The sequence below is a fragment of the Amblyomma maculatum genome, unplaced genomic scaffold (genome assembly GCF_055883805.1).
Source record: "Amblyomma maculatum isolate TAMU_Amacu unplaced genomic scaffold, ASM5588380v1 scaffold_13, whole genome shotgun sequence".
Lineage (NCBI taxonomy): Eukaryota > Metazoa > Arthropoda > Arachnida > Ixodida > Ixodidae > Amblyomma > Amblyomma maculatum.
This window is the reverse complement of record NW_028146738.1, coordinates 36682289-36754377: the sequence shown is the minus strand read 5'-3', so window position 1 is coordinate 36754377 and position 72089 is coordinate 36682289. Positions and strand designations below refer to the sequence as shown.

Genomic DNA, 72089 nt, shown 5'->3' with positions numbered 1-72089 from the left:
GTTCATGTCTTTTAGCATTTCTGCAATATATCTATTCATTTTCTGCATCCGCTTTTGGAGGCAGCTCATCACTTGTATTTCTGCTAATGTATGCAGCAAGTCCATCTGCAAAGCAAACAAATGAGTTGTTGAAATCAGTCAAGAAACACCAAAACAATATGAAGGGATTCATATTCTCTACAAATGTGAAAGATGTTGTGCTGCTTAAAACAACATGAAAATAACTGAAAAAAAGATAATTAGGTCAAGGTTCAGACACTTACTTGTTACAGCTGCCAACTTGTGAGGGGTTAGGGCTTTTTTCGGAGGCTGAATGAAGTCCGCGTTCAGAAAGCGGCGACATGGGGCCCCTGTCACACTACTGTTTTTGAGGTCTGACACAGGCCAAAGCGCCTTCATTGTTTCAGGAGCCACTGCCATCTCTCTACTGGGATGTATACTCCCTTGCCGAGGTGAACCTGCATGGAACAGAAAAAAGCATTACCCTCTGCATTCATGCAAAGATAAATATGCACATTAAAGAATAAAATCTACACTTTACAGTACTCTTAAGAAAAAGACGATTTCCCTAATATTTCTTGGGAGGATATTTGCCAGTCATGAGGCAGTTGAGCTCAAAATTATTATAAATATTTTTCCAAGGTATACATGTAATGACAAACTGATTAGGCCTCTTATTGCTCACCAATTTACCATGTTTTGAAAAACAATGAAAAACAGATGCATCTTCAGTTACAAAAATCACTCCACTCGCACTTTTTGGGGCCTAATAATAACCTTTGTTCACAGATTGCCTACAAAAAAATTTGGAGTGCAAAAATACAATTTTGCTTTTCACTAGACTAAAAAATTCAAAAGGATGTTAATGTAGCACCTTTAAAGAAAATCGGCTTTGAACAGTTCAGTAAAGATTCTAGGAGAATTTGCAGATCGTAGAAGACACAAACTGGTGCATTTGGAGTATCAAACGACTCATTATTTTTGATATTGATAAACAAAATAAATAATCCTCTATGCTTTCCCTGGTAGGAGCGACTGTAGGATGATGTTGTATGTGCCATAAAATGAGCCGCTTATGTCCCTACAGTTTGATCACTAGCCAAGTAGTGTTTTAATATATGTTGTATGGTAAATGTTGTGAAATAAGTGGTTATTTCCATGCGTACCCAAGCAGTAGGTAATAAGCAACAGTAAAAACATGAATGAATAATAGACTTCTTGACCAGTCTTTCCCAGTTTTTAAGTGAGATGGCATAGCAAGAAACACAAAACAAAATGTTAAAAAGAGTTAATCTGGGCATTATAGCCTCTTCCCAGCTACAAGTATAGGAGTGGTAATCCTCTTTAATTCCCCTGCCTGGTGGTTTATTGTTGCCAGTACAGGTACCTCGTCCCCAGGCACGTTCGACACCTGAAAGGAAAAGCAGTGAAACATGTACTAAACTGAAATCTGAAGTCACACATGTTTACAGACGGGCCACAGTAGACATGAAAAATGAAAAATATATATATATATATATCGCTCTTGGTAAGGACGTTAGCTATGTGTTGTCTACAGCCATGAATAAAAGCCGCCCTTACAACTCTGATGTGTAAGCAATAGTAGATAGATAGAGTACATAGATTTCTTGACCAGTCTTTTCGTTTTTAAGTGGGATAGCATAACAAGAAACAAAAACAATAGTAAAGCAGTGCACATAGAGTTACATATTAATATGGGTGTTATGACTCCTTCCCTACGTATTTCTGTCTAGACAGTTGTGCAAGCATACGTGTGGTAAACATCTGTAAATCCCCTACCTGGCAGTTTGCTGTTGCCAGTGCAGGTACCTCGTCCCCAGGTACATTTGACACCTACAGGAAAGGAAAAGCAGTGAAACACGTACCAAACTGAAATCCGAAGTCACACATGTTTATAGACGGGCCACAGTAGACATGAAAAATGAAAAAAAAAAAGATATCGCTCTTGGAATGAAAGTTACCTATGTGTTGTCTACAGCCACGAAAAAAAACGCCACCCTTACCACTCTGATGTGTAAGAAATAGTAAAAGCATGAATGAATGCATAGATTTCTTGACCGGTCTTTCCCTGTTTTTAAGTGGGACGGCATAGCAAGAAACACAAAACAAAGCAAAGCAGTGCATATTAAAGAGTTACATGTTAATCTGGGTGTTATGACTTCTTCCCTAGGTATTTCTGTCTAGACAGTTGTGCAAGCATTAGTGTGGTAAACATATGCAAATCCCCTACCTGGCAGTTTGCTGTTGCCAGTGCAGGTACCTCGTCCTCAGGCACATTTGACACCTACAAGAAAGGAAAAGCAGTGAAACACGTACCAAATTGAAATCCGAAGTCACACATGTTTATAGATGGGCCACAATAGACATGAAGAAAGGAAAAAAAAAGATCTCTCTTGGTATGGAAGTTAGCTATGTGTTGTCTACAGCCACGAAGAAAAGCAACCCTTACAACTCCGATGTGTAAGAAATAGTGAAAACATGAATGAATACATAGAATTCTTGGATGGGTCGGGGACCTTTTGTAAACCACTGAAACTTGGCTGAAGGGTGGGGCATCTTGTGAGGACTGCTGTTGCTGCAGTTCCAAGAGAACACCAAACTGGGATAGGGTCAAGGCTAAACTGACCTCTAAAAATGGGCACTTGATAAGCCAATGGGCCACAGCTGTAGAGGTCATAGGCAGAGGCAGCATGTAAGTATGCATGCCGCTGGAAAGGACTGAACTCCTTCCAACACTGTGCTGCTCGCTCTCCCATTCCAGATGTTTTGCTTGCAGCCCCATCCAACAGTGCAGCAAGAGCTCGAGTTTAACTGATGCCTGCATCAACAAAAAGCTGTCTCTCTCCCTCTCTCATATGCACAATCTCAATTTCTACTTCTCTCCTGTGCCTTGCCTTTGAGAAACTAGTTGGCTTTTAACCTCCATGCTTTTAACCCTGCAAAACTGTCTTTCCAGGCCAGAGCACAGATCTATTGGACAACCTTTCTTTTTGAGGTGGGAGATGTGTGTTCATAGACCTCAAAATGTCTTTGCAGACCCCCATTTGAGAAACACTGGAATAGGCCATCTGGAAGTAATGCTTCCACTGGATCCCAACTTATCTCTTATACTGTTGTCACATAGGCAGCCTTAATGCTCACTAATAGTTTTAAAATTCATGCAGATGCACAGTGGCAATATGGCAAACTGCAGTAGTCGTTGAGCAATAGGCATGTATAACATGCATAACTACAGCCAAGATTTAAAATTTAAAGGCACTTCAGATACAACTGTACTGGATGTTTAATGTTGACAATAGACTACAGCAATTTGGGCCGACTTTTAATTCCCCATTAACTGACTGATTACTTAAGCTTAATTACTGAAAGTTGTAAATATTTGCTGCAGAGCCAGATATTCAAACTTGTAAAGCACCAGTGGAAACCAATCATTGAATTGTTTCCTATATTATATATCTTTCGCAGAATATGAGAAACAAATGTGACCAGATGCTTGCGCCAAGCTACTGTGCTGCTCTCAAGCATTCAATGAGTGAACAAGGTTGGCTATGGCAACGGAATTATAATTCAGTTGTAGGTAACTGGTATTCCTGCTTTTACTGCACAATGGCACAAATGAATGTTCCTGACTGAGCATTCTAAATGAGAATGGAAAGGCTCTTTTCTTTATTTTGCAGTCTGCAATGGTAAGTCATTGCAGCATGCATTTGCACCTTCCCATGACACAGGCTAGAGACCCAAGTATCTACAACACTGTTGCGTCGCCATACCTATACAGTCATACTGCTGCCGACCTTGCCCGCCCATTACATATGCTGGACAGCTGCATAACAGCAAAGCTCAAGCACCGAATCAAGTGTTCCTTCGTATTTTGTAGGCTTTAAAATGCAAACAAAAAGTGCCTGTGCAAGCAAGTGTTTTCTGAAGTTGTTCTAAAACCTTGCATATCTCACTTGGGGGCTACAGGAAATAATGTAGGAGTTAAGTAAATATAACCAGATAAGGGCAAAATAGCGTTTTTGAAATCTTAGCTCAAGTTGCTCAGAAAGCTTGTATGGCAGAAGCACTGAATGAAGCCATACACTGCCAATCCCACACTGAAGACCTATTAGTGATAGTGTTTCGCTCAGAAAAACTGCTTTAATGGTTCAAAGTTTGGCACTGTCTACAGAAAGTGATAGCGGATTGACAAAGAATGATGATATGAACTTCATATGGGCTCCAATTTATACAGCAAAGCTGGCACAGCCCAATGATCATAGTCCTTGTCATTTTCGCAGCTACTATACAGCAATTATGGCACAAAGTTCATAAGTATAGTGAAGTGCAGGCACACAGAATGCAACGAAAGCAGCATTCGTCTATTTTCATTCATACTCTGAAGAGGAGTCATTTTGACTGCTGGATGAATGGTTTCACTTGCAACTGCTTAGTTCAGGAAGCCAGAGTCCAGTACCATCTATGCATGGCCATCACTTCAGCTAAGCAGGCAATGTCCTTTTAGATTATGAGCCAAGTTTACAGCACCAGAGCATTATGCTGTGGAACAAATCCTAGTGTGCAACTGCTTTGTGTAGGTGAATGTGCTTGTTACTTGCTTTTAATTTTATGCAGTATTGCTGCAATGTGAGCACAGACTGAAACCTGCTGTGAAATGTCACTTCCTTTGCTTTGTAGACAAGCTTGCTCACATCTATGCCCTGCAAAGTTAAGTCAGTGTGTGTGCCAGAAACTCGAAGTTATGAGTAGTAGACATGGGCATGTTCCTGTTTTCACTTTACCAGTAATACAATTCAATCCTTAAACTGGTGAGCTGCAGTTTACCGATAGTGTGTATTAACTTTCTCTTCATCAATGGTTCATTTGACCTGGCTTGCTGCTTCATTTTTTTTCTTGCACCTAGGTTCCCACTTTCTCAAATTCACTCATCTATTACTGCTATAGCTCTTCTTTTCATGTAATATTTTTCAGGAAACACTAAATGTCTAAAAATACACTGCACCAGAACACCGTAAAAATATAAAGGAAACTAAAAAAACAGTGCTTTAAATGCAGCTTTGACTATGACAAAGTGTGATTTAGTGAGCATTACAGTTTCATTGCAAGCACAATTGCAATGATTACAATTATTGCCATAGTCATTAATTTAAAAGGAGAAAACCTATAATACCATTTGGAATTCTAAACTGGAAAGTGGTCGACTATAAAAATGCCACAAACATATGACCACTGGTTATGTAGCTAACTTGCCAGTTGCCAGTATTTTCATCAAAAGCTGCCTTTACTTCGGGCTTAAGGTAGTGCTATAGCGGTGCTTTTTTATCCTGCTTTTTCACCCCAGCTTTTTCGTCCTGTTGGTCAAAACGTTGCGGGCTAGTTGGTTCATCGCAAGGGGGAAACAGCGCTGTGTGTGTCTCGTCCTCCCTTTTTGTCCGTGTTTAGCTTGCGCTGTTTCCCCCTTGCGTCCTGTTGGCACACAGCAATGCTGCAGAGCTTCCTTTCTGTCCAGACACTCCTGAGACTACAATTAAAGGTGCTTGCTATGCTGCACAATCTGCTGAGTGAGTTCTGCATTGATGGAATCGTGATGTAGACACATTGCAATGTGGTAGAAAGTCGCCTATACTTCCATATCAAAACTATGTCGTCTTAATGCACTAAAGAAGCACTCCCACAGAGTAACGAAATGGTTCTCCATTCTGCTAATCTTTCTTAGATTAAAAATCAGTGCAGCCACCTATTTTATGAAACCTGCCAATACTGGGAGCTAATCTTTCCATTGCACTTAAGGCTGCAATAGCCATTTGGCAAAACCTCAACTAAGTCAATCTCCATTGAGCTTAGTGCCCACAGAAAACTACTGCATGGCAATGACTGACACCAACTGCACGCCATGACAATAAACTCAATGGACACTGAAACTATCTGTGTAAAGAGGTATAACCTACATGAAGACTGCTTTTCCAGCATATACCTTCCAAGCAGCAGATAACAAAGCATAAATCTCAACAAATATATAACTAACCATTTTTGACAAATCCATATAGTTTGTGCTTTTAGCGAAATTAAGTTTGCTATTGATGGCCACACTAAAAGCACTAAGTGATGCGTTAATGATTAAGAAAACGATTTCCCAAATGAAATACTGTTTTTGCAGTGATAGCCATCAAAGGAACCCCGCCTTTCAATTTGTGCGCCTAGAGTCCAAGCAAGTCCTTATTTCATGCCTTATTGGGCTTGCCACCTAAGTGGGTCAGGTTAAAACCAAGACCAGCCAAATCAAGAGAGAGAAATAGATGACAAAGAGGAAAACTACAGAACAGACTGGAGACATAGCAATGATGGCTCTCACAAAACACTTCAGTAAGCTGTAGCCTAGTTTAGGCAGTAACAATTTTTCGCTATACACATCGAACCCACAAAGGATTCCTAATAATTGGTGGATGGAAGTATAGCACACCTCAAGAGATCTGTACTAAAGGAATCCATCATGACAAGTTACTGTACTATTTTAATAATAGTACAGTAATGTATCAATACAGGAAAGCTTCTACAGTCTTGTGTCATATTGTAGTTCACAAATGCCATATTATGCATATCAGGGCTTGACTGTATGATAGTATACACAATAGCAATGGATTTTGGTACAGTGGATAGAGTCTAATTCTACATAACTTCTTTTTGCAGTGAATAAAATTAGAATATTGAAAAATTTGATGTTTGGTCACCAACCATGTGCTGATTGCATACGGTCAATACAGGAAACCCCACTTCTACCATGTCAATGCAAAATTTTGACAGCTGCATATTATCACCAAGAAATGCTGCGGGATGCTAGGTATGCATATAAAAAAAAGCTGCACCACACTTTGGACTTAATGCTTAGCCCTGAAAGGTTAAAATTACAATGTGCAAAACACAGGTTGCTCAATTTCTATCAACAATGATTGGTAAGTTGCATTTCTTGATTTGCATCATGTACAAGCAGATCAGGCAAGTTTCACAAGGCTGAAGAGTTCAAGAAGGTATACTGAATGCTACAGTGGAAGTATAGACTGAAATATACACTTAAATGCAAAATTATTAAAAAGAAAGCAGAAGAGTTTATGAAACGGATTATTTTCTTTTAAAAAACTGCACCTGGCTAGTATGCTCAACCCCTGCAGAATGCGGTGTGCTGACAATACTGACATCTGGCATGGGCTCCTCGTGCAGCACTGATGAGGAGCAACTCTGCTTTTGCTGTTCTGATCCCCACAGTGGTAGATGCAGTTCAGTAGGTATTGCTGCCCATCGTGGTGAAACTGTCTGGTCCTGTTTGACATGGATAAACAAAAAATCACCGCAGCTGCAATAAGAAACAATTGTAAAACAGCCAATTACAGGGCACGAGTGAAAAAATGTTGTGAACAGTGGTATTTTGTAGTAGATACTACTATTGAGACTCGCTTTTGCTGAAATATAGCATGGCAAATCTGCACTGTTAAGAGTACTGATGGAACAACATTTTCCATAATCTCTAGCCACGATGCTATGCATTCTGTGCATGATATAGCCATGAGGATATAGCCATGAAGAACTTTGTAAAGTACCCCTTTGTTACACTAGAAATATATATATATATATATATATATATAGATAACTGAAGCCAGCATGTTATTACCTCATTATGAATAGCATTGTGACTGCCTGTATCAGGCTTGCCACTGCTGCTAGCACTGCCTTCGTCTGGCACCAAAGCCTCTGTGCTGCTGCCACATCGATTTTGTGAGTCAGGAGCTTGTTTGCCCAAGTTTCTGAAATAAAAATATGCAATCAACTGTCAACTTGTAAGGACAAGCAACGGCATCTAAAATAAAATATAATTTGGCTGCCAACTTAAAGAACAGAAAAGGAACAGCGCCCACCTATTTCACAGAAAACACGAGGTTGCTCTCAACACTTAACAGCTAGGTTCCAAAATGAACTGCCAAGAATACTGCTTAGAAACTATCAATGAACAATACATACCAGCTTATATTATGCAAGCTCCTGGGCCTACATATAAAATTTAAGTTCAAAAGTTTTCACAAATATCTGATATTCCGCATAAATTCTAGTTCACACTAAAATTTGCAAAGAACAACTTGGAGGCCACATCTTAAACTGAGATCATAACAAAACTTATCTATTAACAAAGCTGTATACATGTTATTTGAAACTATGTGAACCATATCTACTGACCTGAGATGTTTTTCACTTTGTTACAGCAGCAATGTGGCTTTTCTGGAATGGTTCCTTCTTACGCACTTTATGCATTCACCACCACAGATGGAAAAATAAGCTCATCCACTAGCTTTAATTCCTCACTGTGCTCTCCATTCTCATTGCTGCAAGTGCACCCCTCAACTGTTATTCCTACCTTCTGGTGAAATGAATTGCACTCTCAAAACAAAGGATAGCTGGGGCAAGGACAGGACATGAAAAGAAGAAAAAAATGTAATCAATTCAAGTTTTTGTTTTCAAAGCCTGTCCATTAACTCAAAAAGAATATGATGACCTATCTTACAGAAAATTATATTTAAAATTCTATTTGGTCATATTTTAATTTTTAATTAGTTCACAGGAAGGGAAAGGCGCACTATTTGTCACACTTGCTCTGTGGACACCTGAACCGTGCTGTAAGGGTAGGAATGAGGGTGGGAGTGAAAGTGCACCTTTAAAAAATGTTTCAATAATCGAGCATCATGGCATCGCAGCACTGGCACACCAGGACAAAACAAAAGGGCGAGAGACACAAACATAACTGCGCTGTACTTTCAACTTGATTTTGGACATTTTGATTTGCGCTTTACACTTGACAAAAGGGCATCAACGTGCAAGCGCACCTACAAGCCAGGTATGACAATCTCAGTAACCACGTGTTTCTTTTTCGCAAAAGAAGCAGGAAGAAAAGTCAGAGGCCGGGCCACAAAACCAATGCCGTGCAAAATACTAAAGGGGCTAAAAGCAAGGCAAAATTGGCAATGGAAAGATTCATGAAAAGGTGAAGACACGTGATAAATATTGTTACGGACGACAAGGAAGAAGAAGCGGGCAGTGGCGCGGGCAGGAGCGCTCGCGCTAGGCCCGCGAACATTCATTAAGCGTCATCTACCATCGTCATCGGTCATGTTCTGTCTCCTGTCTACATCGGTTTGCCGCTTCGTAACATTTGGTTGGAGGTGCGGCGTACGGCATCCCCATCCTCGCCTTGGAGCATCGATGCCATCTTCAAGCCGGGACCATCACCGAGGGCTCAGGGACGTCGCCGAGCAGCTTCGTCCCAGCCCTTAAAGCCCAGACCTGAACAACTACCACCGCACAGCCCCCAGCCCGGACCTGAAGACAAGGAGAACAGACATACCAATCAGAACCGAGACGAAGGACCCGAAAGACCCGAATGACCCGAAGGACCCGATGGACACGAACACGCAACCCCCGCCCAAGCTGCCCGACGTGACCTCGAGCCATCGGTCCCATGGACTCTGGTGACGGATGGTTGACAGCTCCAATGGAGGCGGATCACCCACGCATCAGACATCCTACCGGCAAGCCGTTCTATTCTTCTTTCTTCCTCTTCTTCTTCAAGCATCCAGACACGCCCATCATCATGCCATAAAATCATTAACATCGCTAAACTTCCTCGTCCACGATCGGGACGATCGCTCGGTGGCCCCGGGTTATGTTACGGACGACAAGGAAGAAGAAGCGGGCAGTGGCGCGGGCAGGAGCGCTCGCGCTAGGCCCGCGAACATTCAATAAACGTCATCTACCATCGTCATCGGTCATGTTCTGTCTCCTGTCTTCATCGGCTTGCCGCTTCGTAACAATATGATAAATATAATAACCCAATAAATAACATTCCAAAAAACTTCAATGAGATAAAAGCAGGTAAAAGAAATTCATAAATGAGGCAATGATTAGCATCCAAAAATTCAATGAGAGCTAAACTCAGGTGGTGGTGGTGGTGGTGAAAAAAGTTTCTTCATTTAAAAGGGGTGGATGTACGCATGGGCCGGATCTTTGACTATCAGCCCTTACAGATACTGGGTGGGGTCCCTAGTACGGGACCCCAGTGGCGTCGGCCGCTGCCCGGGCGCGTTCGACCAAGGCCCTTTGGGCCTGCAGGTCATAGCAGCCGAGCAGGGTTGCCTCCCAGTCCTCCCGAGTGGGGTTGGGGTGAGCAGGAATAGCTGGGTTGGATGGGCAGGCCCACACCATGTGGTAGATGTCCGAAGACTTCTCCGCACAGTGCGGACAACTGCCCGTGAAGGAGGGATTAAAATGTTTTAGTGCTGCCGGGCACAGCAGAGTATTGGTATACAGACGGAGTAGAAGCCGCTCCTCCGTCTTAGATAGACCTTTACTCGGGCGAGGGTAAAGACAAGATTGATAGTAAAGAACAATGTCTTTAAAAGAATACGCGGGTTCGAATTCGAGATCCTGATCTAGGGGGTCGAGATGGGAAGCCCGGAAAGAGAGCGCGCGGGCGGCGGCGTCGGCTGCCTCATTCCCTTCGAGACCCATATGAGCAGGAGCCCATACTATTTTCCGGTAAGCGGGGTCCCCGGTATAGGTACAATTTTGAAGTAGTCGGTAGGCTAAGTATGGGGCCCAGCCTTGCTCGACGTTCCGACAGGCCCCTCGCGAGTCGGAGATAATTGTTTTAGAATCAGTGTGAGTAGCTGCCAGCGCAATGGCGACCTCCTCCGCGTGGGTTATGTCACGGGCGCGAAATGTAAGCCCGTTAACAGTTTTGGACTGGTGGACCACTGCGGCCGTGTACCATCCCCCATGGTGGGGGCCGGAGGCGTCCACGTAGTAAATGCCGGGTTTCGACCCATAATGGCGGCCCAGGGCTTCCGCCCGCGCCAGGCGCCGACCATTGTGGTCTTCACGTGTCATGTTTTTAGGAAGAGGGCGTACGTGGAGGGCGCATCTCCACTCGAAAGGAAGGCGTACACGATCTTCCATAAGAGTGGTATGTTGGATGTGTAGCCGGGCAAGGAGGCGGCGACCCGACAGTGTTTTAGAAAGACGTGTGTATTGGTTGGTTAAGTGAGCCTCTCGGATCTCCCGGAACGTATTCACCATGCCCAGGCCAAGTAGACGATGGTTGGAGGTGTTCACGGGGAGATCGAGGGCTCTCTTAAAAATTTTGCGCAGGACGACTTCGAGTGCATCCTCGTCTTGTTTCCGAAGGTGGAGGTAAGGAGTCGAATACAAGATTCGACTGGACACAAATGCATGCGCCAGCCGCAAGGCGTCTTTGCACCGCAACCCCCCACGTTTGTTAGAAACCCGGCGGACCATGCGGCCCACCTGGTCCCCCACCTTACGGAGTTTCGCCAAGGTAGTGTCCGACCGTCTATGTTGATGAATGAAGAGCCCCAGTACCCGGACTTCTGTTCGTTCAGGAATAGATCCTGTCTCTAAAAAAAGCTCAATTTTGGCTGTACACTTTGGTGAGGGACGTATGTGTACAAATTCAGATTTTTGAGGGGAGCATTGAAGGCCGCAGCGGCGAGCATAACGGTCAACTATGGTTGCCGCTTGCTGCAGGTTGGCCTCAATATCTCCAAGAGAACCTTGCGTGGCCCACAGGGTGATGTCATCGGCATACAGCGCATGCTGCACACCAGCGACAGCACCCAACTGGGCTGGCAGGTGCATCATAGCCAGATTAAATAAGAGAGGAGACAGCACTGCACCCTGTGGTGTTCCTCTGGTTCCAAGTTGGAACGGGCCATGTTCGGTGTCCTGGATTTTAATGTAGGATTGGCGATCTGTCAAAAATTGCCGAATGTATCTGAACGCGTTGCGTCCGCAACCGGTTTGTGAAAGATGAGTGAGTATTACCTCATTAGTAACGTTGTCAAATGCTCCGTTCAAGTCTAAGGCGAGTATGACCTTGTCGTTGTGAGGGCATTCGACAGGATCAAGAACGTCCCGATTAAGTTGTAGCAAAACATCCTGTGCGGACCTGTACGGGCGAAATCCGAACATGGAGTCTGCGAAGATGTGTTGATTTTCCATGAACTCGGACAACCTGTCACGCACCATCGTCTCCATTAGTTTGCCCGCACACGAAGTTAGAGAGATGGGGCGAAGGTTGTCCGTGTTGATAGCCTTGCCAGCTTTTGGAAGGATGACGTGAGGTGACAATTAGCAAATGAGGTAACAATTAACAGCCAAAAATTTAAACAGTAGCAGGTTTTTGACTAACGGCCAAAACCTGCGACTGCTTGAATATTTGGCTGTTAATTGTTACCTCATTTGTTGAATGTGATCTCACATCATCCTTTAGCCTATTTTAGCTGTCAATGAATTTTTGGCAGTTAATTATTGCCTCATTTATGCATTTCTTTTCCCTGCTTTTATTTTTTGCCTCATTGGAATTTTTTGGCATGTTATTTGTTAGCCTACTTTATTTTTCATGCGTCTTCATCTTTTCATGAACCTTGCCTTGTTAATTGTTGGCTCTTCATTGCCATTTTTTACTTGTCATCTTGCCTTGAGCTTTTAGTTGCTTCTATGCCTTGTTCTGAGCGCCGTTAGCATTTTTGTGCGGTGTCGGTTTTGTGGCCCGGCCTTTTAATTTTCTCCCCGATTTTTCATGAAAAAAAAAGAAAACAACACATGTGGCTGCTGAGATTATCATATCTGCTTTTTAGGTGTGTTTGCGCATTGATGCCCTTCTGTCAAAAGTAAAGCTCAAAACAAAACATCCAAAATCAAGTTGAAAGTTATGTGTGTGTATCTTGCCCTTTTGTCCTCATCTGCCAGCACTGCGATACCATAATGCTCAACAACTACTAACAAGCCCAGCAACATATCCGGCATAAGTTTTAATAACGTTGATTGCACACATTCAGCGATTTTTGCAATTGTTTTTAGTTTCACATTTTAAAATTGGAAGGTGCATTAGCAGGCCATGCAAATTTTACTTTTATGCATCTTCACCCACTGTAACTTGCAGCATTCTCAGGGACAGATTAACAAAAATTAGGGCCCTAGGCTAGAAGGCATGCAACCTCCCCCCACCCTTGGAAGTCCCTTCTCATTTCCATATTATACTTCTGCAAATGCCCCATGTCATTTTAACTACACCAAACTAAAAAAACAAACAAGGTGTGATCACTGTGATTAGCACGAGAGTGATGCCTTATTTTGTAGAAAGAGACCTCACAGAGTGAAGGGGAATTCCTGTTTTTGCAGCTCAACAAAGTCTGACAAAAACAAAAGCTAAAAAAAGTAACATCAGGTGTGGTCCCCATCTCTTCATTTCTCTCTTCATGCCTGTCACTCAACATTCAATACTTTATGGTTTGGGCTCCCTTCTCACATCCTCGGAGAAGAGGTTCTGTGGTTCAGCATTCTTAGCCCCCCCCCCCTTTATCTAGCGTTACATTCTATCCTATTCCCTACACATAACTGTCACAAATTTCTGTACAAAAAGAAATAAAATACAACTGAAGAAAGCAATTTTACTACACAATAATGACAGAAGTAGTTTTGAAGCGTGCCGTAAGAGTACGTAATTTTCAATGCAGAACATATTCTTGAACAGTACCTAGTATTTAGATATTCATACCCTCTCTGGCCACATGGCCCCCTCAGAGGTGCTATGCATTTGTAGCAGCTAGTGACATTGACGTCTACATTTACACCATAAGACAACAGAGACAGCGCTACTGCTTGGCATCATCTGTGCTCGCTCCGAATGTGCAAAGTGATCTTGGGTGCCGCCAGCACCTCTTGTGCTGGATGAACAAATCAGAGGCCTAAGCTGTGTTAATCTGTTCCGCTCCTGGCAGCCGCGAAGTCAGTTACTGCTCTTATTCATCTCACATTTTCAGCAAGTAATATACTTTCAAAATGCAGACACAACAGTTTATATGCTGCAGGAACAAAGGTAAATCGACGCCTACAATATGAACAGCTGCAAGATGAATACAAGTACAGTAATAAGGTAGAAAGTTGGGCGAGTTGGTAGGCATGGTTGAAAAAATCTACTGCACTAAAAAAGGTGACAACTAAACACTCAAAGAATAGGACAAGCGCAGTCTCACAACTAAGTTTATTGAACAAACAGACAAAATATATATAGAGAAACAAACCGATGCACCTGCGCAGAATCGCCAGATAGTAAAAAAAAAACATTACGTTTCAAGTTTTATTTAGGTATAATGCAAGGGAAAGAAAAGGCTGGCTGATGCATCTATCACCTTTTTTCCTGATACAGTAGGCATCCTTAACTTCTTATGTTAGCCTATCCCGATGATGGAAAACAATGCTAGCTTGTGAGAGCTGCGGATAGCAGCCTGTCTATATTACCTTTCTTATTTTTTCCTTCGTTGCATTTCCTGCAATGCACAGCCACGGGCGAGTAAGTGTCGGATGATATTGCCCCCAAATGCTCCTTCAAACATACATTTATGCATTGGCCCGTCTGGCCAACATATACCTTACCGCAAGATAAAGGGAACTCATACACAACTGCACACACGCAAAGGACATGCTATGATCTGTGCTTAATAAGACACTGAAATGTGCCAATACTTTGGGACGAATCAATTTTTTGCTATACACGGGGACAGAATTTGGCCAATTTGAAGGTGCAGAAAAACTACTCTAATCTCATACCGATTGGCCACTTGTTTATGTTATGGTGCTTATAAGGGATGATCCCTATTTAGGGTGTTTAGTCGTCCGTTTTCACCACAGTGTCTTTCTTCAACCAAGTATAGTAATAACTGACTGCGATGATGCCAGTAGAGAACTTATTCCCACAGCTAATGTCGCCGATTCACTTCAGTTCCTAGCTACACTCAAGGTCACTCAATGCATCTACTCGGTGAACACAGATGGTGCCCAGCGGCGACTATGTCTGGTGTCTTCCGGTGTAACTATACAACTTTGTTGATTCTTGACATTTTTGCTAGAAAACATTGCTTGGTGCAGACAAAATGACAATAAAGTTTAGAACAAGATTCCAAGCACAAATAGTATTTTGGCCTGTCTGAAATTGAACACTTGACATTAAAATTAATGGTTAGGAAATGACAGGCTATTACAGCATGTTGCAGGGACATATATATATAATGCAGAACTGTCAGCACATATCAAACAGAATGCTAATAATTCCACGCTTACCTCATTACATTTAAAACTGAAAAACAAAACATTTTGCTTAAATATAAATAAAAGTGTCTATAACTTGCCAAATTTCTTGTGCAGCAAATCCTGGAGGCGGCTATTTTGACCTTCAACCACTTCTAGCTTATCTTCCAGCTTTCTGATTTTTCTTCGCAGGGACTTGCTGTTTTCTTGCTCTTTTCTTAGGAGCCTTTTCTCAATAAGCTCATCACCCGAGCTTTCAGGCGTTGGGAGCCTTTTTCGAGAAGCAGCAGTTTTTTTTACTGCGTTTCACCTTCAGAATACAGAAAGTATAGATTAGTAAGTACCATCCTCAAGCATCCATGCAGCTTCTGAGCAAATAAAAGCATCCAGGCAGAATTCACTAACTTATTTTATCAAATAATCACCAACAAACATTTATACAACCAACACAAATACCTACATGTGTTATCTCGGAACCTATAGTAATCCAAGATCTTGATCTGGCTGGCAAAGGTGTTGGCGCATGACCGTCAGTGCCTCTGCCAGCATGACGCATGGGCAAATGCACTCCCCCCCCCCCCCCTCATTAGGATGAATGTGTTTGTCCCCACAAGATAAAAACAACAAAATCCTGCCATCGCCCATGCACTGATGTGACATTCTAAAAGTATCTTTTTGTCTATAGGAGAACTAATCTGAGGCCATGCTCCCAGGAGGCACTTAGGCCGTCCGGGCTCCTGTGCCATGCTTGTGGTTTTTTGTCACATGCACTCATGGTCTTGAGCTCACAGCAGAGTACAGTTGTGTACCTAGAATAGCAGCTTGGGCATGTTGGTTATGCATCTTTAGATAACAGCGCGGAATATGGACGGGAGTACAAGATTAGAAGATGACACAATTAGCGCTGACTTTCAACAACATTTATTTTGGAAAACCCACAACTTCTTATACCCTTATGCCACACATCACGTACAAGTGACTTGCACATCTCAGCATAGTTATAAAAAAAAATACATGTGCCGCATAACCTTCTCTTGCACACAGCGTGGTACACTCACTTCTGAACACTCACGGAAAAGATTGCACATTTAGCAGCTCGAATTCTTTTTGTGTTAGCAGTAGGGATGGTTAGCTTTTTTTCTATAACTATGCTGAGATGAGCAAGTCACTTGTACGTGATGTGTGGCGTAAGGATATAAGAAGTTGTGGGTTTTCCAAAATAAATGTTGTTGAAAGTCAGTGCTCGTTGTGTTGTCTTCTAATCTTGTGCTCCCGTCCACGTTCCGCGCTGTTACCTCCAGTTGTGTGCCATCCGAAGCAGTTTTCAAGATTATTAGATGATTACATTCTGAATGCCCCTGCATACATGTTTGTTCATGTGAAGCTTTGCTGTGAAGAAGTTTACATACAGAGTTTGGCTCCACATTGTCTAGTATTGTTTGGTAGCTCTAATTGTGAATGCATGGTGAATTGCACTGCATTTGCAAACTACTTGCTAAAACGTTCCAGAAAGACAGGAACACTGCTCAAGGGGACCTTCTTTCTCATTTCTGCAGTAGCTAACAAACAATGCAATAAGATTGCAAAGACACGAAGCAATGCATGAAGCAATGCCTAAGTATCAAAATCACCTAACAGCAGCAATGCATTTATAGCAGCTGCACTGGGTGCATGCTGATCTGTGCCTTTAAAATTAATGAGCCACCACTGTAATGAAGGACTTAAGTTGCTTTAATTCAGATATGAAACTGTGGAGAAATAAAAGACATGCACCCACAGTACAAGTGGCGCGGTGATCAGAGACATTTTGTTATTGCAATCGCTACTGCAAATGTGCCCAACCGAGAATCCAGCTTTGGTGAAAAAGTCATAGGTGTACTGATTCCATTAGTTCAAATTATAGCCCATCGCTTACAAGCAGAATAAGATTGAAATTTCAAACCAACTGTTTGAAGAGCCTCGGTATATATACGTTTTGAGTATAGTGCATCGACTGTTAGCGAGCGTGCTCACGCATGTCATATGTATATGTTGCCCGCTAATAGATAACTGCATTTTAAAGGATCTATAGGCTTCGAATTTTTCTCCAGTAAAAAAACTGCCCCACATCAGAGTTTATGCACTGATACACAGGTGTCAATATTCAGGGATAGTCCCACTTTTTAGAAACATGTGGTATTTTCTGGTGCACACAGATTGCACACATACCCACTGAATCACACTGTTGTTAGGCCAGAAGCACTGAAGTACAGCAGCTTCAATCATGCAGGATGAAGCAGGGACTAAACGTTGATTAGACGCGTGCGCCATGCATCCTGACGTGATGTACCCTGCCTGCACACTGAAATGGCAGCCACTGTGGCCTAAGCGCAAGCTCTCTATGTATGCCAACAATCGCCTTTTTTCCCCGTTTACATTGCTCTCACCTTACATTTTTGACCATTCATTCAATAAGCTCAATATGTGCTTTTCTGGAATCCTGTACACTTACTGGTCAGTTTTCTAGTTCTCTTCCCTCATTGCAAGTCCGCACAATTCCTATACAAATATTCAAGTAATACCATCTTTGCCAGTCGGTTTTGTCCATTCTCCACAGCAATCCTTCTTAGCATTCATTCTATGCTTCTCAAGCTTTCAATGATCTCCACTTTATGTCACCCAGTACTGCCGCATCCGTGGTTTATTTCTAGCACCGCTGGTACTTCCGACTTCAGGAACAACTCTCCACATCTGAAAGTGATCTCTGGTGCTAATACACCTTTCCGTACACTTCTCAGCACATCACACCCATTGTATTTCCATATTGCTCTATACTTCATTACTCTGACATGTCTCTTCCCTTTCAGCTAAACAATGTTCCTGCTTTCCGACATACATACTGTCCTCGTTCGTCCATCCTGCAAGGTATCTATTTTCCAGAAGCCTATATTTCCTTAAATATTGATGACATATGCTGTAGCAGACGACCAAACTGAATGTGACCGGGTGGATAAATTTTAATGGCAACAAATAAATGCTCAACAGATGCACTTCCCTTTTTGTCATTTGTCTGCTAATTGTGCTAGCCTATGTGGCATGCAAAGAGAGAAATTTATGGGAGCTAAACTTATTGCTAACTAAAGGACACGTTACACAGCACTTTACAATGAAATATGGAATGTATATACATATTCTATTATCTTTTCAGTGGTGCTGCCGCCCAGCGTCAGACTCGTAAAATATATTGTCTGGTATGGCAATGCGCTTTTTTGCCATTTTCTGGACGAGGTCACTCAGGCTAGCTAAAAATGAATTTGAATGAGAGGAATAATATGAGCATATATAATGAGCAGATAAACCGGCCGCACTTCTAGTTGGCAAGCTCCGCCACCCGTGCAAAGTAAACATTTGCTTGCGAGAAGACTCACGCGGCTCGTGTCACCGTCCGGGGCAGCAAAAATGCCTAAATAGGATTCCACGGCCATCAACAGGTCAAACTGTTTGCTACTACGACATCTAATAATAATATGCTGCGTCATAATAATCCCTATAATATTAATAACCGATAATAATCTGCCGCGTCAGCACGCACAGTGCAGCGGAGTGCTGTGAGCCAGATAATGTACGTGCAATCAGTCGCATAGTGCACTGGACACGTTCTTAAGACACTATTTAAGCCATCAAGAAAAGCGCCCTCATGCCAGTGGGCGAATGCGCACACGCAGAAATGATCCGATAAAAGGGCCGGGATACTGTACTCGCTGTCCGTTATTCCCATATTCAAGAATAGTTAGGGGGGGATGCGGCAATTACTCTGAGCATGCTTACTAGCTTTCCGTTATTCCTAGCTTATTCAAGAGTTAGGGTCTCCTGGTAAGTACTTTGGTGCATATGCGTGGTTGTGTTTGACCGTACGCACAGCACTGACGGCGGGCCGGCACCGATCAAAATTCTATGCAACGCCTCCATCACCTTTTGCCGAACAATAAAATAAGGGCCGTAAACTTACACTACTTACTTACATCAGCAGGCAGTAATAGTACGATCGAGACAAAAAAGTACTGCAATATACTTGGAGCACATGCAAACTTACATCCAAGAAGCAGAACGTCGCCGGGGTAGTAGGATTCTTGCACCTCGTCGTTGATTGTCTCCTTCCAATAGATTCTCTTGCATTTAGCTGACTCAGCGACCGGGCCGAAATCTTTGATTAAGGAGACATCAACTACAGCCTTATACCCGCCTTGATATGAGACGTATGCTACCCTCACTTCACCAGGCATTTTCACGACACGAGCAGCAGAGGCACTTGCTGGCAAAGCACACTGCGTGGGTATATATAGACGCGCGCCAGCAGCCCTCATAGTACACCGAGAAAAGAACTTTCGGCGGGAGCGCGGAGGAGGAGAAAAGAGGAAGCGGATCGGAGAGAGAATGAAAGAATGCGGCGGAAGGGCGAAGGTGAAGAAGAGAAAGCGGAGAGCTTGGAGAGGTTTTTTCCTAACGGAGAGCGATAACACGTTTCGGCGAGAGCTATGTGGAGAGAGCACGGAGGACTGCGGTGCAGTAGAAGAGGAGGAGAAAAGAGAAAGCGCAGCAAGGTTATAGATGTGGAGAGAGTGACAGAACGCGGTGAAAAAGTGAGTGAGAAAAAGAGAAAGCGGAGAGCTTCGACGTGTTATTCCTAACCACTGAGACGCGAGGAAACAAAACTTGGTGATGGTAGAAACTTTAATTGCCATATATACATACGATGGGGGAGAAGCCCACTGCATGACACTTAATTAGGTGCCCTCGAGGAGACAGCCCTTAGAATGCAAAATAAATTCCTTGGATCGCAAATTCGCAATTATTTTCATGGCACTAGAGATGATCCAGCGCTAGCCTACTTCCACGCTCAAATAAAATAAATCCAGCTATTTCATTCAGAAAATAAAGAGTATCCATGCTGCAGGGGAGGTTCGTACAACAATACGACAAAAAGAATGCATCATATCATAGCATAGGATTGCAAAACAAAAACAAAAATGTACAGTTGAACAAGTACAAGACGGAGAGTATCTCCATAGCCTAAGGCGGCTATGGTATCTCAATAGGACATTCCGTTATGATTTGTGCGCATGTTCCTGCAAATACCAACGATACGAGTTTTCCTGATTAAAAGCATTAAAAGCTTCCTCCTTTCGTCAAGCCTAGGAGGTGACGAGTTGAAATAAACCGAATGTGAGGCAAGGACTTTCGATGTTCTGCTCACTTAGTGTTGCCCCAAAATTAATCCATGAAATCCATGATATTGAAGGAAAGGTAAACGCTCTAAAGTGAACGTGATTCAGTTCAAAAGTTCGGGGCAATATTTATGGGGCGGCAGAATAAACTTTCGTGGGTAACGATAATGATGGTGCCGCCACCCTATATGCTGAAAAAAAGAAGGAAGGAGTAACAAGCAAACATCGCGTAGCCGGTTATATGTTTTCAAAGACCATCTAGAGAGATACCTTTAGCCATTATTTACAAAATATAGTGGATACCACTTATAAAGTAACCGCTTATTGGGAAGCAGGTACATGTCGTGGGCGGCCACAACAGTGCACTAAACACTAAATGAGGATTCGTCTATCAGCCTCACCGCACAGCTTGTGTTCCAACTAAATGTTCTTGTTCCGAGAATCCTCATATTATTTGTAGGAATTAAAAGAGTCGAAGATGCTTTAGCCCACCGCGTTTGTGACTGCTAAGGTTAGCATCACCACCTTTGCGAAACTGAGCATGCGTTTGCGCATACACAGTTCCGCGCCGCGGCGGTCGCGGTAATTTACGCGGTCGCGTTGCTTTTTGACCATTTATTAATAAGATGCGTGTATAGCTTCAGGTCAAAAAGTGCGGTACCGCTTTCAGTGCAACGTTCGAGGTCCCGCGACCTACGTTATAAGCGGTCTACACTGCATGTATACTGCTCCTAGAATGAAAACTGGCAAAATAAGTGCCTAAAAAATCTTTGGCAACATAGAAATATGTAAGGAATTTCCTAAGAGAATGCGCGACACCTACCATATAAACAAGCAATCCATTATCTGAAAAAAAACTTCCAAGAGCCGCTCGTCCTGGAAACCGAGACCAATTATAGGAAACAAAACGCCTTCTTAAGTTAGGCGACCTCAAACCACATGAACCGTACGAGCTAGCTAGAGAAGAAAAAAATGACCCCAGCGAGCACCACCGCTACCGCACACCTGAACCTGCCGGCACCTTGACTCAATCTAGGCTTTTAAATCCCCCCCCCCCCCTTCTATCCCCTACCTTTAATTTTTTTCCGGGCCCGAGATGGGCTCGGGCTTGAAGTTGCGGGCCAGGGCCGGGTCAGGGATTGGAAGCAGAAGCGTGCGGAGCCAGGCCGGGCTGGGGCTTGGCTATACGGCTTGTTCTTTCGGAAACATAGGAACATGAGTACTAAAATCGTCGAAGTGGTTTATGAATAAACCCCTACCAGTACATTTGTTAACTCCGAGTAAGAGAAAGCTCATTTGTAGATCAAATTTAATGAGCGGCATTTAGTGGTTTCTTCAAGTAACTTCAGACAAACACGCCCGGCAGCGTGCAACGACATAGCCAAAAAGTTGAAAAAGCGCAATACCCTGCGGCGCTCTTTACTATACAGTGCAGGTCTTATGAAGCGCTGCAAAGAACATGGCTCGTTTCCATCAGCATGCGCCTGCTAAAGTACACAACACCGCTAGCTTGCCATTTTTCAGCAACCAATAAGCACACTCTGTCGGATCAAGCAGACTCGATCTCTAGTATCTTCTCGATATTGTGTTACCAGTAAAGACTGAACATTTGAAGCCTTGTAAGAGCAGCTGGAGAAGGATCTTTAATCGACTGCTTGGCAGGCAGCAACTGATGCATTAGTACAAAGATAGCCTTTGCCTGGCTTCGCCTCCCCCCCTTTTCTAAAAAAAAGAAAGAAACATCTATACGCTGCGATAAACGCCATTGGATAAGCGCGCATTCCTTTATGGCTCTCGGGGTCTTCAATCGCATATGCATGCACAAAAAGCACCGCCAAGGATTCTTTTTTTTATTTATTTATTTATTTATTTATTTATTTATTTATTTATTTATTTATTTATTTATTTATTTCAGTAATCTCAGGGCCCGAGGGCAGTACCGTAGGGAGTGGGGTACAATAAACGAAAAAAAGGAAAAGAAGAACAGCAATCGGTATTAAAACCAATGTGAACAGTAGCATGCCTGGCACTCATAAGCAAGTTACAACAATATAAGAATACAAATTATTAGCTACTGACACAGACGTATGAGCGAATTATATAAGCACACAAATATACCACGTGAGTAAAATAAACAATTTTACTAGCAGGCAGGAAACAAAGTTGCTGAAATATACCATCATACACGTAATCAGAATATATATTTTTTTACTCACAAAGATTGGTGTGGCATAGTTGCCTTAGGCAGTAAGTCTCTCTGCTTTATTAGGCAAATAACTTGCCCCAATATCGACCTATATTTCAAATGTCTTTAATCCATAGCTCTTAAACGTACATCGAGCACAATATCATTCAGTAAAAGGGCATGCCAAAAATTGCTTGACCAAGCATTTGCTTTTTCTGTCGGTACTTTAAATGCCCTTCTCTGCTGAGAATATTTGTCAGATTGTTATGCTGCCTTGATTTGTTATTGTGTACCTTTTAAGCAATATCATTAATTTATTTTAACAGCCTTATCGGTCCTATTCGGGACTTAGATATAGGAGTGGGTTGATCACATGAAAAGTGTGCACATAGTAGTAATTACTAAACAATTACACATGAAGTACAGTCCTGATCGAAGGTGGTGGTAAAAACTAATTTCAAACAGATACAGGGTAGACGTCAACCTACCCGCCTACACGACGGCCTGGAACTCTTGGACCCGGGCGGCGTGTTCGGCCAATTGGATTACACCTAGCTGAGTCTCAGGATGTGAGCTCAACAGTAGAGTCTCCCAAAATTCTTCCGTTATTGTCTGTTCAATTATATTTTTTTTATTTTTGGACACGTTTATATCATATGTAACAGATCCGCCTCATCTTGACATAGTTTGCACCTATCTGAGAATTGCTGCGGGTACCACTGACTTAAAGTAGCTGGGTTCGGAAAAGTCCTTGTTTGTAAGCGCCTCCAAATGCTTTCTTGGATCGATCTTATTTAGTGTCCTATCTGCCGGTGGGTATTCTAACCTGTTTAGTCGATAGTGCTCTGTAATCTCTTTGTAGCTGACTTTGTAGGCAAGGATGTTAGAACTGCACTATTTAGTTATTTCAATGATATATGGGCTTCTAGTACTGTTCCTGAACACAAGAAAATTAGCCGCCTGGTTGCTCTTTTGAAGCCTATAAAGCCTCCTCTCGAACTTACCTCATACCGGCCAGTTGCCCTAGCAAGCTGTTTTGGAAAAGTTATGGAGCGCATGGTGCTGGCGAGACTTGAGTGGTATCTAGAGAGTACTGATCTTTATCCGAATATGATGACTGGATTTCGCCGCGGACGCTCTTCCATTGACAGCGTCATCGACCTTTTGGCGACAGTAGAACACGAAAAGCGTCACCGTCGACTAGTAGCTGCTGCATTTTTAGATATAAAGGGAGCTTACGACAACGTCCTCCATGAAACTATTCTTGATGGACTTGACGACGTGGGAGTTGGTGGCCGGCTGTACTTGTGGATTTTAAGCTATCTCAGCGGCCGCTCTGTTTACATGACTACGCCTGAAGGAGATACTACCCGCTTTCAGGTCTGTCGTGGAGTTCCACAGGGAGGAGTTCTAAGCCCAACTTTAACGTTGCGCTAATTGGCCTGGTGAGTGAACTGCCAACTAACATCCACATAAGTGCATATGCTGACGACATCTACATCTGGGCCTCTGGTTCGACGCGTCCACAACTACGTGCGAGACTGCAACGAGCTGTGTCATCAACATCTATGTACTTACGGCGTCAAGGTTTATTTTTAGAGGCAGAAAAGTATGCAGTGATCGCGTTTACGGGAAAATCTGTCAGCCGCTACCCGATTACCCTTCATGGAGTCGTAATACCATACGTCTCTAGACACACATTCTTGGGAGTAATTATTGACCACCGACTATCTTGGTCGAAACATATTGTTATGGTGAAGAAAAGGCTAATTAATTTTGCCATGTACTTCGTTACATAGCTGGCATCAAATGGGGTCCAACTGAGCGCTCCTTAATACGGCTTTACGAGGCTCTGTTTGTTGGCTACATCCGGTACAGTCTCCCAGTACTCTCTAGTATGAGCATTTCCTGCTGGCGGACTTTAGAGAGCGTGCAAGCGCAGGCACTGAAAATATGCCTTGGACTGCCCAGATGCACCTCTAACAAAGGCACAATTGAAGAGGCACATGCTCGCCCAATGTCCATATGCTTGTCACACGAACCACTTCGTGTATATTTACGAGCACTTACAAGACACCGTTTTCACCCACTCAGCAAGATTCTGGATGAGTGACCGGACTGCAGTTTTACAAGTGCACTCCGCTGCCATCAGTCGCAAGTACCGACAGGATATGCCCTCCCATATAGTCCCACCCAACCACCATGGACGATGGATAAACCTTTGGTGCACCTTTGTGTTCCCGGAATACTAAAGAAATCAATGGTACCAATTAGTGGACTAAACAACTTACTCTGGCACACATCTGGTCAGAATATCCCAATTATATTCACGTATACACCGATGGATTTGTGTCAGCACAGGCATCCGCTGCAGATGTGGTCATACCTGCTCAGAAAACGACTCTGCATTTCCTTTTGGGACATACCTCTACATCAACCGCTGCTGAACTTGTAGCCATTCGGGAATCTATTCGCTACATATGTGGAGAACCACCTCAAAAATGGTGTATATTCACGGACTCGAAGACTGCATTACAAATTTTGGAAACCTTCTTACGCCACACTACCTATCAGTCCCTGGCACTAAACATTATGGAGCTCATCACAACTGCCCAGCTGCAAGGTCACATGATAATGTTTCAATGGATCCCTGCCCACTGCGGCCTCCATGGGAATAAGCAGGCCGATGTTGAAGCGACAAGCGCACTCATCAATGGCTTCCAAACAGCTTTGCCTTTTTCAAGAGCGGATACGATGTGTCTTCTAAAGAGTTGTATGAATATTGCTACAGCAGCTTACTGGGCTCAACCAGACGCCCGACACATCCGTCTAAGAAGGCTCGATCGAACATTTCAATTTAATGTTCCGCGTGATATTCTGCGTCATCAGGCATGCTTGATACATAGACTTCGTTTAAATGTGGCTTTCACGCGCAAGTACTTACATTTAATTGGACAGATGGACACACCGGAATGTTCAACTTGTGGCATCCCAGAGACTGTGGACCATGTATTATTGGTGTGCCCAGCATATGCGAACGAAAGAAATGTGCTAGCTGCTTCCTTGAAGCGTTTGGACAAGAGGCCTCTGTCGGAGGAACTGCTGCTGGGCGCTTGGCAGGACAAGGGGAAGGGCGTCCAGGCAGTGCGTGCTCTTTGCCGTTATTTGAACGCCAGCGGACTTCATTCGCGCTTATAAAGCAAGCTGCTGTGTCTGTATATATATTTAATATGCCTTCTCCCACATCGTCACCCATCATGACCTTCTCTCTTCTCTCATTCTCCTTCCCCAGTGCAGCGTAGCAGGCCAGATTTGGATTATTCGGCCGACTTCTCTGCCTTTTCCTTTCAATAAATCCATCTATTGTAGCTGACTAGCCTGTCCCTGCTAGTCCCTGACCGAAGGAAAAAAACATTTTAACAACATGTCTACAATCGCTAGTTCAGCTGCAATTTAGATAACAGAGATAATTACTCGCGGCTCTTAGGGCATACATATATTATTGGTAAGTTTATTACAACTAGCTCGTTTCCAACATAATGCCTCGCGCACCTGAAAGACGCATGCAGAAAGTAGTGTGCGGTTCCTCGTGCACTATCTGCTACATCCGAACCTATAGCAACCAACTAGCCCAATTAGGAGCCTTGGCACTACAATCTTTTAAGGAGCCCGCACAGGCTTACTTTGCAGGGCGTAGGACAGGCCGAGTCTCGGAAGCGCGGACCCAGTTCGGGCCTGCTCCGTGTCAGCGTGGGCCCGGACATGGAGCCATGTGCATGGCCGGGCCCGAGCTGGGTTTGGGCTTCACTTCAAGCAATGGGTCTGGGCCGGGTCCGGCCGGAAATTCCGGCCCGTGCAGTGCTCACCATTCCGCGCTGCGGCGATTGCGGTAATTTTCGCGGTCGTGCGGCGTGCGACATGCTGGAACTATAGTCAAGTGTTGAGCAGACTTAGTTGGTTGCTTTTCGTGGACTCATTAATGAGATGTTCTTGAAAGGGAAGCTACCCATCTCACGTGAGCCTGAGCCCAAAAATAATTGCGATACGTGTTTATAAGTGCACAACACTACTATTTTGGCAATTTTCAGCAACAAATGACCACACTGTCTTGTATCAAGCACACTCGTTTTAATTTCTATATTGCGTTACCACTAAAGACTGGACATTTGAAGCCTCATATAAGAGCCGCCGGAGAAGGATCTTTAATCGACTGCTCGGCAGGCAGCAACTGATGCATCAGTACAAAGGTAGCATTTGCCTGGCTTCGTCCCCTACCCCCACTTTAAAAAAAAAAACAAAAAAACACTGCTGTACGTTGCGATAAACGTCATTGGATAAGCGCGCGCTCTGCTTTATGGCTCAGGGGGTCTTCAATCGCATATGTATGCACAAAACAGGCATTTTGTTTTTCTCCCTATAGAGCTTTTTGAAGCACCGCCACGAATTCTTCACAAGAATATAGTTTTTTTTTTCTTTTCCTATAGCCTTACTCACACAAGTTGGTGTGGCATAGTTGCCTTGGGCAGTACGTCTCTGTGTTTGATTAAGCAAATAACTTTCCCAAGTATCGATCTATATTTAAAATGTCTTTAATCCATAGCTCTTAAACGTACATCGAGGACAATATCATTCGATAAAATGGCATGCCAAAAATTGCTTGACCAAGCATTTGCTCCTGTCGGTACTTTAAATGTCCTTCTCTGCAGAGAATATTTGTCAGATTGTTATGCTATCTCGATTTGTTAATGTGTACCTTTTGAGCAATATTGTATATTTATTTCAACAACCTTATCAGTCCTATTCGAGACTTAGATAGGAGTGGGTTGATTACACGAAAAGCCTTGGTAGTACAGTCTTTTAAGGAGCCCGCGCAGGCATACTTTGCAGGGCCTAGGACAAGCCGAGTCTCGGAAGCGCGGGCCCAGTCGGGCCTGCTCCATGTCAGCGTGGGCCCGGGCATTTAGCCATGGGCCCGGACTGGCCCGAGCTGGGTTTGGGCTTCTTTCAAACAATGGGTCTGGGCCGGCGCCTGGCCCGGTCGGAAATTCAGGCCCGTGCAGTGCTCACCATTCCGCGCTGCGGCGGTTGCGGTAATTTTCGCGGTCGCGCGGCGTGCGATATGGAGCTATAATAAAGTGTTGAGCAGACTTAGCGGGTTGCTTATCGTGCACTCTATAATAAGCTGTTCTTGAAAGGAAAGCTACCCATCTGACGTGAGCCTGAGCCCAAATATTAAATGCGATACGCGATTATATTGCGAATTTTCGCGGCTTCGCGACCAACGTGTTAAAAGAAGTATACACTATATACTGCGCTTCACCTGCAGTATTACAAGTGCATAAAGAGAAAACTCCGGCAACATAAAAATGATATGTAAGGAATTTCTTAAGAGAACGCGCGACACGTATACCTACCATATAGCCAAACATTTCATACTATGGAAGAAAAGAAAACGTCCAAGAGCCATCTGTGCTGGAGACCGAGACCAATAATCGAGAATAGCGCTTTCTTCAGTTAGATGACCCCAAACCACGTTAACCGTATGAGCTGGCCACAACGCGCAGATAAAAAAACAAATGACCCCAGCGAGCACCGCTGCTACCTCACACCTGCCGGCACCTTGACTCAATATAGGCTTTTAAACCTTCCCCCCCCCCTCTTCTTCATACCCCTTTAAACCCATCTCGCTCTCTTCTCCTTTCCTGTATTCGTCTCTCCTTGCCTCTTCTCAACAAGCCCTGAGTCACCAGTGCAGCAGTCGAGCTGTCTCCCAAACGTCGCGTTTCTGGGAATTAAAAAAGTGATGGTTAGAGAAGTTTCAAGTTTAGAGAACGCATCACTGGATACGAGCGACGAGAGAGCGGTGGAGGCTTTAACAATTAAGCAGCTGCAACATTGGGATCCCATGGTGCAGCTGCTTAATTGTTGAATCCCTCCCTACCGCTCTCCCCTCGCTGGCATCCGATGCTCGAGACTTCAAACTTCTCCAACCATCACTTTTTTTTAATTTTGAGACACCTGACGCGTGGGAGATAGCTTGACTCCTGCACCGGGGACGCAGGGCTTGTTGAGAGGCAAGGAGAGACGAGTACAGGAAAGTGGAAGAGAGCGAGTGGGGTTTAAAGGGCTAGGAAGGGGGTGGGAGGGGGAGGGGAGGTTTAAAACCCTATATTGAGTGAAGGTGCCGGCAGCTACAGGTGTGCGGTAGCAGCGGTGCTCGGTGAGGTCATTTTTTTCTCTACTGTGGCCAGCTCGTACGGTTCACGTGGTTTTGGGTCGTGACTTTAAACGAGCTAGGTAAAAAAAAACCACAGAACGAAGGAAGCAGCGTCGTATGCATGCGATGAAGGCGATGGAGAGGACAAGCTGGTGGTGCATGATAACACAAAACAAAGGGGGGGGGGGCTAAATCTTCAGCGCCTCTCCTCCCCACCCTCCTCCGCTGCGCTCATATACGGCAACGTGCAGCGCTGAAGACATGCGTCAGGAGGTAATAAATTGAAGGTTCGGTGAGCGACAGGCTGAGTTAGAATCGTGGAAAACAGCGGAGCATCTTTACAGTGCCCAGCATAAGCGTGTGTGCCATGGCATATATCAGTCGTGCTTAGTAGCGATGGTTTAGCTGAACGCCATTGACGGATTTCTTCAGAGCTGTAAGATTTGTAGTTAAGATTTGTAGCCACGAGCGTGCCATATCCAACTTGTCGCATCGTGGTTCTTTACTGTTCCCAAGTCGTCGCTGTCAGCATGAGCCAAGAAGGTGAAAAGAAACGGCGGAAGCTTTACTTGAGTCCTGGGCCCTCTTTTGTTGTCCCTCGCTCAACATTATGGTACAACAAATCTGCAGCCTCTTCTCTCACACCTAGTGCTGCTCAGACTGAAGGTGCTGAATCCATGTCATTCATCGCCTCCAGGAAATGAAAGCTATACAGAGAGCTCTTCTGACAGTGACAGCACAAGTGAGTCCAGCCCTGAACATGCTGAACGCACGGATGACGAAATGGTGAGCACGAAAGTTTCTGACAGTGAGGATGACAGAGATGCGCCCGCAAGCAGACAAGATGGCTCCGGCAATGGTGAAGAGCACCATAGTCACAAAACCGTGCCACCTTTTGAGGAATCAGAACTGCTGGCTAGATGTGTGGGAGACATTGGTGCGAAAACTCTTCCTGGATCAAACACCACAGTGGCAGTAGCTATAGTTTTGATAATGTCTTTTATTGCATCACATGGATTGCCCTGGACTGCAGTTGATGACTTAATGAAGCTTGTGGAAGCTTTGTTCGGCTTTCAGAACACCGGCCTACCTCACTCCAAGTATTTATTTAGAAAGCTGTGGTCAGCTAAGTGCGCCTCACTGGCCAAATATCATTACTGCTGCAGTGAGTGTGGTGGATTGATGCATGTGTTCGACGATAAAAAGAGGCTGTCCTGCTGTAGCTATCATACAAATTCAAATGTGTCTGACATGAAGAGTGGAGGAACATTTTTCACTATTTTAGATGTGAGGAAGCAGTTTTCTGCTTTGATTTCAAGGCTCTCAAGTGTGCTGTATGACCGCCTCTGTGAACTAAGGCAACAAGCAGAAGAAAGTTCTCGTGCAATGAAAGACTTTACAAAAGGTCTTACATGTCACTCCCTCCATGAAAGAGGGGTGCTAAGATGGAGTGACTTCACAGTCATCATGAACACTGATGGCAGTCCACTCTATAAATCATCAAATTCTTCTATATGGCCTATACAAGTTGTTGTGAATGAGCTCCCTTTGACCCACAGATACAAAAATGTAATTCTAGGAGGACTGTGGTTTGGCCGCAAGCATCCAGATATGAAAATATTCCTCGGTAAATTTATTGAAGCAATGAACAATATTGGGGAACTCCTGTGGAGATCATCATCGATGTCAATATCCACAAAAATCTATCCTGTGTGTATGTGCGTGGACGCACCTGCAAGAGCAGCTGTGAGCAACCATGTTCAATTTAATGGCTTTTTTGGGTGTCCATGGTGTCTAGCCTGTGGAGAAAGCCAGGAAGGTAAGTGTACTTATGGCACACTTTAAAATGAAGTGGGAAATTTATGTTCAATTGCTAAGGTTCAATTGTAGTGAGTATAATGCATGCTTTATAAAGTATTTCAAATGTGTCTTTAAAAATAGTATTAAATATTGCAAACCACTCATGTACTGCCATGCTCAATATGACCTGGAACATGTCAACAGTAAATCTACTCAGGTTATTGTATTGTAACAAATGAGCGTAATTGTACAATGAATACTTAACCTGCACAAAATTTAGGGTACTTTGCGCATTTTATTGAACAATAAAAGCACCACTTTTCAGCATCCCTATGAATGCTCATTGCACTAATTAAACCCCAAATATATCATAAGCTGCAATTCATATTGGGCGTGACAGTACATGGTAGCTTATACTGGCATGCTTTATTTCATCTTAGTGTAATTGGGAGCAGCAGACAAATGAGCAAATCGCACCTGGAGCTATGTGTAAACTAGAGCAAGTTGCCAATGATTTCACACCTTTTGATAATAATTGTGCTGAGGGCATTCTGTGCTTTTGAATAAAGGAACATAATGTAGGAACAGGTAAAAAAAAGGGAATTATAATGGCAGATTAGGAGAATCATGCTACTGCCATTTTTTAGAAAATGTCCTTTCTGTGAAACTGTCTCCGTTGCCACTCTCTTCACCGAAGGCTGTCCTGCTTGCCAGAATTAATCAATTCTTGCTCAGAATTCTGCTGCCTCTAAGTAACCTTGAGACACTTATTTGTTACGGTTAGTGATTGTCTCTACTGTAGCATACTAGTGCTTTTAGGCTATATGTTTAGATTGCTAGGCTTAACTTGTAGCGAAGTGAAGAGTGATAATAGTGGAGGTTCTATGGAAATACCTGTTAAGAGCCTGCTTACATTCCTAAGCAAATCCTGCATCCCGTAGATGGCTCCGATTGAGCTGCTAGTACAGCAGATTCATTCATTAGCTTTATAATTTTTACTTCTTCAGGGCGGCGGCTGTACAGCAATCCAAGACCTGATGTGAAAAGGACAATGGCAGGTGTCTTGAGAGATATGAGACTTGCATCCAAGATAAAATATCCTGTGAATGGACTGAAAGGGATGTCTCCACTGCAAAAGCTGCCATATTTTGACCTTGTATGGGGTCATACTGTTGAGTACATGCATTGTGTGCTCTTACGCGTGACAAGGCAATTCACTGACTACTGGCTGGACTCCTCGAACAGTCAAGAAGCCTATTACATTGGTAAGTACAGCACAGTTTTCTTTATTTGCTTCCTAACAGGTTAACTACAGCAGGTGCACCTGCTTGCTCACAGTAGTGTGTAGGGAAACTAGACCTTGTTCTTCATGCTTTGACATGTACCATATCATTGATAAGGAAGCAATGCTCGTATGTTGAGTTGCTAGTAGCTTATGATACCATAAGCGCAAATGAACTTAAAAAGAAGAAGCTTTCTATGGGTTAGTGATCCAGCATTTGTGACTGGCAAATTTATTTGGCTTGCTTATTTTTTTAACATGCTGCATGACAATCACTTGTATGGACCTCTAACGTTATACTAGTATAAACAGCACCTTTAGTTTTATTTTAGGTTTGTCTTGCAGGCTTAATCTTATCACTAGTGTGACAGATTTTATATTGCTCAAAAACCTTGCCCTGCTTTCAAACATTCAATAATTGGCCTGTCATAAACAATCCAGGCTACAGACTTGGAAATCGACTGTCTGTCCTGCTTTGACATTTAACACCAGTTCAGGTCAAATTGGACTCAGTTTGTAGCAGTTGGCTAAGCCAAGTGAGTTAATGTATATCTCACTCTACTATACGGTTAGTACTGAGTGTAAGTACAGAAGGCAGTTACTTGCCAGTGACAAATTTAGCAAGTAGTAGTTATGATTAAGCATATACTGAACTATATGGCATCATTAGGTACAGCTACTGATGAGAGCAAGTATATTTAAATAGATTAGTCAAATTATTTGGAATTAGGCATTCAAATATGGTACAATATATATCATCGGATAGCTGCTGACAAGCACAATATAGTTACACTATTGCTTACTCATTGCCAAAGCATCTTATGCTCCCAAGCTTATGCTCAATAAACTAGGTTTGACTGTAGTGGACCTGCCAATTATATTGCTTGTTTCTTGTTCTTTCATATTTCTTTATGCCTTTAAGCTATGAAAAATGCCTTGACTAAATGAATGCTGTCACCATTTCTAGCCTGTATGAATCAGTCGGGTAATTTAAAAACAAAAACGTCCTTTGTCCAGGAAAGCCAGCATATAGGCTTCATATTGCCACCTGGCCCTTCTAGTCATGTAAATTATCAGCAGATTCAGTCGTATGATGTGTCTACACATGCAAAAGCAGTATTGTGACATGTCAAACTATTTTTACATGAATGATGCAGTTATGTGGCAAAGTTTAGATGGTTCCTTTTCTACAAATGTGTTTCACTATATTTAGTAAAGAATTATTTGTCCTTACTTATGCCCAGCTATCGAGCATTGAATTTTGCTCATATTTTTATCTGCTTGTTTACATTGTGCATTGGGAGGTTGTGCAGATGAAATTTTAAGAGATCACCCATTGTAGATTATGTGAAGCTATATATATATATAGCTATATATATATATATAATATATATAGTGTTATAAGTGATTAATTTGTTCTGCTACTTGCAGGCCGCCCAAAGACACTTGAAGAAATCAATAAACGCTTGCTGGGCATACGTCCTCCACATCATTTCACACGCTTGCCCCGCTCACTTCGAGAGAGGTGCTACTGGAAAGCCCATGATTGGCGCAACTGGTTGTTATTTTACTGCTTACCCTGATGCTGCCATATTCTTCCTCCAAGATACCTTCGGCACTTCTGACTCCTGGCTGAAGCAGTTTTCACCTTGCTGCTGGAGGAGCTCTCGGTTCATCAAATTGATCATGCAGGTATGAGCACTTTGGCTGTATTGACCCAAAGTTACTGAAATAGTGGGTGGGGCTTTGTGTGCCACACTATAACATATATGCACTATACTGCATAATCCCCACCGTGGTGGCTTATCGGCTAGAGTGCTATACTGCTACACATAAGGATGTGGAAATTTATTCTGGCTGCAAACTCTGCTCTTCAGTTGAGTCAAAAAGCAAGGTACATGTTTACTGTCAGATGTCAGTTAACATTAAAGAATGCCAGGTGGTCAAAATTACCACAACCCTTTCTAGTGTGTGTCTCATATAGCCTGAGTTTTTCAATTTTTTATTTCTTTATTCAGTCAATTCAACAAATATATATATAATGATTTTATTACCGCATCATTACTATTATTTAGCACTCAATGGTCAATCACTAGAACAAATTACCATAATTTTTATGCAGCCTCTAATTTCTGACACGTGGTGCCAACTACTACAAAAATGGCTTTTAGACTGAATGAGCTGTCTAAGCTATTGCTTAAAGGAAGCTGTAGTGATCAACATTACTGTTTACACCTTTGGCAGTTAAAAAATGGCTCGCATTTAACTACACTCTTGCACTTTGTGCCAACCACAGGCACTCTATCTCCGGAACCATAAAGGCCAGTGCAGGATCCCAGACGGTGCGAATATTAACAAATGCTTGCTTGAATTAACAGCAGACCAAAGTGGTGTATCATGTGACTGTTTGTTAGGGGTGAAGTGAAAGCAATAAGCAAATATGTGGTTATGCTTACATGTGATCTACATGAAATTATACCTCAATGTATCTGACCTAAAATCAAAACTCATGCATGCTAACAATTAGGTTTACACTGCATACTGCTGGTATATCAGTTATATAACTGTAGTCACCTTGAGTGCATTGGTAAATGTACAATTACACTGATGTTTATATGCAATTTTTTGTTTAGAACGCCTCTGAGAAGCTTCGTCTCACAAGCACCTAACCTCTATGGACAACGATGCATGACATTCAATCTCCATCAAATTCTGCACATGGCACAAGCTGTTCGCAACTTTGGACCTCTTTGGGCACATTCAGCTTTCACATTTGAGAGTGGAAATGGTGCATTTGTTAAATTGGTAATGCAGCTAAAGGTGTGCCCAAGCAAATTGTTGAAAGAGTAGTGATGTTGCAGGAGCTACATATTCTGTTATCAGTACTGCCATTGCCTTCTAATGTGCAATCTTTGTGCATGACATTTGTTGACCACCCAAAAACAAAGCATACCAGATGTATTGGAATTGGATGGATGTTTGGCCAGCCAAAAGCTGCACCTTCCCTCTCTAATCGAGAAGCTGCATGCTTACAGTTATATTTTGGTCATGTATTATATTTGCAAGAGCACTTCCGGTTTTATTATCTTGGAACAATATTCCATAATGAAAAGTACCGTACAAGTAAAAAAAACAGTAGTATGTTTCAGTGCAAGGCAGGCGACTTTTATGTTAAGAGAATATTGGAAGCAACCAGTGCTTCCGTTCCAAATGATCAAACTATTCTTCTCTGTGCAAAGATCATTGCTAATGGTAGCACTGCGGGGCTTCCTTCACGTGTTTCAGAGTGCTTTTTTTCATTGGTGTATTCTTTGGTACCCATGAAAATCACTGATATAGTAAAGCCATGTATTTTAATCTCATTCAGTCGCAGTGAAAACTACATATGCTCAATTCTCAACTTAGTCGAGCGAGACTAGGTTAGTTCCCCAAATCTGCATGGCACTTTCTGTTGATATACTTCTATCATTTTTCCTTGGAAGCTAACTAGGCTGCTCTCATTTAGAATTTCAGCTTCTTCATTAGCTTCCTAAGCACAGAATCAAATGGAACAATAACATTAGAAAATAAGCTCATGGGGAGCAGCTGTTTCTGGTGCATATCAAGGATAATTTGAGATGTCTGGAATGAGGTCTTGTCCTGAAGTGTTTGTAATTTACCCAGTGGTGATGGCTAGCATTAGAGGTATTAAACTATAAAGCATAAGATGCATTTGGGCAGCAGCAGCAGCTGCTATGTTTCAACTGAGTTCAAAAAGTTTGAGCTTGATAGCACATCTTCTTTGGTGGAGCATGCTCATTTCAAGGCGAATCAAATATTTATACTGTACCCACAATATCAGGTATTCTGTAGGTAGTACGTGTGCATCATAGCCATCACTGACAACATTAAGGAGGACTAAATGGACCAGTTTAAGAGATGGAAGATTTTGATTATGTAAAAAACTGATTTAGGGACTGTTGTACCACTTTGATGGAACATCATGCAGTAGCGGACATGGCCCAGCTGTTCATTAAAGAGGAGTAGTAAGTGATGGGAGGTGAGGTGATTCTTAATTTTATTTTAATTTTTGGAAACAGTGCTATATGGAGAACATTCAGGCAAGTGAATATACAACTGAAAGAATGTCATACAACTTTTTTAGTAATAACATCAATTCATGGAGTGAAATAAGCTTGATGGCTCTTTCATTATAGTAGTTTGAGTACATTCTTGTTACATGTCACCTCATGCTGGAAACTAGTGACTTCCATTCAGAAAGCTCTCTGGCAATGTGCCAGTTAGAAATCATGGGGATTGCTTTCTGTACAGATCCAAGTGCTGAACATCCTGTTCATAATTCTTATTGTAAATGCCTGGGAGGTAGAACATAAGATATATCATGTTGCGGAGCTTTTAAAGCATTCCTGGTACTTTTCTATCTTGATAATTCTCATTTTGTACAAAGCAATAATGCTGTTATTCCTCACAGCAACATTACAGCATGTATGATACGATAGTAACATTTAGGTGCACATAATTTGTAAAAAGTGGCCTGAAATAAATTGACCCATTGTGTGATTTAGAGACCATTTGTTTCACGAGCATAAGTTCACATCTCCTTCAATGTCATAATTTAATTCTACTATTTAAAATATTTGTTTGTTTTATTCTATTATTTGGCTTTGAAGTTCTTACTTCATCTTTTAATCTAATTTACATGCACAGACAAGGTGCACGTCTGCACTGTTTGAATACTTTCTGTGCTCAAAGAGGACAACAAAATGAAAGTGAACTGTCTCTAGCATCATAAGCTCAGCCAATATGCCTTTGAAATTGGCTGCATGTGCCAATAGAGGCCAAGGCTGATATTCATTTTGTGTCCCCAAAGTAGCCTGCGGTAATGCTTGAATAATGTGATGCTTTGGTGGCTTGCAAAATGATTGCAAAACTAATTTTTCTGTTAAGTGCTCATGAGTCAATATTGTATATATGACTGCACTTTGCAGATTGCCTACTTAGTATAAGTGCAGAACTGAAGCAAGAAAATACAAGTAAAATGGTGCCTTTTTGTTTGTTGTTAAAATCTGTGCATATGTTTTCAGTCAATTTTGCTCAATTGGTAAAAATCCAGTGCTAAATTTCTACATATTGAAATGTCATGCAGTGCAAAATTAAACAAGAATTATTTTTCATTGCAGTCCAGGAAAGTTTGCTTCTTTCTGACCTTTCTTTGCTGTATGTGTGATGTGTATATCCAATGCATGCTATAGCTGTGTACTTTATATCTTAGCATTAGCTACTGTTTAATAAAGTACTGGTAATTGTCCAATAATACTGACAATTGTCCATATTTGAGTTGTATACATGCAGATTTCTGCTTTTAATGATGACATACTAATGTGGAAGCCAAACATTACTCTTGATCTCAGAAAGGAATTGGATTATTGAAATTTTGTGCTATTGTAGTAATCCCGATCGCCATCAGCTCGCGCGCCAACCCGAAGAGGTAGACGAAGTGGAGCCGGAGCCTTGTTGGCACTGCCCTGTTGATTAGAACGCTACCCCCGTCGCTTTGGTTTGCGGACGTTGCTTGCGGTCTTGGTGCTCCTATAAACACCTTACACGTGGTGGAGGTTCGGTCGTCGCCCCAGTCCTCTTCGCAAATTTCACCCTGGAACTTCGGAACCGCACGCTACCGCCTTCGGTCACAACCATGCAGGACGCTCCCAGCCAACCATCGACGCCCATCCCTGCCACTCCTGCCACCATCTTCTGTCCCGGGGCACAACGCCCCCGTGACCCACCTTTCTTCAGTGGTACCGACGACCACGACGTTGACGACTGGCTGGCCTCTTTCGAGCGCGTCAGCACTTACAACCGCTGGGACGATTCCATCAAACTGAGCAACGTCCTCTTCTACCTCACGGACGTGGCGAATCTGTGGTTTCGAAACCACGAAGCCGATCTTCCGACGTGGTCTGTTTTCAAGAAGAACTTCGCGGATGTCTTCGGCCGTCCTGCGGTACGTAAACTCCGCGCCGAACAACGCCTCCATGCACGGCTTCAACGTCCCGAAGAAACGTTTACTAGCTACATTGAGGACGTGGTTGACCTCTGCAAGCGGGTCAATCCGTCCATGCCCGAGCCCGAAAGAGTCACACATGTTCTAAAAGGTCTCACAGATGATGCGTACTATATGATGTCGGCCAGAGACCCTACTTCCGTATCCGACATTATAACCCTGTGCCAGAGGTTTGACGAGCTACGAAAGCAACGCGCTTCTACGCGGCGGGCTGCCACACCTGCCGGCATTGCTGGCTTGGCACTGGCTACGCCGTCTGCGGAACAGTCTCAATTTATGCAGAATATCAAAGACTTCATCCGCGAAGAAGTTGCACGCCAGCTGTCCCTCCTCCACCCAGTTCAGCCGACCGTCTGCACTTCGCAATTAGCGCCGGCCAACGCGCCATCCATCTCGCCGGCTATCCGCCAAGTTATCGAGGAGAAAGTCGCCGAAGCGCTGCCTTCTAGTGTCCCCATCGCTCCTGTACAAGCACCACTCACTTACGCTCAAGTAACCGCTGGAACGCGCGGCCCACTTCCAACATCGTCGTACCAGAACGGCCCTACATTTTATGCTCCACCTCGTTTCATGGCCCCTCAGTCTCAGATCCCTCGACCGCGACGCCGCATTACGAACCCATGGCGAACCGCCGACAATCGCCCAATTTGCTATGCTTGCGGGCTCCCGGGTCACGTCGCTCGCCTTTGCCGTCAGCGCCCGCTTCATCCTGACAACACAGTCCGTCAGTACCACTACGATCCCGAGCCGCCCTTGAGCAACGTCTCTTCTGGATCGTCTCCACCTCGGGCTCAGTACTCGACACGCCGTTCACCTTCGCCTCGCCGACGTTCCATTTCGCCAATGGTCCGGCGACAGGGCCCTACGCAAGGGGAAAACTGAATGCCGCAGTTCCGGAGGCAAGAACTGCGCGTTTGACGAACTCGTTAAGTCCTCCGCCTTCTCCCGCCAACGTCATTGAAGTGTTCGTAGAAGGTTTTCCCGTTCTTGCGCTGGTGGATACAGGTGCTGCCGTTTCCGTAATTAGTGATGCCCTTCGCCGCAAAATTCGCAAGGTCACGACGCCGCTTTCTGCCTTTTCGCTTCGTACGGCCAGTTCAGAGCGCATCACCCCTGTGGCAGCGTGCACGGTCCGAGTTTGCATCAAAGACATTACGTATCTCGTCGAGATGGTGGTGCTTTACGACTGCTCCCACGACATCATCCTCGGCTACGACTTTCTGTCAACTCACAGTGCTGTGATTGATTGTGCCCGTGCTGAAGTTGAGCTTTCCCCTGTGTGTAATGTTTCCCTGTGTGACCCGCCTGTGCGCCCTGCTAAACTCCTTGTAGCTGCAGACACCGACATTCCTCCCTTTTCTTCTGTTCTCGTTCCCCTTATTTCGACATCTGCCCTCCCTAGTCCTGTTCTCTTTGCGCCCAAACTCGCCTCCGCCCACCATAACCGCCTCCTTCTTCCTTTCGCCGTTCTAACAATTTCTGATGGCAGCTGTGTCATCTATGCTTCCAACCCTTTTCCCTGCCCAACGGCTGTTCTTCGCGGGGAGTGCCTCGGCTACATTGAAGAGCTGGACCCTGATCGCACTTACATGTTCTCCGAACCTGAAGTTTTTCCTCAAGTCGCTGCCCTGACGTCTTGTGCTGCTACGAGTGATGAGCTTCCTGTCGACGCCCTTCATCGAGCTATCGCGACCGACCTTACGTCCGCCCAACGGGACCAAATAGTCGCCCTCCTTCAGCGCTTCAGTGCATCTTTTGACGTGTCCCAGCCTTCCTTGGGCCGCGCCTTGACCGTTTCTCATGCAATCGACACTGGTCCTCATGCTCCCCTGCGGCAGCGACCATATCGCGTGTCGCCCACTGAGCGCCGCGTCATTCGTGACAATGTCGCCGATATGCTTCAACGGGGCATCATACGACCATCTCATAGCCCTTGGGCCTCCCCCGTAGTGTTGGTGACGAAGAAAGATGGCACGATCCGCTTCTGTGTGGACTACCGGCGTCTGAATAAGATAACCCGCAAAGATGTTTACCCACTACCACGAATTGACGACGCGCTAGATTGTTTGCAAGGAGCGGAGTTCTTTTCGTCGCTAGATTTGCGCTCTGGCTATTGGCAAGTACCGATGGCTTCCGCTGACCGCCCGAAAACAGCCTTCATCACTCCCGATGGATTGTATGAATTCAATGTGATGCCGTTCGGACTGTGCAACGCCCCCGCCACCTTCGAGAGAATGATGGATAGCATTCTCAGTGGGCTCAAATGGGAAGCGTGTCTTTGTTATCTAGACGACATTGTCGTTTTCTCGAAAGATTTCCCTTCCCACCTTCTGCGCCTTCAGCGTGTCCTTACGTGCCTTACTGAAGCCGGCCTACAGCTTAACTTGAAGAAATGTCACTTTGCCGCTACCAAGCTCACAATACTTGGTCATGTCATATCCAAGGATGGAGTTCTACCGGACCCTACGAAACTTCGTGCCGTCGCAGACTTCCCCAAGCCCACAACCTTGAATGAACTTCGAAGTTTTATCGGTCTATGTTCATATTTCCGCCGTTTTATCCGAAACTTCGCCAGTATCATCGCCCCTTTAACGCAACTTCTCGCCGGAGGCCCGAACCTCTCCTCTTGGTCACCAGCCTGTGATGCTGCGTTCAGTACACTACGCCGTCTACTGGTCTCTCCTCCTATACTCCGCCATTTTGACCCTGCCTGCTCGACCGAAATACACACTGATGCAAGCGGCGTAGGTCTGGGCGCTGTTCTTGCTCAACGGAAACCTGGATATTCCGAGTATGTCGTCGCGTACGCTAGTCGTACCCTCACGAAAGCGGAATCGAACTATTCTGTGACCGAAAAGGAGTGTCTCGCCATCATATGGGCCATTACCAAGTTTCGTCCTTATATTTACGGTCGCCCATTCTACGTTGTTACCGACCACCACGCACTCTGTTGGCTATCCTCCCTCAAAGACCCCTCCGGCCGCCTCGCCCGCTGGGCGTTACGTCTTCAGGAGTACGATATCCATGTCATCTATCGATCTGGACGCAAGCACACCGACGCTGATGCCCTTTCCCGTTCACCGCTTCCTAACGACTCGATGGCTGGCTTCGTTTGTGCCTACGATATGTCGCCGCTCAACATTACCAACATGAAATCTGAGCAGCAGAAGGATCCATGGATATCCTCCCTCTTAACATTCCTGTCTACGCCCGCAGAGCTGTCTCCGTCACGTGCACTTCGTCGTCAGGCCCACCACTTCGCCACTCGTGATGGACTTTTATACCGCCGCAATTACCATCCTACAGGGCGGAAGTGGCTTCTCGTGATTCCGCGACATCTCCGTGCCGAAATCTGCGCCTCTTTCCACGCCGATCCCCAATGCGGCCATGCAGGTGTCATGAAAACCTATTCTCGACTGCGTATGAGATATTACTGGCGCGGCATGTACCGCTTCATTCGTCAGTATATCCGATCCTGTACCGCCTGCCAACGTCGCAAGAATCCATCCCCTCAGCCAGCCGCTCCGTTGCAGCCATTGCCTTGCCCCAGCCGCCCTTTTGACCGTGTCGGTATCGATCTGTATGGCCCGCTTCCGACCACGTCGGCTAACAACCGCTGGGTCATCGTAGCCGTTGACCACCTAACCCGTTACGTGGAAACATCGGCCTTGCAGTCTGCCACCGCACGGGACGTTGCTTCGTTCATTCTGTATCGCCTCGTTCTTCGTCACGGCGCACCGAAAGAATTGATCAGTGACCGCGGACGTGCGTTTCTTTCCGACACTGTCGAAGCCCTCCTCAAACAGTGCCAGATCATTCACCGGAGCACCACAGCGTATCACCCCCAAACGAACGGCATGACTGAGCGATTTAATCGCACTCTTAGTGACATGCTAGCCATGTACGTTGATAGCGCTCACTCTAATTGGGACCAAGTGCTGCCTTTCGTAACGTACGCCTACAATACGGCTACGCAGACTACGACTGGGTTCTCCCCCTTCTTTCTTTTATATGGTCGTGAACCCACGTCCACCATGGATACTATCCTGCCCTACCAACCCGACGCTTCAGAGACCACTCTACTCTCTGAAGCGCACACATTTGCCGAAGAATGCAGACAATTGGCGCGCTCCTTCACAACGGAGAACCAGGCTCAACAAAAGCATAACCGGGACCCTACAAATCCAGCGCCTTCATATCCCTCAGGTGCCCTCGTTTGGCTCTGGGTGCCTTCCTCTGCACCCGGCCTCTCATCCATACTCCTATCGCGCTATCATGGACCTTACCGCATTCTCGAACAATCTTCTCCCGTCAATTACGTAGTAGAGCCCTTGAACCCATCTCCAGATCATCGCCGCCGCGGCCGAGAAACTGTACATGTCGACCGCCTCAAGCCGTATTATGATCCCCCTACCCTTTCCTCACCATGAGTCGCCAGGATGGCTCCTTTTCCCCCGGGGGGTATTGTAGTAATCCCGATCGCCATCAGCTCGCGCGCCAACCCGAAGAGGTAGACGAAGTGGAGCCGGAGCCTTGTTGGCACTGCCCTGTTGATTAGAACGCTACCCCCGTCGCTTTGGTTTGCGGACGTTGCTTGCGGTCTTGGTGCTCCTATAAACACCTTACACTATGTATATTTTTGATAATGGTACATAAAGTGCAATGACGTACTTTATTCCATATAATAAACAGCTTTTTTCAAGCCATATGTTCCATGCACATAAACAGAATGTAACTGCTTTTGGCCATTTTCAAGCATCCAAAGGCACCATCTATTCAAGAATGGGTTTTAGTATTGTATGATTGAGCAACCATGCCTGTAATTACTTTATTATTAATTGCTCCACTGTTTTCTTTATGTAACAGTGTAGTAATAAATTTTATCATCACTGTGTAATATGTTTTGATAAGCTTGAGTGATTTTGACACCTTATCATACCTAAAGGTACTGTGTTGTTTACATATGGATGCCCAGGTGACGTACATTTTCGCCATAATATGACAAATGACCCATTGACGATAGAGGTTTGGTTGATATATGGGCACTCATGTGAACTCTGCACCCATATCCCCCGTGCCCATATGATCCATATGTCCTCCAATGCATATGGATATGGGCACAATATGGACACATATGGCCCCATACAACTTGCCCATATAAACTGCACCGAGTCCTATATGCCCCATATGGTGTGAATTTGGCCCCATATCAATCGATATGTGGCCTATATAAAAATCATATGGGTCTATTTCAGTAGGGCAGATACTATCATCATCGTCGCCATCGCCAAGACGTCACATTACGTCAGTTCCTTCGTTCTCGGTTGCCGCTGGTTGCCGTGGCAACAGATACGTTCCAAAATGCCATATAGCATCACGCATGTTCGCATTCACTACAGTGTTCTGCCATCGCGCTCACAGCCTTGCTCACGGTCGTGAGCCAGTTGCCTCGGTTGGAGGCTGGGGCTCATTTGGCGTCGGAGCACCAGCAACAATGCGCGCATCACAAACAGCATGCTAGCAACCCTCGGGGAGCCTCGTAAGGTGAGAAACAGTCACAAAAATGTTGCTAGAGATTTGAGAAATGTGAGCTTATACTTTGACAACATAACTTTTGTGCGGGAATGACCCCTGTAGTGTACGTCAGAAGCTTCCGATAATTCCTGCAACAAACATTGCTTTCGTTGCGCCTACAGATCATTCTTCCGCTACGTACTTCGAATTTAATTAAGAGCATCGTCAGAAACAGTTTGCTTCCCTTATGCCACCATCGAGAGGGCAGACTCCCATGAGATAGTCGAAATTGTGCATATTCAATTAAAATGTTTTGTGCAGCATTGTAAACAAACTTCCTGATGTCCTAGCCATGCTTCAGATGATATAATGGGTGTTGCTGAGGATATGCATACAATATCGAGAAAGGCGCTAAAATGAGCACAGTGGTATATGTGTGCCGCGCAGTACTGCTGCAATAGTTCAGCATTGCTTTACCTTTGTATTTTATGTATTATCAATAGCTGCTGGTCAGGAGCAGCGCAACAATTCTGCTCGTGCTGGTTGGGGTATCAAGGCATATTAACGAACAGCTTCGGTGCTGCAGAAACAGTGATCTATGTCGACTCTCTTTCGGTCGCTTTGGGTATGCTCACAGCTAAGGACGGGTAAATAGAGTTCAAGGTCGCGAAACTTGTATCAATTGCTGGTTTTTCTAATACGCATGAGAATGTTGTCGGTTTTAAACGTTAGTTGCTTGCTTCTGCAATACTGCCAATGTTTTGCTCCAGATAGTAAGAATAAACAGAGACCGCGGTTCTCAGTGCACGCAATTTATGTAGCCATTAATTATTGCATGCCATGGCAGTCGTGTGTGATGGGGTTTGCTGCTGTTCAGGCTATGAAACCACCATGAACGACACATGCTCTCTCATTGCAGGAGACTGAGGGCACTTTCGTGGCAGTACTTTACCATCCATTTCATTGCGTTTGATTGCACCATTGGAGTGTGAAGCGAATTGAAGGAAAAAAGTGCTGCATTTGTCTGATAGTGCAGTGCTATCTGAAGCTTATCATCTTGAACATTCATATAAGTGTGAACAGCCTTGCACTTCGTCGAATCTCTGGAATGCGCGGAAATACCTTTTGTGCTGGCATATAGCCTACAGTGCTATTCTGCAGATACCACCAGAGTGCAGCACTGCTGGTCAGTCATACTGACGTAGGTGTATGGGTCGTTGGATAAAAAAGAAATGCTGTTCAGTTCACAGCAGAAGCACACCTGCAGGGTGCCGCACTGACTTGAGCATTACTTGAAAGGGCTCCTAAGTGCCAGTATAATACAAACATAAATACTCAGGCTTCCAACATTTGGAGGCAACACAGTTGTGAAATGTACTCAAGAAAATAAGTAATGTAGTACACACTGACTGACATCACCACTCGTGCTCAGTTTCGCTCCATGTTGCACTGCAAAGTAGCATTTATCACAACAAAACTAGATACAAGGAATCTTACTAGAAATTTTTGGCATGAGCATTATTATGTGCCCTAATCCTTGCATATTGGAAACTTGGCATTACAAGTGTCTGTGATGTCATGTCCAAATGTTTCATTGACACTGGTATCGTCCTTGTTTCACTACTGTGCAAGATTTTGTCTTTTGACTTCTAAAACAATTTGCAGATGGTCCACAATACATGTTGAAAATCTAAAGTTTGGTTTGGTTAGGTTTGTGGGGTGTAATGTCCCAAAGCAGCTTAGGCTATGAGAGACACTGTATTGGAGGACTCCGCAAATTGTGACCACGTGGGGTTCTTCAACGTGCACTGACATCGTGCAGCACTTGGCTCCTAGCTTTTCGCCTCGGTCAAAATGCGGCCGCCAAGGCAGGGATGTGATCCCGCATCCTTGGGCACAGAGTTTAGTGCCCTAACCACTTCACCACCCTGACGGTATAAAAATCTAAGGGTGCAGTCATTTCCTTCATACTATTTCTATTGCAACATGTCACACAGCCTATTATTTAAAGAGCTCTCTTTCCCACATGGAGGTCACTTCACAATACCAAAGTAGGGCTACGTTTTCTTGCTGAAGTATTGATGATTTCAACTGTGGAGGTATGTTTTGAATTGCCGTTGTAATATTGTAAGCTTCACAGATTAATTCTAGAGGCTGCCACTTTGCAGCCTCTACTGAGCCAGAGAAACCCTGAAGTTTGGCAACTCAAATTATACTGGTTGCATTGCTCTTGGAAGAAGATAGCAGAGCAGGTAACAACACAAAACATAAGAAGCACAAATAAACACAAGGACAACACTGTACTGAGAACTATAGTGACTAGAACCCGCACATCTTTTCTCTTCACTTCACGTCTGCAGCCAACTTCTTCCTTGTCTTTAACGTCCTGCCGATTTGCACAGAAATTCTAATTTCTTCTTCAACAATACCACTGAAGGCATACTGACACATTGGTCTCCCGAGCCACTGATTGCATGTGCTTCATAAATTTCCCTTGTTAACTTATCCTTCATCTTTTTAATAACCTTAACATAGTGAAGATCAGCTGAACCCATTTTTGGCTTCTACAAACAACGGTCATTGCAGTGCACTGCGATATTAGAGCCAGACTTGTCCGATATTGCCATAGCGTGCTCTCTAATCCTGTCATTGATACATATTCCTGTCCGTCCAGTATATTTCTTTCCACATTGCAAGAAAATTTGATAAACAATCCCCTGAATACACTTGGAGTACCTAGTCCAGTCCGAAGTTTTGCATTTAGAGTTGAAGTCCTGGTGGTTAACCTGCATACACATCCCTTTAGCTCTGTTTGATGCCATAGAAGTGAAGGAAGATGTGTGGGTTCTGGTCAATATAGGTGCAGCGTTGTCCTTGTGTTTGTGCGTGCTTCTTATGTTTTGTGTTGTTACCTGCTCTGCTACCTTCTTCCAAGAGATGTGTGACCATCTAGCTCAATGTTCAACTCTATTATGGTTGCATTGGTTCTGTCCACATAAAAACTGTACTTAAAGGGTCGAAAAGCACAGGTTCAGTATGCTTGATACAGCGGGCAAAGCCTGGTATGTAGTGTAGCAAATGGCTGCCACATATTTAATATATAAGCACAATTTGTGAAGCACAAGTCACTAACATGGTAGGTATTGGCCGTCGCTTGTCATTATAATTAAACTCACTGTATCCATCCTTAATGTTGCCTACTAAAGATGGATTAGCTGTAGTTGCCAAACCCTCATACCCAGCTAGGTGAAATAGGGTACTTTAAGAAACTTGGAATATTTCATTGGTTACTACACACCTAGCAGCAGTCTGCATTTTTGTCTTTTCTACTGTGGCAGTTTGAAACTTAAGTACGACTTCAATAATGAAATTAGTATTTATGTGATCATCACCTACTTGCCAACAAAAATGGCAACCGGAACAAGAAAGCCCGCTGTTCTGCAGAATAGACAATTTAATGCATGGTGTGAACAAGGTCCTGGAGTGATAAGATCTCATTCAGGACTTTACAACACAATGGTCCTTTAATGAACCACTCAGAATTATGCTCCTTAGCACTGTCAAGTAGTTTAATCAAGAGCATAGCTAAGCAGTTCTTTGTTTCAGAGCCCCACATCGATGGGTGCACATTCTCCTGGAGAAGGGTTTTATAAGCTATAAAAATGTCTACAAATTAAAAACAGTTGTCACCATTACTGGCCATTTCTGTAAGCAAACTAAGGTGCACAGTGATTACATAGTGGCTCAAGCATCTGCCTCGCGTGCAGAGTTCCTCACGATAGTGGACAACTTTTTTTGGGGGGGTGCTGAAATGACTGTGGAAAGGGCCTCATACTATCCCACTTTGAAACTTAAATCTATATTATGCTATAAAGCCCATTTGTGGCCCTTTATTAGCAAAGCAGTGGCCTAGGTGGGCCACAGGAAGAAAACTTTATTCGCACACCTTTGAGGCTAGGCTGCATCACCTTTCGCTTTCATATGGTGATTGTGGAGTCATCAGTTTGGTGGCATATTCTTGAACTGAGTGTCAAGGAAATTTTCAAATCCAATTTATGAGTTTTATTGCATAAGCAATACTACTCTAGGTTTCGAGCCTTCAACGTAGCGCGGCCGGTAGCCACTTCTTACCCAAGTGAAGCTGTGGCGTCAAACCCCACCTGACACTAGAGTGAGAGCTGGGCTACCAACTCAAGCGGTCGGCAGGAGCTGCCAACTTGAGTCTCTCATTTCACATGGGACGGTTATGTCAGAATTAGCCTGCTAGGACCCTGGCATTCACATTACCCCTATAGGCCACTAAGGCACGTTCATATGGCTTGGTTAAAGTGGGGCTTTATATATGAGCTGAGGAAGAAGAAAAGCGAAGAACGCTCGGTCACCCGCCGCTAATGCTTTCGCTCAATATATGGTTCAGCAGCTTTGAACCCTCGTAATTTTTTTTTTGTTTTTTTCTGCTGCTGGGGAAACATCATCATAGCCAGAAAGAGTCACAGAATTCATTTCAACTAAAAGCAAAATTTGGATGGCATTGTCTCGGCTCATTTTTCTAGAACAAATTTATCTCTGATAGTGTGTAGAAGATAGCAAATTCTAGGGACACTTAAGCTCTTCCTTTAAGCATATGACTATAGTATCTGCTGCTCCCCATACAGTTCATTTACATACATGTAGTCCTCACTTATTTACCAGTCTCTTGGACTGTGCCTCTAATATATCACACATTCTTATTAGCATACAGTACTAAACTATCACTTTTGCCGGTATCGACATTCAGGAGGCTGAAGACATCACTTCTATGGTCAGGAGGATTATACGCGAGGAGCTGGATATTCAGCGGCAACGTACAAATTTCGATGTACCCTACCACTCGACATCGAGATCCGTATCATCATGGGAACAACGTACGCTATGGGTTGCACAAAATCACGGTGAACCATTTTACAACAACGGCGTGGAGCGGACCCTGCAACCAACATCGCACCCTTATTTCCAGCAGCGTCCAGCCCATCCGGATGAAGTGCCTCGTGGTGCTCCTCGTCGCGCTTCTGTCGCCCCATCTCGGCCTCCAAGGGATCCCGAAGTGAACTACCAGAGCCACCTGCCAACCGTATGTTACGGCTGTGGGGGCAGAGGACATATCTTCCGCTTTTGCCCGCGTCGTCAAATTACCCTGTCCAACGAGCACCGCCAACCCCGTTCGCCATCCCCACGTCGCCACTTTGTTTCTCCACCGCTGGGAAACTAGGTGGTGCGACCGATGGAGGTAAGGTCGCCGAACGGTCAATTCCACGCATACTTCTTATCGTCATGCTAAAGAACAAAGTGTCAGTGTGTATAGACAATGTTAAAACAGATGTTTTGGTTGACACTGCTGTCGCTGTGTCCGTTATGAGCCTTTCATTTAAAAACCACCTCCAACAGAACGTTATGTTTGTGTGTTACGAAAACATTACGTTTTGAGGAGTTGGGGGTGAAACTTTAGTTCCGGTTGGCCTGTGCTCAGTTTCAGTTGTAATTGGTGACGAGGGCTATAGGACAGAATTCGTTGTATTTAGACGTGCCACGCATGACGTTATCTTGGGTGTTGACTTTTTGCGCGAGGGTGGTGCGACTTTGGACTTTAGTGCCGGTGAAATTTGTTTGCAGGTGAACATGATCCCCGCATTAGTAGATAACATGTCTCAGAGTCATCAAGGAGTTCTTGCCTTGAAGGAAGATGTGCTACTGCCTGCGATGACAGCGACGTTTCTCCCCGTGAAGCCATCTGAATCCTTCATGGGTAAACATTCAATACTCGTCGAGCCAGACGTCTCGAATGGAGCGAAAAAAAATATTTTGGTGCCACGCTCCGGGGTCGAGGAGGCGGAGGATGGTCGCGCATACCTCTGGGCTGTGAACGTGTCAGAAGAGCCTGTTCGTCTTCCTTCTGGTTTGACACTTGCGAGATTTGAGAATTATGGGACTCATACCGTTGGAATTATTTTAGATTACAGAGGAGCCGCGAAAGACAAGTCTGAACATTGTGCCGAGTTTGAGGGCATGGTCAACAAATCGCTCCCATCTAGTGAACATCGTATTCTGCAAGACATTTTGACAACGCATGCCCAAGTGTTCGACTTTGCTCAAATGGATCGGGTAGCCATTTCCCAGCTTCTCGGCTACAGCACACAATTAACAAAGGAAGCGCACCCCCTATTCGCCAAAAACCTTACAGTCTCCCCGGCAGAGCGCAAGATAATTCAAGAACAGGTGGACGAAATGCTGCACAAAGAAATCATCCGAGAATCTTCTAGTCCGTGGACCGCACCTGTGATCCTGGTGCGAAAAAAAGACAATTCTTAGCGATTTTGTGTAAACTACCATCGTTTGAACGTGGTAACAAAGAAAGACGTATATCCGTTACCTCGCATAGATGACGCTGTCGACTGTCTGCATTCGCCGTCAAATTTCTCCTCTGTTGATTTGCGATCTGGCTATTGGCAAATTCCTCTACATCCATCCGACCGTGAGAAGACTGATTTTGTAACACAAGATGGTTTATACGAATTGAATGTAATGCCCTTTGGATTATGCAACGCTCCCGCGATGTTCGAGCGATTTATCAACACTATCTTTCGTGGCCTCAAATGGGAAATATGCATGTGTTACCTTGATGATGTTATCATTTTTGGAAAGACCTTCCAAGAGCACAATGAGAGGCTCCATCAAGTTCTTGAATGCATTGGCAAAGCGGGCCTCATTTTGAATTCGATGAAGTGCCCTTTTGGAGAGCGACTAACTTTAGTTCTTAGGTTCCTCGTCAACGAGGATGGTATCAGGCCGGATCCGCAGAAGATTGCTGCAGTACGCGACTTCGAAACTCCACGCACCCTGAAAAGTCTTTGGAGGTTCCTTGGCCTCGCTTCTAATTTTTGTCGCTTCATTGCCGGTTTTGCGAAAATTACCCATCCCCTTACCTGTCTACTGCGCCAGGATTCGCGATTTGTGTGGACCCCAGAGTGCGAATCCTCTTTCAATCTGCTCAAGTCTTATCCAACTTCAGCACCACTGCTGCGCCACTTCGACCCTTCTGCTTTGATGGAGGTCCGGACTGACGCCAGTGGCGTCGGTCTTGGGGCGGTGCTTGTGCAGCTGCATAGTGGGGCTGAACACATTGCATATGGCAGCCGCACGTTGACAAAATGTGAACGGAACTACAGTTACCGAATTGGAGTGCCTCGCAATTGTGTTCGCTGTGCACAAGTTCGGGACATACCTCTATGGACGCTACTTCACCATAGTTACTGACCACCATTTGCTATTCTGGCTCATCGGACTTCGCGATCCATCTGGTCGTCTGGTGCGCTGGGCATTACGCCAAGAATACAAATTTGGTGTCGCGTACAAGAGTGGACAACATCACAGTGATGTAGACTGCTTGTCACGGCACCCATTGCCGACTTCCGTTAACGATGAAGATGGCTTCGATGGGTGTTTAGCCTCAATCACGTCGACGTTTCTTAGTATGGTGACATTTAGGCGAGAACAACGCAACGACCGGTCACTACAGCCTCTTATACAAGAGGCAAAAGAAAGAGTGGAGTCAACGCAGTTTACTATCAAAGATGGTGTTTTGTTCAAAAACTACTCAGTTAACGGTGCTACCCTCCTTTTGGTCGTCCCAAAAAGTCTCCATGCACAAGCTTTGCATGCCATGCATGATGATATTACCTCTGGACATCTAGGCTTCTGTCGTACCCTGCAAAGAATTCGCCAGCGTTTTTTGGGGCCACAAATTTATAAGACCACCAAGCAATACGTTGTGACATGTGAAAAATGCCAACAACTTAAGGCATGCACCACCACACTGGCCGGACCTTTACAACCCATCAATCCACCTACCTCACCTTTTGATAAGATTGGAATTGACCTGCTCGGTCCTTTTCTAAAGACTGTAGAGGGCTGCTGCTGGGTTATTGTCTGCGTTGACTATTTTACCCGATACGCAGAGACCGCTGCTCTCGCTACCGCAAAGGTTGCTGATGTTTCGTCATTTCTTTCGCATTCCATTATTTTTCGCCATGGCGCACCCCGGGTTATTATAAGTGATCGTGGTCGGCAATTCACTGCTGATATCGTGGAAGAAATGCTCCGACTTTGTGGTTCACACTACCGACACTCGATACCGTATCATCCGCAGACCAATGGTCTCACCAAGCGCACCAACCGCACCTTGACAACCAAGCTGTCCATGTCCGTCTCGTCTGATCATCGCAACTGGGATTCAGTGCTACCGTATGTGACGTACGCTTATAGCACTGCAAATCAAGAAGTTAGCAGCTATTCTCCTTTCTATTTACTCTATGCTAGAAATCCCCACGTTTTCTTAGACACCTTCTTCCCATTTTCCCCCAACGACGATGCATCTGTTTCCCAGATACTATGCCTTGCCGAAGAAGCCCGTCGTATAGCCCGCTTACGCACACTGGCTTCTGAAAGCCGCTCGAAAGAACACTACGATCTGCATCATCGTGCAGTTGCTTACTCCCCTGGAGACTACGCCTGGCTTTGGACGCCTCTTCGCAAGTGAGGATTATATGAGAAGTTTCTTTGCAAGTACGATGGCCTCTTCGTCGTGTTGGACCAACTGAATGACGTGAATTACGTTATCGCCAAAGTCACGACGCGTAACCGCCGATCCCGCAAGACACAAGTTGTTCACGTGGCTCACATGAAGTTCTACGATCTTCGATGTACCTAATTTTCTCGAGGACGAGAATCGTTTGCCCGGGGAGGGTTGTTACGCCGCGTAGCGGCGCACTGAGAAGCAGCAGAAGCCGCAGAAGAAAAAGCGGAAGAAGCGAGGCGAGCGCAGACTGATCCAGGTTTTCCTGAGCCGTGTGCGTCCGTCCTTCATACGAAGTTCACCTGTATTAAAACCATTTCATCCGTTACAATATGCATCAAGTGCACAACATAACAAAAAGGGGTCTGCACTACAGTAAAAAAACGAAATACAATTCATATTGTTCCAAGCCATTTGAAATTAGTGAACATGAGACATTTCTTAGGCGGATGTGCCAAGAGCATACTAATGCAAATCTGAATGCTCGACACATGGTAGAAAGGTGCAGACTCCATACAGGCTCCAATAAATGGAGATGCTAGCTGGACTGAAACCACTTTTTCTAAGAATCATAAATGCTCTGCACAACATGTTAGAAAGTCGACTGCAGTGATGCGAGTGCTATGCTAAACTGAGTCGCAAAGCTTACCTTGCCCCATGCTGCCACATTATGAAATTTTAGCAATTTGGGCCAAGCCGACACCAAAATTTAAAACAAAAACAAAAAACTTAGGTGCCATGTGCTGTATGATATATGCTACTGTATAAAACACCACCATCATGGCTCACACATGTGCCAGCAGTCACAGCATAGTTAGCAACTGCTGTTTTCTTAAGTTGCATCCTACTATGGCACACTTTAATCTGTATACGCATCTGCATAACCTGCCTGTATACAAAGTATGGAGGCAGGAGAGAGTGTCAAGAGAAGGCTCACTATAATCACCCTTTCAAATAGCATGTCCCAGCTACACATATTGAAAGGGCAGTTTTAAATCGACAAACACTCCAAGCAGCTGCTTAAGTCTGGACTGAATGGTTCCCCCGTTTTTAAAGACGCATAAAATTCATAATAATATTCACAAGCAGGATGAGTATCACTTCACTGGTTAATTTCAATTGTGGGGTTTAATGTCGACTCTGGCTGTGAGAGACGCCACAGTGGAGGGCTCTGGAAATTTCAGCCACCTAGGGTTCTTTTCCGTGTACTGAAAATGCACAGCTCAAGAGTTCCTTGCTTTTTGCCACCATCGAAAAGCGACCGCAGCGGCCAGGATTCGATACTGGGTCCTCTGGTTCAGCAGTCGATTGTTTATCCATGGAGCAACTGCACCAGGATGTCAATTTATTGAAATGTTGCTGAAAACTTTATGAAAGTACAGAGATAAACTTATTTATATGTGATGTCACTAAAAGCAGCAGAACTGAAAATGGCTGTAGTAATGCATTCCGGTAAATGCAATGCTGGTGCAATCAAATGCCTTTGTAATGAAGTGGTTTCGACCTCGAAAATCATTCATAATACAGGTCGCTTCATTGTAAAAGTCATGCACACAGCACTGTATCACATGAAAAAGAGCACGGTAAGCATGTTTACAAAATAAAACCTTTATTTACCATCAGCTGAAGAACTATTTCATAAAACAATTTGTTAATTTTCTTCTAGCCCGGCACATCTTCCAACAGAATGTGCACCTGTAGCTGATCCTTATCATATCCAGGTTCATGGCATGCTCCATGGGGAAATCCAAGAGCAACACAAAAGTACAGCAAAAAAAAAAAAGGAAAAAAAGCAGGGAGAAGGGAAATGCCGGCAAGTGCTCATTAAAGTGTCGTTTTGTCACCTTCAGACTGGATCGATGCAAAATGGCCGGTTACATCCACTGGCTCCGTCGGCATGTTTGCACTTGCTGTTCAGTTTTCTAGTGCCTACCAGCACGCGGGAGCATGCAGATTGCTTTTCCTAGTTTTAGTTTTTTTGGCGGCAGGAAGTACTAGTGTCATTCGTCAAGATTTTAGTTTTAAGGTAAAGGTCAATGACTCCAACCAAAAAACGAACCAAAAACTTGGTTGGAGCCATTGACCTTTACCTTAAAACTAAAATTGAATTGTTCAACCAAGTCCCTACATGAGGCATAGCTCAGTGGCCGGCAAGCACAGCCCCATTATGTGAGTTCATTGTAAAGCAGTAACAGCTGCCAACATTCCTTCATTTTTTAGTGCCATAGATGTGAAAGAGGCTCAACTGGAACATTAGAAAGCCCTAACTATACAGGTTGTTTCATTGCACAGGCATTCATGTTAATTTTAATTTAAGCAAGTGTTGACGCCAAATTTCAAGCTATCATTCTTTCTTGTTTCAATGATTCATTGCACAACAAAATAAGCATGAAATTGAGAACTTTCTGCCAAATAACGAATAATTCAATTTCTACTAGAGAGCCACCAGTTACAGCAGTCGATCGGTGGCTATCATGCAAATGAACACGCAGCTATTATGTCACTTTTTGTATGCCTCATGTGACCCCAAATCTTCTGACAAAATCTTCTGACAAAAAAATGGGGTGGGAGGCTTCAGCTCGGTCTTTGAAGGTATGACGCGACAGCTTTAATGATTAATGGCTCCCATTTTCCAGCTCCTCTTATTCATTCGCGTCCGTTCACTCTGCTACTTGCCTAATCAGTAGTCTTATTTGTGCACCGATCCCATGCACACTCATTAGCACAGAGTCGTAAAATATCCCATCGCATTACTGCCAACTTGGCGAGATCAAAAATGAGATCTTTTATTAGCACTAAGGTGGGGTGGGGGCGGCACGTTCAAGACAGAGTGTCCAATGAGTGCTGTCCTAGAGACCTCTGCACGCCGCCACCGAGTGATCTCGCTACACCTCCGCAGCTGGTCGACGCAAACTGATCGGCGAGGCGCAATTGCCGTTTTCTCTCGGTGTCATCGGCGCACCGTTTTAGTTTAATGTGGAACCATTATTAGCCCCTTCATACGCAATTCTACCCGCGACTGTTGTTGGTCTTGATAGTTCCGAAAGAAGAGCTATCATGCCATCGACGGGTATAGCGCAGCTCAGTAACATGAGGCACGCGGCCGAGCGCAATATAGGAGGATCAGAAGGCATCATGTTTGGGCATCGCCTCCTCTAGAGGAGGCAATGGTTTGGGCAAAGCTGCAGAAACATGGAGGAAGGAAACAATTTAGGAGAGGCCCTTGCCATTCCCAATGCATTGGAGAGTGTGGCGGAAATGACGACAAAATTTAGGGTTAGCCAAGTCGGGCCATTAGCAGTATTGGCGCTGTTTGAGCTGCTTACGGTGTGCCCTGTTCGCAGTTCGCCTCGCTCCCAGTGCTGTTTCACCTCTAGGTCCCACCACGGCTTCCTTTGCGTGCCACCCCTCGAGCTGGTGTGCACGTGCTGGCGCATAATCCGTTTCAGCTCGGTGACATACGCATCATATGTTGTGGCTTGTGTTGGCATCTAGCTCTTTTCGAATTGTTTGGCCACAGCTTCGTATGATGTGGGCTGGTATCGACGGGTTGGGTCGCGGTTCTGTAAGTCTTTTGTGCCAAGAGGAAAATGAGAACGATAGACGGAGTCGGTTGTGGTCGCTGCCTAGGCTGAAGCGTCTGTCTTCGTTGATGTGGACCTGCGTTACGTGCGCTGCCAGTTTCGGGGACATTATTAGAGCATCGTCTATTGTGGTGCGGCTGTGGCAAGCGCACCAGGTGAATTCACCTTCACAGTCAGCTCTAAGGTTGGCTACTTCCAAGCTCCCGCGCACATCCGATCAGTAGCTCACCATTCCGGTCCTGGTATCCTTCGATAGGCTGTATATGTCCGTTGAAGTCTCCCATCAAGAGTACTTCGCGCTATGCAGCCCATCGCTTGACGTCTTCAATGATGCACTCCAGGACACTGTCATTAACTTCGTGTCACCCGTGTGCAACCCTGAGGTACACGACGCTTACAAGCACCGGGATACCGACGATGCTTCCGCATATCCAGATATGTTCATCACAGACGCCCGCCATTTGCGCCCATGTGGAATTTTTCTGCCACAGCACACACACACCACCACCTTTGCGGTTTGCACCAGAGCGGTTGCGTCCTGCCCAGTTCCATTCCGGATGTATTGGAGGCTCTTCTAGGTCACATAGATGGGTCTCCGCAACAGCGTACAGACTGATATCCTCGCTGTTCAGCACTGTAAACAGGTCCGCCCACTTGGATGCTTTTCTCGCTCCGTGAGGGTTAAGAAACCCCCCCGTTGACGGTGGTCGCTGTGTTTTTAGCGATGTCGGTGACTTCTGCGCCTACTCACTACTGCGGAGTGCGATTGTTCAGCAAGATGTGTTGGCGCATCAATTCCCCCGCTGGGTTGTAGATATTGGGGAAAGCTAGGTGTGGGCCCCTTGGGAAAACCGGCGTCATTCCCCATGGTGCTGTTGCGTGAAAAGCTGGCCTGGAGTCCGGCAGGAACCACTGTTGGTTTTGCATTGGCATGGGTATACCTACTGCCCCACACTTGGTTTGTGTGAAAGATAATCTGTTAAAAGAACATTACATGCATTCACATTAAGCCATATTTTCTTCATGCAAAGAACTACAGCCGCTGGTATCAAGACGAGGGCTCCAAAGAAGCTGTAGAAAAAAAGAAACGACATCAACGCTTCTTGAACGACGGTCTTGAACAACCAGGGAGGGGGGAGGGGACGTGAAGAAGAAAGAAAACTGCTTCTCGTTGCGCGGGACCCGCTGCCCCACCGAGTCCATCGGTCCATCTTTTCTCCCTGCAGCAAAGCGGAAAGAACCACGGCGAGGCGAAAAGCATCGAGGCACCTTACTGCAGGGGCGACAGGAATGCCGAAGCGGAGAGAAATAGCGGCGAAAAAAAAAAGAATTGCATGCGCCGCACACAGATTCTCTCTGCTTTTGAGCTTCTCCCACTCCCCCACTTCCCCCCTTCTTGAGGTCACGTGTCCAAATGGCGGGAAAACACCTCCCGCGTGAGCTAAGATACGCAGCGCCGCTCAGTCGAGAGCTAGCCTCCATGTGGGCGCGATGCCTACTGCCCAATTTTAACGTCCGCTTTTATTTCGCGCAAATTCAATCGGTCTCAACCTCCTGCAGCAGTCGGCGTTTGAAAAGAAAAGCCCACATATGCAGCTGATTATTGCAGCTTCTCTGTACAGATTCTTCGTGCCGAAGTTCACCAAAACATGCGTAAGTACATGATCTTTCGGTCTTGATCAGAGGAGCTTTGCTCGATACGATATTATACAGCACATAATAATGTATTGTTTTGGAGCATATGCTCATCTTGTTATATACTTCTTGCACCTTTTTTAATATACTTAAATAATTGGTGTGTGCGCTGATCGCCAAGGAAGACGTGCTGAGCCGTTTGGAAACAAGGCTGCGGCTAGCTGCGGTGGCAGAACTGGCTCATTTTGCTGCGGTCTTGGTCCTTGAGTATCTCCTGCCCCAAAATGCTCGCCTTCCCTATTATGAAGGGACACTCACTATACCGATCAGGTAAGTCCAATTAGCACAGATTTTGTTCGATACAATATACTGCAATTGCTTCTGGAGCGCGTATATATATGCGCATCTTGTTACTAAGTACAATTTTTTTTTATAATCAATGTGTGCGCATTTCGCTCTGATTGCACAGGAACACGTGCTGAGCTGACTTGGAAACGAGCTGCGGCGGAATTAGCTCTTTTCGCTGCAGTCCGAGGTCCGATCTCCTCTGCCCCAAAACGCTCGTCTTTCACTTCTTCGTATCGAGGTGCATGCACTGACATGTATACCGATCAGGTAAGTCAAATTAGCGCTGATTTTCTTCTATACAATAATGTACTGCAACTAATTATGTATTGTTTTGAGACTTATGTGCATCTTGTTATTGCAAATGCATATTTTGTAATTGGTGAGCGCGCCTTGCGCTGATCGCGCAGGGAGGCACTATCAGCTGATCTGGAAACTGGCTGCGACAGTCGAAGCTCGTTTCGCCGAAGCCCGAGGTCCTTGGTCTCCTCTACACTAAAACGCTGGCCTGTCACTTCATGGCGGTGCACTTGTCGGACAGGTATTAGTGCTGATTTTGTTCGGTAAATTCGATTATCCGACTCACATCAATCGGATGCATGCAACCCAGTTAAATATCAAATGCTATCACTGATATAAATATTGCAGCACCCCTCACCATAGGAGCGATCAGAAGCTGTACAAGCCTCATCGCTGCTGCCTAGTCGAAGCTGGTGCCAGGACTGAGTACAAGATTTATGCCAAGTTTTTTTTGTTTGTGCTGCTGTAATCATGTCTATATGTGAAACTTGATGATTGAGTGGTGCGGTATGCTGGCAAGGTAAGCGAGCCAGCGCGTTGATTTTGTGGATATTGGAATTATATATGTGATGCCCACAGAATGAGCCATTTCAAACTGCCATATGATTCATTTTGCACTGTGCGCTTCCTTTCTGGGCAAGCAGTTGTATTTTCGTCGTGCAGACTATTTCCTGTTGCTCACATGCTCATGAGGTGTTCAGCTAACTTCTTTCAAGCTTTAAAAATTTACAACGGGTTTTATAAGCTTCTACGAGTTCGGCTGTCAAAATAGTCCTCTTGGCTGATGATGTAATTTTTTAAATAATGCTATTTTGTTAAATACCAAACATAAATGAGGTGACATCAATTAATATCCGGTCGCTTTTGCAGTAAAAGTTTTATCTAGTTTGAAAAAATTAAGCTGTATTCTATGAATTAAACTTATTGTAGGTTTCATGTAAATATCGCGGAAACTGTTCAGCCATGTTGTTTTTCCCCATACGCACTCTTTAAGAATTATTTAATTGCAGCATTAGCATGCAAGACCGCACTTCGGGAGGATAAGGTTTGAGTGAGCTACGGCTGCAAATTGCAACATCATGACTCCAACAAAACGAAGTGATCGCGCCTTTCTCGCCGATTCACAGATCCTGATTACCAGCGCTAATGCGTTTTCAGTCGGGTCGCATGAAAGTCAGGCGGATATAATATATTGATGTGATAGTGCCGTTGGTGGCAATGAGCAAAGACATTATTTATTCCACCTTTCCACCCTATAATTTCCGGCAATATAAAAGTCTAGGCGAAAATGAAATATTTAATAAAAAAAAACTTGTCTTTGTAGAGCTGACCAAGATAGAACCCGCCGCATATCCGACCAGTAGCAGACATGAAGTGATCGAGAGGTTGCCAAAAGAAGCCAAGCCTCAAGCCCATCTTCCACATGTGGCACACATGTGTTCTATAGTCAGTCAAATATCCACGCTTATTAAAAAGCAAATCACGAGCTTTTCCTGAATGCTGTTGGCAATAAAATTTTTCACCAAATACTGCAGCTTTTGTTTCTTTATGGCATCAGAAGAGCTACTGCTTTTCTCGAAGGTAGAAGCAGACTCCAAACTCCAGCCGTCCCGAACGAATACACATTTATGCACACACACATATATATATATATATATATATATATATATATATATATATATATATATATATATATATATATATATATATAATAAATAACAGAAATTCCCCTGGGGAATAAAGAATGCAACCCAAAAATGAAACTGAATATATTATACTCCCACCCTTATTTTTTTTTAACAATTAGTTGTTAGTAGGTGTTAGTAGGGAAATCCCAAGACATGCACAGTGTACGTATTTACACGTATTTACATATTTGTCCATGTCAGTCCCAACTAATGGGCCGGGTAATCTTCGAGCGAGGCCGGTGGCCGGCGCTCTCACTTTGAACGCCGCACTGCGACACTGCTAACAGGCTCGCAGGCTGCTGCAGTACGCCAGGATACCTAGCCTGCGTCCTCGGGGAAGGCTGCTGCAGCTCAGCAGGCTGCAGTATGCCAGAAGTCCAGGGTAGCAGTGTGGCAGGAGGCAGCACGCCAGGCGCCCACGGTTGCGGTGTGGCAGGAGGCAGCACGCCAGGAGACCGGGGCTGTGCTGTGGCAGGAGGCAGCAGATCAACGAACGTGTGCAAGCATTTAAGAGCAGAACCCTCAATGCGAAGATCCAAGGCTTGAATACCGTCCAGACTAATCAGACAAGTTCCTCAGTGAACAACATAAAAACGTAGTGAAGCAGTGCGGCCTTTAAACTGAACGTCTGCCTGGAAACAACCTAGCACGGAAATCGCGAGTTGAGAGCAGTCGAACAGAGTGACATGCGGAGCAGATAAGAGTGAAACGCTTTGAAAATATCGACTGTGTTCTTGCTCCGACAGAATTGAAACAGACAAGCCTGAATCGACAAGATATGTCAAAGTGATATTCGCGACATGCACTTGAATATGAATTCCGCTACGTGCGAAACGTTGCAAAGTCAAAACTTGCTCAGCACTGCTACATGACGAAACATCTTCATGTAACTCAAATTCTCGGACTCGGTCTTGCATTTCAGTTAGTTTGCGGTTGCATACTTTTTGAAGTGGCCCTTGAGACCGAAAAATCAACAAGTGTTCTCATGCGCTGGGCACTGTGGCGCTAGTGGGGACGCAATACGTATGCTTATTACAGTTGCCTGTGCATAGTGTCACTTTCCCTAGCTGCCTGAAATAACAGACGGATGCATTGCTAGAGACAGACAACAGATATCTTTCAGCAGGGTGGCAAGAAGGGAGAGGCACACTGCGGACTATCTTTGCATAATGCAGTCTAGCACATTGTTGAGTGCAAATAATACTGAAAAAAGGCAACCCTTTTATGCGATGCATTTTCTCAGAAAGCCTAAACAATCTGATCATCCATACCAAGGAAACATAGGGTGCCTTTCACACTGCACTAGGGGCTACATTTATGTATGAGCCACTTCTTGTAAATTTGGAACCTGTTATCTAGAAGGAAATGGAATCTGCAACATACAGTGGCACCGCATACACCCCGAGGTACTGCACCTGCCTGTTGCCATCATTATCATTGTCTAGCTCTGTGGCATATAAAGAACAATTCAGACATGTCTGCACTTTAAGTACATCACAGCAGTCAACCACGTAATGACACTATGAGGTTAGCTTGGGGTGGCACTTTAGCCTGTCTGCTTGCGTATTTTCAAATCTTTGCATGTAAAGTCCCCAGATGCTGTTGTTGTTCAAAGGTTCAAATATATGGATATTTGGGATGCAGAGGCTGTAATTGATTACTTCATATACCAGAGAGATGAGGAGCCAGGTTTTAGCACTTGTTACGTTTCTCCACCGACAAGTGGGACAGCTGACGCGGCCACCGCATAGCAACAGGCAGAACCGCGAGCGGATCGGCCATTTCGACGCCGTTCATCGGCCGCGCAACGCTTCCTCCCGCGGGCAAGTCTCGGCGTGATCCTGCCACGCGCCAAATGTGTGTGCGTGCGTGTGCGTGCAAACGCCGGCCAAGCCCGGAGCTCGGGGAAGAGTGCGCCGCCCTCGCCCGTCTGCAGGAGATGGAGGAGATGCGTTCGGACCACCTGCAATTGAGTCATCCCATCTTGCCCAGACTTGTCGGGCTCTCCATTTCCTGTGAGGGTTTTCCCTTTCCCTGTGAACTGGAAAACCTATAAAAAACAGCGGCCGACTCCGCTGAGAGAGAGACTACTTTGACGCGCCGTGGAGACGACGCTAGACACCAGCTGTGTGAACGTGTCTGTATTCTCTCCGGGTCAGCTTCTCTGCCCGATCCTTCATGATGTTTTAGTAAAGGTTGTTTCGTTGGAAGACGCCTCGTCTTTGCTGGCACCGTTGATGCCGTCCGCGGTCGACGGAGCCGCCAGGCCAACGCTACCGAGGGGCCGCGAGCCGCACGTAATAACTGGTGGCAGCGGTGCGCTACTCAGGCACTCGCGACCCAAACCTAACAATTGGTGAACAGCGGTGGGACGACGACGACCAAGCCGTAACCGTGGTCGGAGGAGTCAGGCGATACCGTCGTCCAACGGGAACAGCGGAGGTACGAGCACGACCAAGCAGTGACCGTGGTCGGTGAAACGAGCCAGGCCTGACCGAGGTGCAACATCTGGTGGGAAGAGCGGAGATGTCTGAGGCGTGACCCGTGCAACAAGCAGCTCAGCGGAAAGGCGGGAGCAGTGCAACGAGCCGGTTGCCTGCAGCGGAACGACTGCGTTGGATTCTTGGTTGCGAGGTTTGGTGAGTGCGGGACTTTCTTCTACTGAGTTTTGCCAGGCTTTTGTTAAGTAGAGAACAGAGCTGGTAATTGTGTTGTCGTTGTTGCTGGGTTAATTGCAGCAAGGCAATAGTGGGCAGTAGAGAAGGCAGCACTCGGAACAGCCATGGGCTTGGAATTGAAGTCGTTGCGCAAACCGAAATTGCTGGAGCTTGCGGAGGAGTTGGGCCTGGATTTGTCAGACAAACTCAGAAAATCAGAAGTGTTAAAGGCTATTCTTGCGTTGGAAGCTGAAGATGACGAGGTTTTGGAATACCTTGAGATCATTGAAGAACGTAAGGAAAGGCTAGAGAAAGAGGAGCGTGAACGTGAACGTAGGGAACGTTACGAGAAAGAGGATGCCCGCGTAAGGAAACTGATGCAGCTGGAGATTTCAGCACATAGAATGAGCGTGGAAAGGATTAAAGCTTGCAATGCCATTCAGTGTAACGGTTCAATACCGCGAGATGGCCCGCCACCGTTCCTCATTGCCGAGGATGTGGCCGAGTATTTGGCAGACTTCGAGAATGTCTGCAGAAGTAAACACTTCGAGCGACATAGTTGGGCGCAGAAGTTGGTAGCGACCGCTTGAAAAACTGCGATGCACTAAAAGAGCCATTGCTGATACGATATCAGATAACGCCTCAGGATCTTCGGAAAAGATATGAGAGTGAGAAACATTGTAACATGGCGTACTTTGATTTGGCGTATCAGTTGAAAGCAGTTGTAAGCGAATGGCTAGACAGTGCGGAAGTTCCGGAGCAAATCGAACTTGCACTGGAGTGTAAGACACAGCTTGGGGAAGCGGCCGAGAAACGTGACCGCAGTAGTGTGCCGACCGATCCTCGAACAGAAGAGCATCGTGTTACATTGGTCGAGCCACTAGCTGAGACGGTTAGCACAGGCTTAATCGGCGAGAAGTCCGAAGTGACGCCGTTAAGCGAGGTGAACTGCATGCCGATCCAAGTAGCTGTAGGAAATACAGTTCCATCAAATGAGAGTGGGCCCCGCAGGGGGCACCTGTTAAAGCAGGTGTTTGTGTGTTTTGTGCGACACCACGGACCCCGAGCACCCACGTTTAGTCGTGCGTGGCATCGTCGTGTCTCCTCCTCTTTTCTTGGTATTTTTTTGCATTTTCCAGGCGGCAAGGGTTAACTTGTGTGGCTAACCACCATGTGTTACGCCATATTTGGTTATAGTCAGGATGTAAGGCTGGCGTGGGCTGGACTTTCTCGGAAGCTCCTGTCCCGTCCCCTTGTTGGGCTCGGTGGTGGGCGGCCGCCACCCTGGCCGAACATCAACATTATTTTATGGCTTCTTTACTCTCACATAATCGATCCCGAAAAAGGGGTCGCACCGACGAAACCTCTAAATTCTTCCTGAAAAACCCAAACAGGTTCCCACGATTTCATGTAGTACACAGTGACAACGCCGAGAAAACGGCTAGACAAATCTCACCTTTTATAGTGACCAAGACACTGACAGAAGTAATAGGTCAGGGTTACAACGTGAAGAAACTTCCGAACGGAGATCTTCTGTTGGAAATCTTCTATAACCATCAACATGAAAAACTGTCCACATTAAAGTCTTTTGGATAAATTCCAGTGACCATCAGTCCACACCGTTCTCTGAACACTGTCTGCGGAGTTATCTCTGACGATGACCTCAGATCCCTAACCGAAGAGGAACTTCTAGAAGGCCTCAAAGACCAAAACGTAACAGATGTTTATAGAATAAAAATGAGGCGTGATGACAAAGAGATTCCGACCAAGCATCTTGTCCTGACATTTCCACAAAGTATCCTCCCCGAACCACTCGAAATAGACTATGTGAAACTTCAACTCAGGAAATATATTCCAAATCCTCGCCGGTATTTCAAGTGCCAATGCTATGGTGATGGCTCCCAGACCTGCCGCGGCCAGCCGAGATGTGAAAAATGTGCTTCCCATGAACATGATTCCCAGAAATGTGTGGTTAAACACATTTGTGCGCCAACTGTGAAGGTATTCATCCTGCCTATTCACGCACATGCCAAATATGGAAACAGGAAAAGGAAATATTACCATCAAGGTCAAAGAAAACATAACTTTCCGGGAAGCGCGAAATCGTGTTCTGCCAAAAAAACCTGCCTATTCTGTTGTGGCACAACAGGGCACTGAGCCACAACAGACTCTGGCACCTGCCCAGGTTTCACACAGTGAACCGGGAGCAGGGCCATCCGTGCCCTTGGTGGCTGCGGCCAGCGCTGCGCCACCACCAGAAAAACAGGCTGCGCAGACCCCCAGGTCAGCCGGCCTCAAGGCCTGTCCCCACGCGGTGAGGGGAAATACAAACGCACCTGTGCGGTCCGCACGGGCGTCCAGCGTGTCAGAAGACGCGATGGACACAAGCCAAGGCAGTCCTGTGCCGTCGACGTCAGACGGACAGCGCAGCTCCTTGGATCGACAAAAACGAGAAAAGCCCCGAATCAGAGGGACTGAAAGCAAAACATAGATTTCTCTACTCATTTAATAAAAAATGGCTTTTTTACAATGTAACTGCAGAGGACTTTTAACTAATATGAATGACATAAAACACTTATTGGCCACTCACTCACCACTAGCCTTGTGTTTGCAAGAGACAAATTTGGGTCCCAAACATAAGAACATACTCAAAAACTATACAGTCTTCCGTCGCGACCGACAGCAAGCTCTCAGGCTCTCAGGTGGCGTTGCCATCATAGTAAAAAATGGAGTAGCAGTTCGAGAACACAAACTTAAAACTAACTTTGAAGCTATATCGGTAACCTTACAGGCTTTTAAAACTATAACTGTGTGCTGCATATACTTAGAGCCACACCTTAAATTTAGTAGTTATGAATTAGAAGAATTTTTAAAGCAGCTTCCAGAGCCATTTTTAATAGTAGGAGATTTTAATGCACATTCCATCCTTTGGGGCAGTAGAAAAACAGATACGAGAGGTGAAATCATCGAGGATTGTATACTATGTAATAATATCTGTCTCCTTAAAACCGGGAAACCAACCTACTGTTCATCTAGTTCAAGAAAAATGAGCTGTATTGATTTATCCCTCAGCTCACCATCAATTTTTACAGATTTTAAATGGGACGTTTTAGATAATCCATACGGAAGTGATCACTTACCTATACTAATCAGCTTAACATCTTCACCACAAATCATCCCATCCAAGCCGCGACGCTGGAAACTACATTTAGCCGATTGGGCACTGTTCCGAGAGAAGGCCAGCCTAGAAAAAATTACTCCAGATAAATATTGTCGCGTAAACAGCGACCCTTACAGTTGCGTCCGAGGTCCAAGGCGTGGCAAAGGCTCTACGAACAGCGTCGTTGTTGTTGTTGTTCTCCTCTAATGTGATGGCACATACCCACACAGGGGGATCGGCTAAGAATTGGGGTGCAGAGATATTAGATTTTGAGATGTATAACTACATCGGAAAAAAGCAATAAAAATAATAAAACAGCGTCAGAGTTCAGGCTCGAGGTTAGCGCACTTCTTCTTCCTCTCACACTTCTGCGCTTCTTTGTCGTCAACGCATGCTACATTAGCCCCCCCCCCCCCCTGCGAAAGGCATCGTCCCGATGATAGATTGAAAGAGGGACAGGGTAAAAGGGGCTGCTATCTGGCATGAAAAGGCTTCAAGCGGACCACGTGGACCACTTCAGAACGCTTGGGACGCCGGGGCTCTGGTTCCTCGTGCGGAACGACTTCATAGTCCAGTTCACTAACGCGTCGAAGAACGCGGTAGGAGCCGCAATAACGGCGCAAGAGTTTTTCGCTGAGTCGGCGTCGTCGAATGGGGTACCAAACCCAGACAAGGTCACCTGGCAGATAGTCTGCAGTCCGCCGCCGCAGGTTGTAGCGTTGTGCATCTCGGCCTTGCTGCTGCTGTATTCGCACCCGTGCAAGTTGACGGGCCTCTTCGGCACGCTGTAGAAAAGAGGCGACATCATCATTTGGACTTTCGTCTATGTGGGGCAGCATGGCGTCGAGCGTGGTCGTCACTTCTCGGCCATATACTAGGCTGAATGGAGTCATGTTGGTAGTTTCCTGAACGGCGGTATTGTACGCAAATGTTACATACGGTAATACTTCGTCCCATGTCTTGTGATGGACGTCCACATACATTGACAACATATCGGCAATGGTCTTGTTCAAACGTTCTGTCAGGCCGTTTGTTTGCGGGTGGTATGCAGTCGTGCGACGATGACTGGTGCGACTAAGAACAAGGATATGCTGGATGAGCTCTGCAGAAAATGCAGCTCCTCTGTCAGTAATGAGTACTTCTGGTGCGCCATGTCTCAGGACAATTTGAAGAACGAAAAATTTCAAAAACTTCAAAAGCGGTAGCACAAGGAAGAGCAGCGGTTTCTGCGTAGCGGGTCAGGTAGTCAGTAGCTACTATAATACACCTGTTCCCACAGGTGGAAGTAGGGAACGGTCCGAGCAAGTCCGTCCATATTAGCTGGAATGGTCTGGACGGTGGCGTAATGGGCTTTAAAAGACCGGCTGGCCTCAGAGGCGGAGCCTTTCGACGTTGGCAGTCACGGCAAGTTCGAACATAATGCGTTACATCGCTTGACAAACGAAGCCAGTAATACCGTTCTTTAATTCTGGATATCGTCCGAGTGACTCCCAGGTGGCCGGATGTGGGTTCGTCGTGGCAGGTTTGAAAAATCTCATCCCTTAAGCTTGCTGGTACAACGAGGAGGTATTGGCGACTGTTGGCTGTAAAATTCTTCTTGACGAGAACGCCATCACGGAGACACAGAGAAGACAAAGTACGACGGAAAGCGCTAGGGACCATGCTGCCGGCACCTTGAAGAAATTCGATTACCTGGCGAAGTTCGGGATCATTCTGTTGGTCATCGGCAAAATTGTCTGAACTAATTGCACTCAGAAATGCGTCGTCGTCACCTGACGCGTCCGAAGCTGGTTGTACAGGAGCACGAGACAGGCAGTCAGCGTCTAAATGCTTACGACCTGACTTGTAGGTTACAGTGATGTCGTATTCTTGAAGTCGTAGGCTCCACCTGGCGAGACGCGCAGAAGGGTCTTTAAGGCTTGTCAGCCAACAAAGCGCGTGATGGTCGGTCACCACTTTGAAGGGTCTGCCGTACAGGTATGATCGAAACTTCGAAATAGACCACACGATGGCCAGGCATTCCTTTTCAGTGGCAGAGTAGTTTGTCTCAGCCCTAGACAAAGCCCGACTAGCGTAGGCGATCACACGTTGTTCACTGTTCCGTATCTGTACTAGGACAGCGCCCAAACCAACATTGCTTGCATCCGTGTGGAGTTCGATGTCTGCGGTTTCATCGAAATGTGCTAGAACTGGAGGTGACTGCAGGCGACGTTGAAGCTCCTGAAATGCGTCCATTTGCTGGTCGCCCCATGTGAACGGCATATCAGCCTTAGTAAGAAGTGTAAGGGGGGCGGCTATTTTAGAAAAGTTTTTCACGAAACGTCGATAATATGCACATAGCCCAAGAAAGAGTCGCACCTCTTTCTGGTCCCGCGGCGTCAGAAAATTGGCGATGGCAACTGTTTTTTCAGGATCCGGCAGAACTCCCGCTTGGTTCACGACATGGCCCAAAAACTTCAGCTCTTCATAAGCAAAATGGCATTTTTCGGCTTTCAGAGTGAGGCCCGACGTTTGGATGGCGTCTAGTACTGCGTCTAGGCGACGGAGGTGCTCCTCGAAATTCGGGGCAAATACAATTACGTCGTCCAAGTATACAAGACATGTCGTCCACTTCAGATCTCCAAGAACGCTGTCCATGAGTCTCTGAAAGGTTGCGGGCGCGGAGCAAAGGCCGAAGGGCATGACCTGGAATTCGTATAGCCCGTCAGGTGTAATGAAAGCAGTCTTTTCGCGGTCCCTCTCATCGACCTCTATCTGCCAGTATACAGACTTGAGATCCATGGAGGAGAAGTATCTTGTGTTGCACAGACGATCTAAGGCGTCATCTATTCTGGGCAAAGGGTAAACATCTTTTTTCGTAACGTTGTTCAGTCGGCGATAGTCTACGCAGAAACGAAGTGTGCCATCTTTTTTCTTCACAAGTACCACAGGTGCCGCCCAGGGGCTGCGGGAAGGGCGAATGACATCGTTATCGAGCATTTCCTTCACTTGGTCTCGGATGGCAGTACGTTCTTTAGGGGAAACTCGATAAGGCGACTGGCGGAGTGGTCGAACAGCTTCGTCTGTAATGACGCGGTGCTTTGCGAGGTGGGTTCGACCGACGCGTGATGATCTGGCAAATGCATTAGAGTAGCGACGGGGCAGGTGCCGTAGTTTCTCTTGATGCTTTCGAGGTAAGGCCGGGTTTATATCGTACAGAGGTTCAGTGTTGTCGGAGGGTTCTGTTGCTGAAGCGCTGGTGAAATTGCATTCATAACTAGTGTCAGTTATGGCGTCGAGATATGCGACTGTTGTCCCTCTGTTCAGATATTGATATTCATTGCTGAAGTTCGTGAGAAGAACATCAACTTTGCCATTTTCAACAAAAACAACTGCCCTGGCAACGGCGATGCCTCTTTCAATAAGCAGTTTCTGTTTTGTCTCGACGACACCTTCTGTATCTTGCATTGGGAGGGAACCCACGGAGACCATGATGCTTGAACGTGGGGGCACACTAACATGGTCATCAATAATGTGGAGTGCAGCGGGGAGCATGCTGTTGGATTCGATAGCATTCTCAACTGAAAATCTTACGGACTTATTCTGCAGATCTATAATGGCGCCATTTTCGGTTAAAAAGTCCATACCGAGGATGACGTCACGGGAACACTGAGCCAATACGATGAACGTCGCCAGAAAGGTTTGCCCTTGTACAGTGATCCTCGACGTGCACACTCCCGTGGGCATAATTAAATGTCCGCCAGCTGTGCGTATTTGCGGGCCACCCCATGATGTTGTGACCTTTCTGAGAGCTTTGGCGAAGTGTGCACTTAGAATTGAATAATCAGCGCCAGTGTCGACTAGAGCAGTGACGTCTACGCCATCAACGGAGATCTGCAGGTCGGCAGTTTGTTTTGTCGGGCGGCGACAGCTTCGTGGGGTTCGGTCTCGACTTCGATGCTCTGAAGGAGTGGTGGGGCGAATGTCGTCGTCGTGGTTACGTTGAGGATCAGCGGAATTTCGTAGCGGCGTCGATTCTGCTGGTGGCCGTATGTAACGAACGTTTGCAGTGAAGAACTGTCGTGGGTCTGTGGAGGATCTTGAAATTTTCGCACTGTAGCAGCCGCACCTCCAGAGGCTGCTGCATCTAGTTTCCCCTATGGGGACTTTGGAGTTGCTCCTGGCGTCCAGGAGAGCTGTAACGGCGAGGCGACGGCGATCGGAGGCGGCTTGGGCCTGTGTTGGAACGCGAAATGTATTCTGCGATTTCGCGTGGCTGCTGGCCAGGCAACGGACGACGGGCATCAAAAGAAAACCCACGGAGGCCGAGTTCCCTGTAGGGGCAGCGGCGACACAGGTGTCCAGCTTCGCCGCAATGGTAGCACAACGGTTGGTGATCGGGCGTTCGCCAGATATCGGTCCTTCGGCGGCGTACGCTCGCCCGTGAAGACACATGGGCGACCGGTGCGCGAGGCTCGTAGGATGCTGTCGAAGGCAGCAGGTAGCGGCTGGTGACCGCGGCGTAGCTCAGGGTCTGGGGCAGCGGTGTAGCTACGACGGGTTCAGGCGCGGCGACGGGTGCGGGCCCGGTGACGGGTGCGGGCACGGTGACGGGTGCGGGAACGCCCAGCGCCTGTTGTACTTCCTCACGGATGATATCGGAAACTGTAGCAACCTGTGGCTGTGGAGGAATCCGCAGGTATTTGGCCACCTCTTCCCGGACTATCGCCCGGATCGTATCACGCAACGATTCTGACGTTCATAGACACTGTAGTGCGCTGGTATTGCCGGGCGCGCATGTCAAGTGCCTTCTCGATGGTAGACGCCTCACTTATGAATTCGGCGACAGTTGTTGGTGGACTTCGCACCAGGCCTGAAAATAACTGCTCTTTAACACCTTGCATCAAAAGGCGCACTTTTTTCTCTTCCGACATGGTTGGGTCCGCGCGTCGAAAGAGTCGCTTCATCTCTTCGGCGTAGGCCGTAAAAGTTTCATTCGGATGTTGTATACGGCTATTTAAAAGCAGTTGCGCTTTTTCCTTGCGAAGCGTGTTGGTAAACATACGCAAGAATTCTGCCTTGAATGTGTCCCACGTTCGGAGTCCGACTTCTTGTTTTTCGAACCATGTCCTCGCAGAATCCTCCAGTGCTAAGTAGACATGGCGAAGCTTCGAGTCAGCGTTCCAGGCGTTGAAGGCTGCCACCCGGTCGAACTGCTCCAACCGGTCTTCAGCGTCCTCATGGGGCAGGCCGTGGAAATGTGGTGGATCCCGCTGGTGGTGGAGCAAGACAGGAGTTGTCGATACCGGGGGATTCATCGTGCTGACAGAAACGCTCCTTGTTGGTCTGTGGTCAGGGAGAGGACCACACTCGGGAGGCAGACCTTGCAGTCGGCGGCTGCTCTGGTGTACTGGGGTCTCCACCTTAGGGGTGCGTCCTGGGCTTGTAGGGGGCGTCCAGCTCATGAAAATCGTACCCAGCACCTCCACTAGATGTCGCGTAAACAGCGATCCTTACAGCTGCGTCCGAGGTCCAAGGCGTGGCAAAGGTTCTACGAACAGCGTCAGAGTTCAGGCTCGAGGTTAGCGCACTTCTTCCTCTCACACTTCTGCGCTTCTTTGTCGTCAACGCATGCTACAGTATAATGTAGATGAACTAAATGATGCTTACACAAATTGTATCCTTACTGCAGCACATATAGCAATTCCTCAGTCCTCAGGAGTGGCGAAACAAAATCACAAAACCTGGTATTCAAAAGAATGTAAACAAGCAAGAAAAGAACAAAACAAAGCATGGGGAATTTTTCTCAGATACCCAACACAGGACAATTTCGCAAGTTTAAAAAAGCATGAGGAAAAGCCCGCTACATCCGCCGCCGCGCCGAAAAAGCCTCCTGGCGGAACTATGTAACTTCTATAAACAGCTCAACAACATCAAAACAAATGTGGGAACAGGTTAGAAAGCTAAATGGCAGCTACTCTCCATTTACCATTCCCCTTCTAACAGCCCCCGGAGTACAGACAACTATACAAGAACAGGCCGACATTTTAGGTGAATATTTTTCTGCAGTTTCCAGTTCATCACACTACACTCAAACATTCCTAAAACACAAAAACACAGCACAGAAACAAAAACTCCCTACAAGTAGTGGTACAAAAGAACCCTATAATAGCTTAATTACACTACAAGAAATAAAAAATGTCCTAACTGCCGGTAAACAAACTGCACCTGGCCCTGACCAAATTCACTACAAAATGCTCGCCCACTTATCCGAACCTGCCATGGCGGCACTATTAAAATTTTTTAACAAAATATGGGTCGTAGAAAAATTGCCAGAGGCGTGGAAAAAAGCTGTTGCACCATTTTTAAAACCCGGAAAGGAGCCGACATCTCCTGGTAGTTATAGGCCCATTGCTCTCACCAGCTGTTTAGCAAAACCCTTTGAAAGTGTTTTAAACATCAGACTAACTTTTGTTTTAGAATCTCATCAACTTTTAAACATTCATCAGTGCGGTTTTAAAAAACAATGCTTAACAACTGACCATCTCGTGCGTCTTGAAAACACTATCAGAGAGGTTTTTATACACCGACAGCATTGCCTTGCCGTTTTCTTTGACCTTGAGAAAGAATATGATACAACTTGGAGGTATGGGATATTGCGCGACCTAGCAGATTTAGGCATACGTGGCAGAACGCTAAAGG

The 72089-nt window shown here is 45.4% G+C and overlaps 1 protein-coding gene and 1 pseudogene across 1 annotated transcript; both read left to right on the top strand.

Annotated features, from left to right (window-relative positions):
* The first annotated feature begins 27520 nt into the window (after positions 1–27520).
* LOC146172572 (uncharacterized) lies at positions 27521–31526 on the top strand. The gene is made up of 3 exons (XM_084585808.1): positions 27521–27644; positions 29469–30590; positions 31513–31526. Exons 1-3 carry the CDS (start codon positions 27521–27523, stop codon positions 31524–31526), a joined length of 1260 nt encoding a protein of 419 aa, XP_084441934.1.
* A 1271-nt stretch (positions 31527–32797) lies between these two features.
* Positions 32798–60102, top strand: LOC146172571 (uncharacterized; annotated as a pseudogene).
* Positions 60103–72089: the final 11987 nt, after the last annotated feature.

Bases quoted from the DNA above. Each gene is read 5' to 3' on its own strand.
- LOC146172572 (XM_084585808.1), top strand. From the start codon at position 27,521: ATGGGCCCGGACTGGCCCGAGCTGGGTTTGGGCTTCTTTCAAACAATG. The intron at 27,645-29,468 runs GTAATTTTCGCG...CATCGCCTCCAG, and splicing joins TCCGCGCTGCGGCGGTTGCG to GAAATGAAAGCTATACAGAG.